Source organism: Lynx canadensis, chromosome E1 (assembly GCF_007474595.2).
Source record: "Lynx canadensis isolate LIC74 chromosome E1, mLynCan4.pri.v2, whole genome shotgun sequence".
Taxonomy (NCBI): Eukaryota; Metazoa; Chordata; class Mammalia; order Carnivora; family Felidae; genus Lynx; species Lynx canadensis.
In genome coordinates this window covers 30320121-30392209 of record NC_044316.2, presented here as the reverse complement: position 1 = coordinate 30392209, position 72089 = coordinate 30320121, and the positions used below count along the sequence as shown (strand labels likewise).

The following is a 72089-nucleotide window of genomic DNA, read 5'->3' as shown; positions in this document are numbered from 1 at the left end:
TAGTTCCTTATCTGCATCATTTTGAAGTCACTAAAGTTATCTTCATAATAATTGTTCTTGATCAAGTCATCAATGATTTCCTGACTTACAAATGTCAAAATCAATGGGTTCGGTCCTCATCCTATTTGATCACAAAGGCACTAATACTACCCATAGTCTCCTCTTTTAAAATCATCTTTTGAAACTCAGAGAACATTCTTTTCTGGCTCGCCTCCTATCTCTTTCTTCTTTATGTGACTTCTCTTCCTCTTCCTGAGAGATTCCTTCCTAGTCTTCTCCTCAGTCATTGTGAACAATCTCACTCCTCCTGTGATTTCTGCAAATACATATTCTTGGCCCATGATTCTCAAAGCTCAATAACCATTCATAAGTTCAATGATCATTCATTAAGGAAATTTTCCATACTAGGCACTGGGGGATACAATGAAGACAAGGTGTCTGGCTTCAAGGAGTTTAAAGTTGAGAGTGGAAACAGACATAAAGTCTTTATAGAGAGGAAGAATGAAATTATGCTAAATGAACTATTTGAACAGAGAGGATCACCTCCCTATAGCTCCCATCTCCCTTTCAAACTTCACACACATATTCTCAACATCTTCAACTGGATATTTCTGTCACCACAAACGTAATATGCTGAGGTGAGAATCATATGTTCCTCCAACCCACACTTGCCTAGCACCCTAACCCCTCATCTTGCACTGATATTCCCAACTTGGTTGATAATAAAACCATACCTGCAGTTGTCCAAGTGTGAAGTCCCATGTCCCTTTTCGTGTATTTGCTCTGTCTCACACTTTATATTCAAATAATCACTCTCTAAGCATTTCTCAAACCTATTGTTTTCTCCTCCTTTTCATAACCTCTGACCTTTCCTTATTTTCATCTCTCTTCCTCTCTGCACAATATTATTTAGTCTTCTGACTGGTTTCCTCATTCCTTAAATCTTCCCTCCCAATCCAGATTATTATTAGAAATAGCATTTTACATCTTAGGGTTGTTATTAATTTCATTCATCCAGACATGTGGTCAGCTTTTTTTGTTCTTTAGACATGTGGTCACCTTAAAAATTCTTTGTTAGGTACCATCCACTCTGCTAGGCACTGGGGATATATATATGTATATAGAATCAATTCCTAGCCTTAGGAAACTCATGATCTAATGGGGGTAGAAGGTCATTTAAACATCAGTATTCATAAATATAGGCACTGAATATTAAGTATAATGTTTGAAATATAACCGAGCCATTAGAGAAACGCAAACAAAGAGTCCAAAGATTTAAGAGAAATGAGAGAAACTGCCATTGGCAATGTCAAGAAAGTTTCTCTACAGAAGTCTTGTAGCTGTGTCTTACCCTCTATTAGGGATTCTACACGGGGACTCCAAAAACCTTAGAATCCCAAAGGTGAAAGAGATTAATATTTATATGTTTAGAAATTACTATTCCAGGAATTATAAGATGCCATACATGCATTAGTCATTTGATATTTATAAAAAACCTATAAGATAGATGTTTTTCATCTCTATTTTATAAATGAGGGAACTAAAGCTTAAATAAGTTAATTAATTTGTCTTTTATTCATCTGAGAGATGAATAAAAGAAACATTTAAAAAAATTGGGGCGCCTGGGTGGCGCAGTCGATTAAGCGTCCGACTTCAGCCAGGTCACGATCTCGCGGTCTGTGAGTTCGAGCCCCGCATCGGGCTCTGGGCTAATGGCTCAGAGCCTGGAGCCTGTTTCCGATGCTGTGTCTCCCTCTCTCTCTGCCCCTCCCCCGTTCATGCTCTGTCTCTCTCTGTCCCAAAAATAAATAAACGTTGAAAAAAAAATTAAAAAAAAAAAAGTCATAGGCAGCCATTCATAAGGAATGAATTCCAGAGTACTCAGAGTTAGTAACAGAGGGATACCACTCACCCCGAGACCCAAAGGGGCAGAGGAAGGAGTGGCCACCAAGACCTAACACAGAGAGCTGTGTGGTGAGAGCCACCTGACCATTGGAGGATGCCATCAACCAACAGTGACCCTGTAGTGGGGAGCTACAAGAATGAATATCCTGACCTCACTTTCCACTCAACCTCTGATCTCTTACTGTTCTTTGCATTGGGCAAACTGAACTGGAAGTCTGAGGGCAAGGTAGATCTTGGGAGAGGCTGGCAAATAAAAGAATAAGGTACATAAGAAAAAATGGAATATGTCATCATGTTACTGTGGCTGAGACTGTTAGGCATAATATTGCTGCTGTTCCTACACATAACAGTGAATCTTCAAACTAGCCTGACAGGTAGAGTCTTTTGAGTTCCAGGACTGTGTCTCATACAACTTTCTATTCCCAATGTCTAGCATGAGACCTAGTATGTTAGCAGACTCTCAATGCATGCTTACTAAATTAACTTGAATTAATAAATTGTGTTGTCTGATAGGTATGAACCTAAAATGTTTCAGAAATATAATTTTCACCTGGGGGAGAGGGTGCTTCCAAATTTCTCAGATTCTCAGACTCATAGTAGGAGTAGAAACTGGATAAAGGCTTGAAAAAATGTGATTAGATAACTAAGAGAATTTGTGTGTGGCTGCCTAGAACAATCTGTCACTTGTGGACATGCAGCTTTGATTTATTCCTCATGAGGTTCCCTGGGAAGAGGGAAAGGAGGCTGACTCAGCATGGTTGCATCTTTATTCACAATCACTGAACACATGCTGAAGAGCAAAGATGATGCTGTCAACACCTCCTTGCAGAGCAACGTGGAAGATTCCAACACAGTGCATGTTGCTGTAAACATACCCTCCAAGCAACGTGTAGTGAACAACGTGTGATAGAGACTCAGATCCCTGTCTCTGCCACCCACACATTTGTCTTCATGGCAGTCATGAAGACACTTTTTGTCACAAGAAGCTATTCAACAGAGTTAAAAGTCAGAGAATTCTAGATCCAAACACCCTTAAGTGTGTTTTGTTGTATTCTTTCATTCTGCAGCTGAGGAAACTAAGACCCAACATTAAACATCAGTGGGATGCCTTACTTGCATTAAACCTGACAATGCCAACAAGTTCAGCCCCATTACCAAGCAAACAGGTGCTGTGAAAAAGCTGACCTTTGCCTTTCAAATTCCTCTGGCTGATTTGGAATGTTGTTCTCATCCACAGCCTTACCTGTCCAAGCCTCCATTTTCTCATTTTATAAAAAGTATCATAATAGCCTCCCAAGTTTATAATGATAAAAGTGAGTGAATGCATGTAAGGTCTGTAAACCCTAAAATGAAACAAAATCCATTCAGTGATTCACTAATAAATGAATGATATTCACTGGCAGCCAACACTAACACTCCTCCACTCAGGCTTTGGAGATCAGCCCCTCTTCAAGGATCTTGTCCTTAAAAGTTTTCTTTCTTTTGCTTCATCATCAAACTTTTTATTTTAGGGGTGCCTGCTTGGCTCTGTTGGTTATGTCTGTCTCTTGGCTTCAGCTCCTTCTCTCTCCCTCTCTCTCTCTCAAAATAAATAATAAAATTATTTTTTCACAGAAAGCCCTTTCATTTTAGAGTGGTTTTAGATTCACAGAAAAATTGGGAAGATAGTTACAGAATTCCCATGTACTTCACATCCTTTCTTTCTTGTGGACCCTTCCTATTAGTGGAACACATTGTGCCTCCCATCTTAAAACAGAATGACGTCACCTTTTCCTTTCACATCCTCTTCAATTATTACTCCATTTCACAGGAAAACTACTCAGTTATTTATCTCTACTAATGGTCTTCTCTACTTCACTCCTACTATCGCCATAGCCACTTTTCCCCCCCGTGACTCCACTGATGTGACTTTGTCAAAGTCACGTAATCCTGTTGCTTGGTCCAGTGGTCACTTCTCCATCTTCATTTTATTCTGCCTCCGATCAGCTTTCAGTTAAGTTTCTCTCTCCCTCTTGATTGGAAACCTCTATTTCCTTGTCTTCTGTGATAGCACACCTCTTATATCACTGGTTGTCCCGCTTCAATCTCTTTTTCCAGCTACTCCTCACTGCTTGCTCTCTGAATGCTGCCATGCCTCTGAGCATGGCCAAAGGTCTTATGTCTCCCCTGTCTATATTCAGTGTCTGGGAGACTTCATCCATTTTCATGACTTATCCACTCCAATGATTCCCACATTGATATTTCTAGTCCTTATCTCTACTTTGAGGATTGAAATTGCATCTTCACTTGCTGAGTACCCATCTCCTCTTGGATGTTTAATCGTTATCTCAAATTTCGTACAGTGAAGACAGAACTCCTTATCATTCTCTGCCCCAATTAGTACCCTCTCCTATCTCTCAACCCAGTAAATGGTACTACTATCCAGTTGCCCAAGCTAAAGAACCAGGCATTGTCCTTGGTTTTGTTTCCATCAACCCTTCATATCCATTGTAGCAGCACGTCTCTTCAACTCTACTTCAGACATAGATCCTCAAACCATCCACACTTCCCCATCTCCAAACATTCCACTCTAAGTCTTCTCAAGCCCAGCCTACTGGAAGCCTTCTAAAGTGGTCTCCTTGCTTCTTTTGCCTCTTCCTCCCCCAATTACTCACTATTTCATACCTCAGTTTTAATTCCTCCATTGCCCATGTAACTATTTTAAATCTCATTATTCATCTTTCTATTCTCCTCCCTCTAAAATGCAAACCTCTTGAGAGCACCCTGCCTATCTTGTTCACCACCAACCCCAAGGCCTTGACACTGCTAGCACATAGGAAGGAGTTCAGTAAATACATATTCAATGAAGAAATGAATGAATGTGCTCAGTGATAGAGATGTCATGGGGAACAAACATAATAGCTTGTGATTATTTTTACTACCTTCACAACAGGGTACTTTTGATACTGGCCATAGTATCATACAACCACCCATTCAAAGCCACAGAGATATTCCCATCCTGCCTGGACACACAACATGAGTAGAAGAAAGAGTTGTTTGTTGAGAGCTTTGTGGCGGATTAGTGGAGGGTGGGTGACTTCCAGACACTTGCAGGAGCCCTGGATAAGACCGACAGTTATGAGATGTCAGGACTACACATCTACTAGGCAGTGCAGAGGCATAATACCAGCAACTGAACATGTGCTCTGTGCTGGGAATGCATCTCAGTGCTTCCTTCATACCACTTCATTGAGTTATATACCAATCATTCCACAAGGTATTTCTTTCTTGCCCCCACTTTTCAGATGAAAGAACTGATGCGCAGAGGGATCAAGTAAATTGAAGAAAGTTACAAAACTAGTAAATGACAAACCAGACATTCCAAAGCCTGTTTTCTCCCCACTGTATACTGCAATTTTGAGAACTATATAATACATATTCCCAGGTTATAATAGCATTAAGGTGAACCAATAATTGGATCCCAGGTCCCAGTAAGGCTAGAATTACCCAAATAACTCTTATCTGGGGTCGAATTCTAAGTGTCCCAGGTATTGGCAAGAAGAAGAATCTTTTTGTGAGAAAGTGGAATGATCATTAAAACTGTTCCAATATTAAGAATTAAAATGATAATTCCCCCCCCCTTATTCATTTCCCAACTCCCATTAAATATTTACTGGTGTCTACTATGTTACAGGCACTTGCCAGATGCTAGGGATATAGTGGTGACAAGACTGACATAATGTCCTCTTAAAGTTTCTCTTGAGGGGCACCTGGGTGGCTCAGTCGGTTAAGCGGCCGACTTCGGCTCAGGTCATGATCTCGCGGTCCGTGAGTTCGAGCCCCGTGTCGGGCTCTGTGCTGACAGCTCAGAGCCTGGAGCCTGTTTCAGATTCTGTGTCTTCCTCTCTCTGACCCTCCCCCATTCATGCTCTGTCTCTCTCTGTCTCAAAAATAAATAAATGTTAAAAAATATTGAAAAACAAAAGTTTCTCTTGAAAGAAATGAGGCTGCTTTTAGTTCTTCAATACATATGCCACTAAGTTCCAGTTCCAGTAATAGTAATGGGGTTGTTCTTGGTCTGGAGACGCCACGGGTCCTACAGTGGTCTCCATGGAGACGATGCATTAATGATGAAGCTAGATGACCCCATTCCCACCTAGGCCATATTTGCTTCAACTTAGGAATGTGTTTTCCTTTAGTTAGTTAAGCTTTGCAAAATTTTCTTATAGTGGAGATTACCTTGGTACATTGTAAATTTATTGGATGGGTCTACAAATGTTTTTTTTTAAGTTTTTATTTTAATCACCTAGTGCTTATCACAAAAAGTGTACTCCTTAATCCCCATCACCTATTTCACCAACCCCCCCCCCCCACATCCTCTCTGGTAACCATCTATTTGTTCTATATAGTTAAGAGTCTATTTCTTGGTTTCTCTCTCTCTCTCTCTCTCTTTCTCATTCTCTCTTTCCCTTTTCTCATTTGTCTTGTTTCTTAAATTCCACATATGAATGAAATAATATGGTATTTGTTTTTTTCTGACTGACTTATTTCACTTAGCATTATACTCTCTAGCTCCATCCACATTGCAAATGGCAAGATTTCATCCTTTTTGTGGCTGAATAATATTCCATTGTGTATATATACCATATCTTCTTTATCCATTCATCTATTGATGGACACTTGGGCTGTTTCTGTATCTTGGCTATTAGAAGTAATGCTGCTATAAGCATCAGGGTGCATGTGTCCCTTTGAATTAGTATTTTTGTATTCTTTGGGTAAATATCCAGTAGTGTGATTGCTGGATCATAGGGCAGTTTTATTTTTAACTTTTTAAGGAATCTCTATATTGTTTTCCAGAGTGGCCACACCAGTTTGCATTCCTACCAACAGTGCAAGAAGGTTCCTTTCTCGGGGAAATGTTTAAGAAGTGGTATTGAGAGGCTTTGGGAAATTGATTGTAGATGAAAAAGATGAAGAAATGGAAGAGTCAAGGATGACTTCCTGGCTTTGGGTCTGAGCAGCTGGGTAATTGGTTTTGTCATTTATTAGAAGAAATGCACTAGAAGAGGACCAAGATGTTTTGTTTGTTTAGAAGAAAGATCATGAAGTCAGTCTTGGATATGTTGACACAGAGGTGCCCTGTGAGACATTCAAGTAAGATGCTCAATAGGCAGCTGAATACACAGGGTGGGATCTCAAAAAAGAGACAAAAAAAAAACCCTAGGAAATTATCTACACATAATAATAATACCGTGAAAGTAGAAAAATATGAGAGGTGAACCATGGAATTCAATAATTCAGATGGAGGGAGTAGTTTTATATTGTTTAGACAAGGCATTTTTAATTCTGTGGATTTGTTTTCTTTAACAATTTTCTTACTTTGGGAAAAAAAACAATGAAAACAAAACAAAAAGCAAAGCAAACAAAAAAATCTGACACCACCTTCTCTTCTAATTGTCTTTAAACAAGCTCATCTTGCCTAGTTGTTTAGCATCAAGTCGAGTAACCATCTCCCCCAAGGGAAGGATGGAGGAATGGAAATTGAATTAAATTCTAACAGAATGAGCCAATATATTTTCCCTCCATTTATGTGCAATCTTGTTTCATCCCAGTTGTGACTGATACCTCTGATAAAAGAACCCTGCATCTGTGGCTGATTTAAACAGTGTTGTGCAACACATTCTCTGTCATGATCAAACCTTTTGGTCTTTTTCAATTTTTGTGTTGTTTATAGCTTTTTAATTTTTGCTTTTTCCCTTGAGAATATGTTGGGATACACATGAACTTTGAAACAGAAGGTCTAGCTTTCCATCCCAGCTCTGCATCTCAGTTGAGTAACTTTTAGTCCCTTCTCTCAGAGACAAGGTAATAACTGCCATCAGGGGCTGCAAAACTCACACTTAGCCTCCTGCAAGGTGGGAGCTGGTGGCAGACACTGCCAGTGGCCTGCCCAATATCTATGCTCTCCTTTCTTTCCAATAGAACTCCAATTTCATTCAGGGTAGCAATGTGCCCAACTCTTAGGCTGAACAATATGAAATTGTTTCTTTGTCCGTTGAAAGTGCTGAAATACTGGCAACTTCATGTGGTTCATTCTAAGACAAACAAACAAAATCTCTCTTCCTCACTTTTCTTACTGTTAGAGGTGGCACACAGTTCTGGTCAGTGATATCTTGCAGAGACGTGTGTGGAAGCACCCTTTCCTAAGAAAAAGTTGAAGCCTATTTTATCCTTCTAGGAATATAGACATGATGCCTGGAAGAACAACTGACATATTGAAACTGTGAGGATAAGAACCATACACTACAAATGTTGGGGCAGAAAGCTAAATAATTTCCTTGACAAATAAACCTCTTACTATTTTAAGTCATGGGTTATTTGGACGTTCTGTTGCCTGCAACTGATGGAGATCCTTTCTGATATTGGGCTCACCAACTATGTTTCTCTTGCCCTCTCTCTCAATAATCATCCCATTAAAAAAAGTTGAGATTACTAGGGCTCTGAGATAAGGTTTCTTCTCAACTCTGAAGTTGAGAACATCTAGTTTCAGGCTACTAGGTGGAAAGATCTCAGCATGAAATAGTTATTTGATGAAATGACCTCATCCTCAGAACAGTCATTATCATTTCTTGAGCATATGTGATGCCAGGCATTGTGCTAAGCCCTTTGCATACAAGGTCTCATTTAATTCTCAAAACAACTGTATAGAAAAGTAACACTAATTGGTGCCCATTTTAAAGGAGAAAAACAAGTAAGAGAGGTTAATCAACTTGTTCAAACCACACAGGTTCTAATGGACTAGACTAATTCTAATTACTCTTCTAATTCTACTAGAATTCATGTCTCTTTCTAGCCACTGTGCCACACTGCCTTGGTTCATTTCTTGTGCTATGACTAAGTCTGCTAATGGTTTCCCTCCATTAACAGTTTCCCTCCATGCCCAGTTGTTCATTTCATGTCTCTGTCCTACCTTTCTCTGTAACAATACTGTCCAATAGAAGAGCTTTCTGCAATGATAAAGATACTCTAGGGACATATAGGTCTGGGTGGCTCAGTCAGTTGAACGTTTGACTCTTTTTTGGCTCGGGTCAATACAATAGCTATTACCCAATTTGAAATATTGCTAATGCGACTAAGAAATGAAATTTTTCTTGACAAAAACTATGAGGTTATTTAGGAATAAATTTTGTTTTATTTTTTCCAGTTTTACCGAAATATAATTGATATATAACATTGCATTAGTTTAATGTGTACAATATGATTTGACATATGTATATATTACAAAATGATCACCACAATAAGTTTAGTTAACATCCATAATCCTACATATTTTTTTTCTTGTGATGAAACTTTTAATATCTCCTCTCTTAGGAACTTTCAAATATGCAATACACATCATTAACTATAGTCATCATGCTGTACATTACATCTCCAGAATGTATTTATCTTATAACTGGAAGTTTATATTTTGGCCACCTTTACCCATTTCCCCACCCCTAACTACCCCCAGCCTCTGTAACTAGCAATATGTTCTCTGTTTTTTTGAGTTTTTTAAAGTTCCACAAATGAGATAATACAGTATTTGTCTTTCTTTGACTTATTTCATTTAGCATAATGCTTTCCAGATCCATCCATATTGTCCCAAATGTAAGGATTTTCTTCTTTTTCATGGCTTAATAACACTCCATTTTAAAATATATACCCTATTTTCTTTATCTATTCATCTGCCAGCGGCCACTCAGGTTGTTTCTGTGTCTTGGTTAGTGTAAATAATCCTGCAATGAACATGGGGTGCAGATATCTCTTTTAAATAGTGATTTAATTTCCTTTGGATATATACCCAGAAGTGAGATTGCTGGATCATAGGATAGTTCTATTTTTAATACTTTCAGGAACCTCCATACTATTTTCCATAGTGGCTGAAGCCATTTAAATTCCCACCGATAGTGCACAGATGTTCCCTTTTCTCCACATCCTAGCAAACATTTGCTATCTCTTGTCTTTTTGAATTTTTAATTTTATGTTAAGTAACCTAAAATAATTAGCTACATGTGGCAAGTGACTGCCATATAGGACAGTGCTACTTCAGAAGACAACAGCCAGATCTAGTCCCTTAGGTGTCTATTCTCAGTGACTATGCCCTTGATAGTCCTGATATTTTCCAGGGTTGGTGGTTGTCCTCTATGGACCTTGTTTGTGGAACTGACTAGAAGAGACCAGGCCTTTCAGTAGCACCCATATCTTTCTTTTAACTCAGTCTTACCAAAATGATAGCATCTGTCTTCGGTGTGTCATGTGTAACTCTGTTGCAGTAGAGGTAAAATATCAAAGTCACTGTGAAACGATGATAATAAATGTGACATCTTTGCAGGTTTTACAAAAGTGTTATGAGACCATCATTTCTTGAGGTGAATGATTTATCTGAGGAACTTGGATACTTAAAAGACAAAATGATATGAAATAAAAACCAAATAAAAGCGATAAAATCCCATAACCCTTTCATATTTCAAAGCTAAAATATCACTTAAAATTTTCCTACTTCCAACCTGGTATTAATTCCTCCATTATTTCATAATTGGACTCCAGATGGTTTCTGACACGTTTAATTAGATCTCTACATCAGAAAGCAATTGACCGGAGAGGCGCAGGAAGATGGCGGCGTAGGAGGACGCTGGGCTCACCGCGCGTCCTGCTGATCACTTAGATTCCACCTACGCCTGCCTAAATAACCCAGAAAACCGCCAGAGGATTAGCAGAATGGAGTCACCGGACCCAAGTGCAGACGAGAGGCCCACGGAAGAGGGTAGGAAGGGCGGCGAGGCGGTGCGCGCTCCACGGACTGGCGGGAGGGAGCCGGGGCGGAGGGGCGGCTCGCCGGCCAAGCAGAGCCCCCAAGTCCGGCTTGCAAAAGTGGAGGGGCCTGACGGACTGTGTTCCGACAGCAAGCGCGACTTAGCGTCTGGGAGGTCATAAGTTAACAGCTCTGCTCGGAAAGCGGGAAGGCTGGAGGACAAAGGGAGGGTGAGCTGCGGAGCCCCCGGACGACAGAGCTCAGTTAGGCGGGGAACAAAGGCGCTCGCCAGCGCCATCTCCCCCTCCCATCCCCCAGCCAAAATCCCAAAGGGAACCGGTTCCGGCCAGGGAAATTGCTCGCTCCGCGCAAACACCCAACTCTGTGCTTCTGCGGAGCCAAACCTCCGGCAGCGGATCTGACTCCCTCTGGCTGCCACAGGGCCCCTCCTGAAGTGGATCACCTAAGGAGAAGCGAGCTAAGCCTGCCCCCCCTCCCGCCGTGCACCTTGCCTTCCCACCCCAGCTAATACGCCAGATCCCCAGCATCACAAGCCTGGCAGTGTGCAAGTAGCCCAGATGGGCCACGCCACCCCACAGTGAATCCCACCCCTAGGGGAGGGGAAGAGAAGGCACACACCAGTCTGACTGTGGCCCCAGCGGTGGGCTGGGGGCAGACATCAGGACTGACTGCGGCCCCGCCCACCAACTCCAGTTATACACCACAGCACAGGGGAAGTGCCCTGCAGGTCCTCACCACACCAGGGACTATCCAAAATGACCAAGCGGAAGAATTCCCCTCAGAAGAATCTCCAGGAAATAACAACAGCTAATGAGCTGATCAAAAAGGATTTAAATAATATAACAGAAAGTGAATTTAGAATAATAGTCATAAAATTAATCGCTGGGCTGGAAAACAGTATACAGGACAGCAGAGAATCTCTTGCTACAGAGATCAAGGGACTAAGGAACAGTCACGAGGAGCTGAAAAACGCTTTAAAGGAAATGCAAAACAAAATGCAAACCACCACAGCTCGGATGGAAGAGGCAGAGGAGAGAATAGGTGAACTAGAAGATAAAGTTATGGAAAAAGAGGAAGCTGAGAAAAAGAGAGATAAAAAAATCCAGGAGTATGAGGGGAAAATTAGAGAACTAAGTGATACACTAAAAAGAAATAATATACGCATAATTGGTATCCCAGAGGAGGAAGAGAGAGGGAAAGGTGCTGAAGGGGTACTTGAAGAAATTATAGCTGAGAACTTCCCTGAACTGGGGAAGGAAAAAGGCATTGAAATCCAAGAGGCACAGAGAACTCCCTTCAGACGTAACTTGAATCGATCTTCTGCACGACATATCATAGTGAAACTGGCAAAATACAAGGATAAAGAGAAAATTCTGAAAGCAGCAAGGGGTAAACGTGCCCTCACATATAAAGGGAGACCTATAAGACTCGTGACTGATCTCTCTTTTGAAACTTGGCAGGCCAGAAAGAATTGGCACGAGATTTTCAGGGTGCTAGACAGCAAAAATATGCAGCCGAGAATCCTTTATCCAGCAAGTCTGTCATTTAGAATAGAAGGAGAGATAAAGGTCTTCCCAAACAAACAAAAACTGAAGGAATTTGTCACCACTAAACCAGCCCTACAAGAGATCCTAAGGGGGACCCTGTGAGACAAAGTACCAGAGACATCACTACAAGCATAAAACATACAGACATCACAATGACTCTAAACCCGTATCTTTCTATAATAACACTGAATGTAAACGGATTAAATGCGCCAACCAAAAGACATAGGGTATCAGAATGGATAAAAAAACAAGACCCATCTATTTGCTGTCTACAAGAGACTCATTTTAGACCTGAGGACACCTTTAGATTCAGAGTGAGGGGATGGAGAACTATTTATCATGCTACTGGAAGCCAAAAGAAAGCTGGAGTAGCCATACTCATATCAGACAAACTAGACTTTAAATTAAAGGCTGTAACAAGAGATGAAGAAGGACATTATATAATAGTTACAGGGTCTACCCATCAGGAAGAGCTAACAATTGTAAATGTCTATGTGCCGAATACCGGAGCCCCCAAGTATATAAAACAATTACTCATAAACAGAAGCAACCTTATTGATAAGAATGTGGTAATTGCAGGGGACTTTAACACCCCACTTACAGAAATGGATAGATCATCTAGACACACAGTCAATAAAGAAACAAGGGCCCTGAATGAGACATTGGATCAGATGGACTTGACAGATATATTTAGAACTCTGCATCCCAAAGCAACAGAATATACTTTCTTCTCGAGTGCACATGGAACATTCTCCAAGATAGATCATATACTGGGTCACAAAACAGCCCTTCATAAGTTTACAAGAATTGAAATTATACCATGCATACTTTCAGACCACAATGCTATGAAGCTTGAAATCAACCACAGGAAAAAGTCTGGAAAACCTCCAAAAGCATGGAGGTTAAAGAACACCCTACTAACGAATGAGTGGGTCAACCAGGCAATTAGAGAAGAAATCAAAAAATATATGGAAACAAACGAAAATGAAAATACAACAATCCAAACGCTTTGGGACGCAGTGAAGGCAGTCCTGAGAGGAAAATACATTGCAATCCAGGCCTATCTCAAGAAACAAGAAAAATCCCAAATACAAAATCTAACAGCACACCTAAAGGAACTAGAAGCAGAACAGCAAAGGCAGCCTAAACCCAGCAGAAGAAGAGAAATAATAAAGATCAGAGCAGAAATAAACAATATAGAATCTAAAAAAACTGTAGAGCAGATCAACGAAACCAAGAGTTGGTTTTTTGAAAAAATAAACAAAATTGACAAACCTCTAGCCAGGCTTCTCAAAAAGAAAAGGGAGATGACCCAAATAGATAAAATCATGAATGAAAATGGAATGACTACAACCAATCCCTCAGAGATACAAACAATTATCAGGGAATACTATGAAAAATTATATGCCAACAAATTGGACAACCTGGAAGAAATGGACACATTCCTGAACACCCACACTCTTCCAAAACTCAATCAGGAGGAAATAGAAAGCTTGAACATACCCATAACCAGCGAAGAAATTGAATCGGTTATCAAAAATCTCCCAACAAATAAGAGTCCAGGACCAGATGGCTTCCCAGGGGAGTTCTACCAGACATTTAAAGCAGAGATAATACCTATCCTTCTCAAGCTATTCCAAGAAATAGAAAGGGAAGGAAAACTTCCAGACTCATTCTATGAAGCCAGTATTACTTTGATTCCTAAACCAGACAGAGACCCAGTAAAAAAAGAGAACTACAGGCCAATATCCCTGATGAATATGGATGCAAAAATTCTCAATAAGATACTAGCAAATCGAATTCAACAGCATATAAAAAGAATTATTCACCATGATCAAGTGGGATTCATTCCTGGGATGCAGGGCTGGTTCAACATTCGCAAATCAATCAACGTGATACATCACATTAACAAAAAAAAAGAGAAGAACCATATGATCCTGTCAATCGATGCAGAAAAGGCCTTTGACAAAATCCAGCACCCTTTCTTAATAAAAACCCTTGAGAAAGTCGGGATAGAAGGAACATACTTAAAGATCATAAAAGCCATTTATGAAAAGCCCACAGCTAACATCATCCTCAACGGGGAAAAACTGAGAGCTTTTTCCCTGAGATCAGGAACACGACAGGGATGCCCACTCTCACCGCTGTTGTTTAACATAGTGCTGGAAGTTCTAGCATCAGCAATCAGACAACAAAAGGAAATCAAAGGCATCAAAATTGGCAAAGATGAAGTCAAGCTTTCGCTTTTTGCAGATGACATGATATTATACATGGAAAACCCGACAGACTCCACCAAAAGTCTGCTAGAACTGATACATGAATTCAGCAAAGTTGCAGGATACAAAATCAATGTACAGAAATCAGTTGCATTCTTATACACTAACAATGAAGCCACAGAAAGACAAATAAAGAAACTGATCCCATTCACAATTGCACCAAGAAGCATAAAATACCTAGGAATAAATCTAACCAAAGATGTAAAGGATCTGTATGCTGAAAACTATAGAAAGCTTATGAAGGTAATTGAAGAAGATTTAAAGAAATGGAAAGACATTCCCTGCTCATGGATTGGAAAAATAAATATTGTCAAAATGTCAATACTACCCAAAGCTATCTACACATTCAATGCAATCCCAATCAAAATTGCACCAGCACTCTTCTCGAAATTAGAACAAGCAATCCTAAAATTCATATGGAACCACAAAAGGCCCCGAATAGCCAAAGTAATTTTGAAGAAGAAGACCAAAGCAGGAGGCATCACAATCCCAGACTTTAGCCTCTACTACAAAGCTGTCATCATCAAGACAGCATGGTATTGGCACAAAAACAGACACACAGACCAATGGAATAGAATAGAAACCCCAGAACTAGACCCACAAACGTATGGCCAACTCATCTTTGACAAAGCAGGAAAGAACATCCAATGGAAAAAAGACAGCCTCTTTAACAAATGGTGCTGGGAGAACTGGACAGCAACATGCAGAAGGTTGAAACTAGACCACTTTCTCACACCATTTACAAAAATAAACTCAAAATGGATAAAGGACCTAAATGTGAGACAGGAAACCATCAGAACCTTAGAGGAGAAAGCAGGAAAAGACCTCTCTGACCTCAGCCGTAGCAATCTCTTACTCGACACATCCCCAAAGGCAAGGGAATTAAAAGCAAAAGTGAATTACTGGGACCTTATGAAGATAAAAAGCTTCTGCACAGCAAAGGAAACAACCAACAAAACTAAAAGGCAACCAACGGAATGGGAAAAGATATTTGCAAATGACATATCGGACAAAGGGCTAGTATCCAAAATCTATAAAGAGCTCACCAAACTCCACACCCGAAAAACAAATAACCCAGTGAAGAAATGGGCAGAAAACATGAATAGACACTTCTCTAAAGAAGACATCCAGATGGCCAACAGGCACATGAAAAGATGTTCAGCGTCGCTCCTTATCAGGGAAATACAAATCAAAACCACACTCAGGTATCACCTCACACCAGTCAGAGTGGCCAAAATGAACAAATCAGGAGACTATAGATGCTGGAGAGGATGTGGAGAAACGGGAACCCTCTTGCACTGTTGGTGGGAATGCAAATTGGTGCAGCCGCTCTGGAAAGCAGTGTGGAGGTTCCTCAGAAAATTAAAAATAGACCTACCCTATGACCCAGCAATAGCACTGCTAGGAATTTATCCAAGGGATATAGGAGTACTGATGCATAGGGGCACTTGTACCCCAATGTTCATAGCAGCACTCTCAACAATAGCCAAATTATGGAAAGAGCCTAAATGTCCATCAACTGATGAATGGATAAAGAAATTGTGGTATATATACACAATGGAGTACTATGTGGCAATGAGAAAAAATGAAATATGGCCCTTTGTAGCAACGTGGATGGAACTGGAGAGTGTAATGCTAAGTGAAATAAGCCATACAGAGAAAGACAGATACCATATGGTTTCACTCTTATGTGGATCCTGAGAAACTTAACAGGAACCCATGGGGGAGGGGAAGGAAAAAAAAAAAAAAAGAGGTTAGAGTGGGAGAGAGCCAAAGCATAAGAGACTGTTAAAAACTGAGAACAAACTGAGGGTTGATGGGGGGTGGGAGGGAGGGGAGGGTGGGTGATGGGTATTGAGGAGGGCACCTTTTGGGATGAGCACTGGGTGTTGTATGGAAACCAATTTGTCAATAAATTTCATAAAAAAAAAAAAACAGAAAGCAATTGACCTAGTCATTGGACTTTCTTTTTTTTTTTTTTTTAATTTTTTTTTTCCAACGTTTATTTATTTTTAAGACAGAGAGAGACAGAGCATGAACGGGGGAGGGGCAGAGAGAGAGGGAGACACAGAATCGGAAACAGGCTCCAGGCTCTGAGCCATCAGCCCAGAGCCTGACGCGGGGCTCGAACTCCCGGACTGCGAGATCGTGACCTGGCTGAAGTCGGACGCTTAACCGACTGCGCCACCCAGGCGCCCCGTCATTGGACTTTCTTAAGAAAATTATCTGTTTATAGTCAAGTAGCAGGGGCAGGTACATGGCTGTTTACAAACTTCCTTCCAGTGATCAAACTGGCTGATATCACAGAGCGGAAATGGTGATAGCTGTTTTATCTTCCTCATTTACTATAGGAACTTACAACTGTTAGATGTAGTGAACTGGAAAGAGCCCAAGGTAAGGGAATTAGGAAACCTGGTTTTCTACTAAGTTTCTGTGACTTTGGGCAAGTAATTTCACTTGCCCAAAGCTTAATCTCAACTTTAGTCTTATCATACATGAAAATTAGGATGCTGTAGATAGTCTTTCCAACTTCAAAAGTTTGGACTTTATGGTGAATGGTGCATGCTGGGATAGCAGCAAAGAGGTCCTTTGGGTGAGCAGTGAAACACTGAGAGATTGCAGAAATGGTTTCAGTGGCCTAAATAGATTAAGATAGGAGGAAGAAGAAGACCATAAGTCAGTGATTCAGATTTGGGGACAGACAAGCTACAATAGCAACAGCACAACTATAGAAGTTTGGACATGTGTATCCCTGAAGTTTCTGCTTGCCTGACTTTGACAAAGAATATACTCTCAAATATGAATATGATGTTTGAAGAAGGAAAAAGACTGATCAAGATGGAAAAAATGTCTGGAGAAAGAGAGGGAAAGACATAGGAAAGCAGGAATGAAAGAAGAGGAGAGATCACAGAAGGAAAGTCTAAGAAAAGAAAATGCTACCTATTATTCTCTTCCGTGAGTATCCTCTATCACAGTTTTGGGCAATCTCACCCATCTGGATTATTGCAATATGTTTCTCACTGGTACCGCTTCCTTCAGCCTTGCTCCCTCCAATCCATTCTCCATATGCAACCAAAGTGATTTTCCTAAAACACAAATCTGATGAGCATGTCATTCCCTTGCTTAAAATCTTTCATCAGCCTTTCTCTTGCTCCTCTGAATAAAGTCTAGATTCTTTAATATGCCTTTCTAAGATCATTGTGGTCTGTTTCACATCTTTATGGCAGCGGTTGGTAAACTTGTTTTGTAAAGGGCCATATAGTAAAGATTTTCTGTTCTGCCGGCCAAAAGGTCTCTGTGGCAACTACCAACTCTTCCCTCATAACAAGAAAGCAGCCACAGACAATACGTGAATGAGTGGGTATGGCTGTGTTCCAATATAATTTTACTTATAAAAACAGGTGGCTCTTTTGCAGGCCTTATTTTACTGCTCTTGTCCTATTGTCTCAAGGTCACCTCTCCCACCCAACCACTTAACCCTCTGTACTAAGACCCACTAAGTTACTTGAGATTCCCTAACCATACTCACCTCTCTCTCTCAACACTGTGTTTTTGCCTACACTCACTCTGGATCACCTTCCCCATTTCTTTGTCCAGTTCATCTCTACTCATCCTTGTGATTCATTTTAAACTTCCCTGACCAGCCTCACACCAACATTTTGTTCCCACCACACTGTAGTGTAACTGACCTGTTTGCCTATGTCTCTCGCCCCTTACTACACCATAGGCTAGTAGTAGGAACCACATGTTACTCATCTCTGCAATAACCAAAGTGTTCCTGGCAATTTATAGACATTAAAATCCATTTATTAATATAAGAATTTGATACCCACTGTTTCTCCTGCTGTACTGCCTAGCTAAGGAATGAATGCACTGACTCTGATACTGGAAAAATAGAGGCCATATTTTCATGGTTCCATTTCCTAAAAGTAAGGAGTTTGATTTTATAAAGCCCCCTAAGGGAAAAATTGAACTTAATTTGGAACCCATATCAGAAGAAAAGAGGGCAGCAGAACTGACAGCATCATGTGACTTTAGGAAAGACCACAGGTCACTTAGGTAATGTGAATGATGCACATGGTCAGTGTAGCAAGCAGACCTGAGATTTGGACTGAAAAGCACACGGGCAGTAGCACTGTGACAAGGCAGGGACACACCTGTTGTGTTGTTTCCATTAGGGACAGAGATGAGTTCTAGCTGGTAGAACTGACAGCCAGAGGCATTCTCTTATGTGGAGAATAGGGCTTACCAGGGCTTTCTGTGGAAGGAGATAATGAATAACTTCCTTAATGAATGTGAAAATCACCTAAAAGGGATGTCTGGGTGGCTCAGTCAATTAAGTGTCTGACTCTTGATTTTGGCTAGGTCATGATCTCACGGTTCCTGAGTTTGAACCCCATGTCGGGCTCATTGCTGAGTGCACAGCCTGCTTGGGATTCTCTCTCTCCCTCCCTCTCTCTCTGTCTCTCCCCCACCTCAAAACTAATAAACTTTAAAAAAATAAAATAAAAATCATCCAGGAGATTGTCTGAAGAGTTGGGGGGGGACAGAACCAACATTTTGTTGGGTGACAGTGTGTCAGGCACAGTGTATCTTACCACTAATAATCTTCACAAAAATTTAGGAAGCATGTCCCAATATCATGGGTGTTAAAAATGGGTTCAGGGGGCTTACACAAGCTCTACAGGGTCACAGATCTCTGTTCTTCCAATGCACTAGCAGGTGCAGCACAGACAGTGTTTAGCATCCAAGAGAGGGGAATTAAAAGAACTGAGCTGGTAATGCCTGCCTAAATGGAGAGCGTCTCTCTTGATTTGAAAAGAAAGAGAAGATAGGAGACTAAAAGCCCATACTGGGTACCTACATTGTTACATTCACTGCATTCACTCTCCTTTCTGTTCATTCCCTTTCCTTGACAGCACCCCAATATCCTGATGGAAAATAACCTACTTTCATCTTATATAAATTTACTGGAATTATAAATATAGATTTCTTTCTCTTCCTTTACTGGATGAAAGCTTACAGAATCCCTCAAGGCTATTTCTATGAGATCCTTTCTCTGACCAACCTGATACTTAGGCTTGGCCAATCAGACTTCATCTCCTAAGAATTTAAATCTTGAGTGGATAGACATAAGGCTGAGGAATTGGGTGGATTTCATTCATTCCAACAGTACCTTGATGGTTGATAGTTCATCTCCTGTTTCTAAAACTCTTTGTCCAACCTCCTAATTCTTTGACTTAATGTAATTGTAACCAAGACCCAGAAGAAAAGAATGTTAATCTAGTAGAGAAGAATCACTGAGTCTCACACAAATCACAAAGGTAGTAGAAGTCAAGTAGAAGGGTATGAGGAAAAGAAGAATTCAGAAGAAGTGCTAAAGCACTAATTAAAATTATATGATGATGAGTATAAGTTCGAATTCAAGTAATAATTCATCAGTCATATAACATAGGAAATAAGAACAAGGCATCAAGAGAAGAAATATTGGGTATAATTTTAGAGCACTATACAAAGTTGGCTATAAAGAAGAACACTTAGGGGCACCTGAGTGGCTCAGTCGGTTAAGCATCCAACTTCAGCTCAGGTCATGATCTCATGGTTTGTGGGCTCAAGCCCCACATTGGGCTCTGTGCTGACAACTCAGATTCTGTGTCTCCCTCTCTCTCTCTCTCTGCCCCTCCCCCACTTGCTCTATCAATAAAATAAAATAAAATGGGAAGTCATGTCAGATTTAAACTTACAAAACATTAAATAAACACTTAAAATTTTTATTTTTTTAATTTTTAATTTTTTAATTTTTTAAACGTTTTATTTATTTTTGAGACAGGGAGAGACAGAGCATGAACAGGGGAGGGAAAGAGGGAGACACAGAATCCAAAGCAGGCTCCAGGCTCTGAGCTGTCAGCACAAAGCCTGACGTGGGGCTCGAACTCACGGACCGCGAGATCATGACCTGAGCCGAAGTCAACCGCTCAACCGACTGAGCCACCCAGGCGCCCCTTAAAAATTTTTAAAAAGGGGCTCCTGGGTGGTTCAGTCAGTTGAGCATCTGACTTCGGCTCAGGTCATGATCTCACTGTTTATGGGTTTGAGCCCTGGGTTGGGCTTTGTGCTGACCGCTTGCTCAGAGCCTAGATCCTGCTTCAGATTCTGTGTCTCCTCTCTCTGCTCCTCCCCCAGTCGTGTTCTGTCTCACTCTGTCTCTCAAAAATAAATGAAATAAAGAAATTTAAAAAAAATGTTGCACCTGGGTGGCTCTGTCAGTTAAGCATCTGACTTCGGCTCAGGTCATGATCTCATGGTCCGTGAGTTTGAGCCCCCATTGGGCTCTGTGCTGACAGCTCAGAGACTGGAGCCTGCTTCAGATTCTGTGTCTTCCTTTTTCTCTGCCCCTCCCCTGCTTGAGCTCTGTCTGTCTGTCTGTCTCTCTCTCTCAAAAATAAATAAACATTAAAATAAATTTAAACTTACACAATTTATATGTCAGTTATACCTCAATAAAAATAAGGGTGAATATGCTATCAAGGTAGAAAGGAAATTAGGGTGTTTTAAGAGTATAGTCTCTTGCCCACTGTAATGTAATGAGGATGGAGATGGAAATAGATTTCCAGCGCATGTGGGAAAGGAGGGGATAAAGGCAGAAATAAGGAACTTCTTCCATAAGTTTTGAAGCCAAGTATTTAAAAATAGTTTATAAGAGAGATAAAATTGAAAGGTGCTTATTTTATTCAAATTTTCAACAGACTGGAATGTACTTACCAAAACAAAAAAAGTAGAACTGATAAGATTTACATAACATATAGGGAATAGAATTTATGACATATAAAATAGGAGGCCTAGCTGTTCTCATCAATTTTTTAAAAAGCCTGGAAACTTGACAAAAATATTTGGAGATTAAGCAAAATTTTGGTAGTTGAGAAATAAATGTTAAATTAGGAGAAAAGAATGGTCCAGAGAAGTAAAGTTTTGTTAATCTATGTCACCAGAGTGAATGGAGCAATTAACTAATATAAAAAGAGATTTCTGAAGGGAAAATGTGAAGGCCACAGCTTGGAAGAATAACAGAAACATTACCATTTTCAGATATTAATAGAGAGGACATATGCATGGAAAAATAAAGAGATAAATTGGAACCAAAAAAAGCAAAACTGTAAAATAAATGTGACAAAACTCATCCTATATGATCAAATTTATGACAGGAAAACAATAACCATAAGGTGAAATGAGACCAAAGCTCTTAGCCTGTGTCATGGCTATCATTTCTTTGACTTGGAAGAGCAAGTTCATGTGTCAATATAGATATGATGCTAGAATGGAAAAACATGGGGGAAAGGAGTGGCATTTCATAGGTCATCAACTTGTAAATTGAAAAAAAAAAATAACCCAAAATTGTGAATGGCAGAGAAAAGTGGTTGGGAGGTGGGCCAAAGTCCTAAACTCATAACATTATGGATAGGAGGAGAGGTAGTAGAGTCAGAAAGATTTCAATACAAAATCTACCTCTGCCATTCTATAGCCCTGTGACCTTGGGCAAGTTGCTTAACCACTATGTAAGGATACACTGTATCCTAGCTTATAAAATGAAAAAGGGAGAGGGAGAGAGAGATGAGAGAATTATTTGGGTCTTATAGGGTTATTTGTAATAATTGCATGAAAAAAAATGAATGTAACACACTAGCATAGTTTTGAGCATATGAGTAAGAACTCAATAAATGGTAGCTAGTATTTCATAATCTTTGGTGATAATACTCACAATGAACAGATTAATACGGTATGGTACAGGACCATAGGTCCTGACTTCTAGGTACAAAGCAGTTGTGAGGACTCAGAGCTGGACCTACATTGTAGGTTTTCATCAAAATAACCAATGGAATAATGAAAAGATGAAAAAACTTTAAGAGTGTTTGAAACTAGGAAAAAGTACTATCCACAGGGCAGCAACTTTGAGGAAACGTCTAGAGATAAACTTCAGATGGGACCAAGTGTCACTCACTCTAAGTTTAATTTATGACCCTTCATCATGAAAAAAAAGGAAGAATAGAAAGAAAGTAAGAGACCCCTGAAAATGGATAATTAGGAGAGGCCAGAAAAGGTCAAGGGACAAAGAAACACACTACTTTATCTGTCTATTCTCAGTAGTGGTATCTAAAACACTCTTTAGAGAGGCCCTAAGGTTAAAACCCTTCTTAAGAAATCTAGCAAGTAGCCACTCAAAGGAGACTATATATACCACTGCAGCTTATGCCTGGGTTAGCAACCAGATGGAACACAATGTTGAAAAGTTAACTTTGACCCAACACTTTCAACAAACAAAAAGCAGAAAGCATGGAAATAGGGAGTTTCACTGGAACTCTTTCTTCTTATGTAACTGAATTACTGAACTATGAATAAAATTTATGGTTAACAATTTCAGCAGCTTAAGGTCTCAAAGAAGTTTCAGGTGAACAGTGAGAAAAGTCAAATTGGTACATTATTCTCTTTCAGATTGAGAAAACAGGATAAAATCAATGAGCCCTAAACAGAGATTCTGGAAGATTGAACATGCCACCCAAAATACATCTGTAGATCTTAGACAAAGCTGGCAGTCCTTCCAAGTGAATGATATCCATAAGGGGTAAAAGCAATATCCTCTTGGTTAGAACAGTAAAAACATATTCTGGCCAACAACTGGTGGGAATGCAAACTGGTGCAGCCACTCTGAAGAACAGTATGGAGGTTCCTCAAAAAACTAAACATAGAACTAGCTTATGATGCAGCAATTGCACTACTAGGTATTCACCCAAAGGATACAAAAAATACAGATTCAAAGGGGTACATGCACCACAATGTTTACAGCAGCATTATCAACAATAGCCAAACTGTGGAAAGAGCCCAAATGTCCACTGACTGATGAATGGACAAAAAAGATGTGATATGTATACATATACACACACATGCACACACACACACTCACACACACGATGGAATATTAGCCATCAAAAAGAATGAAATCTTGTCATTTTGCAACGATGTGGATGGAGCTAGAATGTATTATGCTAAGTGAAAGAAGTGAATAAGAAAAAGACAAAAAGGCATAAGATTTCACTAATACGTGGAATTTAAGAAACAAAAGAGATGAACATAAGAGAAGGGGGGGACAGAAAAGAGAGGGAAACAAACCACAAGAGACTCTTAATGATAGACAACAAACTGAGGGCTGATGGAGGGAAGTAGAGGGGTATGGGCTGGATGGATGATGGGTATTAAGGAAGGCACTTGTGATGAGCGCTGGATGTTGTGTGTAGGTGATGAATCATTGTATCATACTCCTCAAACCAATACTGCACTGCATGTAAACTAACTGCATGTTAACTAAATAAGAATAAATAAGAAAAAAACAACAGTGAAAATGTGAAAGAAGAAAAAACCCACTAACACAAACTACTCTGTGTCATAAGGAAAATTTTTGACTGAAATAATACCCTTGGAACCATCAGCAAATAGCATAAGGAAGAATGTACATATTTAAAGATGAATGAAAAAGCAAAAGACAAATTACGTCTATAAATACAACAGAAAAGATGCAGGAGAGAAGCAGAATTCTTAGAGTGATTAGATAAATAGGAAATGTTTCTCTAGCTCTAACCCTAACCCTAGCCCTAACCCTAACCCTAGCCCTAACCCTAACCCTAGCCCTAACCCTCACTTCATGAGGACAACAAGACCTTGCTACTAAAAGAACCTGTAAAGGATTTTACAGAAAGGAATTAAAGACCTAAACAAATGGGAGCACATTCAGTAATCCTGAGTTGAATGACCTAATACTGTGATAACCTTTCCCCAGATTAATCTGTAGATTTCATACAGTTCTGATTCAAATCCAAGCATGTATTTTAGTGGAATTGATAGGACAATTCAAAAATATTTGAAAATGCAAGGTGCTAAGAAAAACTATGTCTCCAAGAAGAACAAAATCGGAGGACTTATAATACTTGTACTACCTTATATGGAGGCTTATTTTAAAGCCGTAGGATTTTAAAAAGTGTGCTGTTGGAACAAGGACATTATTGTCTAATAATGAACAGAAAAGCAAATCTAGAGGGTAACCCACATATGACAGGCACAGTCATCTAATTTGCTAATGCAAATACCAATGCAATGATGTGGGAAATTGCTAATTGTGTAAATAGACCACAATTCTTCCAGAATTCCCTAACTCCTCTCCCTTCAAACCTTTGCACCTTGACTGGAGGAAATCTACCCATACTTTTAAAAATAGTCCCTTTATAGCCCCTCCTCAAATTATTCTGATTTGAGTGTGCCCACTGTCTCCTGCTGGGTCGCTGAGAAACATGGGGCAAGTATCACTTAGAACATTTACAGTCATGGGGCACCTGGGTGGCTCAGTTGGTTAAGCGTCCAACTTCGGCTCAGGTCACAATCTTGCAATTCGTAAGTTTGAGCCCCACGTCGGGCTCTGTGCTGACAGCTCAGAGTCTGGAGCCCGCTTCAGATTCTGTCTCTCTCTCTCTCTCTCTCTCTCTCTGCCCCTCCCCTACTCACACTCTCAGTCTCTCAAAAGTAAATAAATGTTCAAAAAAATTTTTAAAGAACATTTACAGTCATTTTTCTTGCTTTTAAGCAGAGACGTCCATTCAACAGCCTAGCCTAAAGCTTTTCTATCCTCTCCTAACCATTTCTAGGGAAAGAGATTCAACATCTTGCTTCAATAATTTATCCATTATTAAACTTTCTCAATAATATATCCAGCATTATACCAACCTTTGCTGACGGGAATTTATATTTTGTACACAATAGTAATCCACCCCTGTTTCCCTTTTATACCTATTACAGAGATCATAGAATGTTGGTGTTAAGAAAGGGCCTTGGATATCATCAAATCCAGAGGTTTCCTATTGGGTGTTTCTGTTTGTGCCCTGATAGGTATTCTAAAGTTCAAAAGAATCAATCTGGATTATTAGTTTGCCTAGAATAGGATCACATGGGTTATTCTGTTATTTAAAATGTCTTTAGAGGACAAAAATCCTTCCAAACACACATCCCATATGAAAAGGTGGGGGACTCACTGACCTAGTTTAACCTATTTATAGCTCAGGGAGGTTATAGTTTACCCAAATTGTGCCCAGTCAGCTTGTTGCATAACTTGGAATACAGTCCTTGCTCTTAATTAGTCCTCTTTCCATTACACAATCCTCCTCCTTAGATGAAGACTTCCTGCCCCAATACAGCTTTATTATTTATGTTCTCTCAGGATAAATCATCTCCAACAAACAAACGTCTCGGTAATTGTAGCCACTACTCAAAGTGTGGTCTGAGCACCAGCTGTATCAATATCACCTGGGAGATTGTTAAAAATGCAGACCTTCAGGGGCGCCTGGGTGGCTCAGTTGGTTGAACCTCCGACTTCGGCTCAGGTCATGATCTCACAGTCTGTGAGTTCAAGCCCCGCGTCAGGCTCTGTGCTGACAGCTCAGAGCCTGTAGCCTGCTTCAGATTCTGTGTCTCCCTCTCACTGCCCCTTCCCTGATAACTCTCTCTCTCTCTCTCTCTCTCTCTCTCTCAAAAATAAACATTAAAAAAAAATTAGGGGCGCCTGCGTGGCTCAGTCAGGTTAAGCCTCCAACTTCAGCTCAGGTCATGATCTCACGGTTCATGGGTTTGAGCCCCGCGTCAGGCTCTGTGCTGACAGCTCCGAGCCTGGAGCCTTCTTCCAATTCTGTGTCTCCCTCTCTCTCTGCCCCTCCCCCACTCATGCTCTGTCTCTCTCTCTGTCAAAAATAAATAAACATTAAACAAATTTTTTTTTAATGCAGACCTTCAGCCCCACAACCCCCAGCCACAATGTGCAGCATCTTCACAAAATCCTCTGGTGATTCATATACATATTAGAATTTTGAGACACTCTGGCCTCTGGGCTTGCTAATTTCACATCTATAAATGATGCCGGCCCATCCCCAGCATCCAGATGCACAGGTAAATGCCTGTTTTTCTCTACTTTTATCACCCACAGTAGAATTGGCTATAAGAAGGTTCACAAGGAGGAAGAACTGTCTGAAACCTCTTTTTTCCTAGAACAAAAAATTGACTTTAATATGACCCCCGCCTGCCACCTAAGAGTTGTTTCTAGAGCAAAATATTTCCAATCTGCCCAGTATTGGTTGTCTTCATGAGTTAGAGCTTCTTGAGAACCCATGTTTCTTCTACCTCATTGCCTGACCTGCTAATGGAAAATAGGAAATGAAAACTGACAGAGATAGGGGCGAGGAGGGGGGAAACCCAGCTGGACAAAGGGAAATCATTTGGAAATTAAAAACAAAGCAACATATGAATCCAGGAGTCTGGGAGTTGAAAAGGGAAGTTTTATGTAATTCCAGCCAGTTGATGTCACTGCGGCCAGTTCTGTGACTAAGGGAGGCCGAGGGGAGGGGGGATGTGGAGGTGGGAAAGACCCAGACATTCTCCTTTGGACCTGAGGCTCAGCCTTATGTGTGCAGGATGAGGTCAGTAGGAACAAAAAGATGTATCTGACCAAGAGCCAGGGCCATTTCCCTGCAGAAATGATTCTGCAGTCCTAAAGAGGTCCGTCATCCCTTCTGAGCCTCCTCTTCCCTCAACCAGTCTTTTTGTGGTCTCCTGAGCCCATCTGAGGCACAGTGATACCTCACAGGCTTCTAGCTCATCTGTGTTCAGGAATGGGAGGGTCGGGGCCACTGACACAACCGGTATCCTGCAGCCTATTATTTCCTGCTTGTCCTGGCTCCCGTCCAAGGCCCAGCATGACAGGTGGATGAAGTTCACCAGAAAGCTCAGCAGTGGGCCAGTTTTCCAGGAATGCTGCTGCTAACTAGATTCACATACTAGCCACCCCCACCACCTCAGGCTGAATGGAGAGCCAGCTGAATGGAGCAGAGTTTTTTCTTTTTTCTTTTTTTTTTTTTTTTTTGAACTCTGTCTCCAGTCTGGATCCTGTGATTGTTTCAGCTGGTATAAGCAACTCCCTACTTAGGCTCCAGGGTCCCAAGTGCTTCCAAATCCCTGCAAGGAACAAAAGTGATTCATTCAGACCTTTGTTCTCAAACTAATGGTCCATAATTGAGGACTGGAAGGAAGGACAGCAGGTGCCACTGAGGGCATGGGAGTAAGGGAGAATGAGGGCTTTGGGCTGCTTTAGCAAGAAAAGTTTCAGGGCGATGTAGTAACCTGATTGAGGGAGGAGAATGTAGAGAGAAGTAAAAACAGATCATAACTTTTAATAGGTGATCCAGAAAGATATAGAGAATGAGATTAAATTTAAAGAGAGAAACTATTCCATTTGAACAGAGTTTAGAGATTGTAAAAGTGTCTGCTCTTCTAATATGCTTTTGATTATATTTCCCAAATATATTTCCCAAATAAACTGTGAGTTAATGAGACAAATAACCATGCAAATAATTCTTGTTAATTGTGTCAGGCTGACAGTTTAAAGCAGCCCCCAACCCCACTGGATTTAAGAGCACCTAATATGTGCTTCCCACTGCACTAAGTGGAAAGGAGAGAAGGAATGCCAAAATACATTTAAGTTCCTGACCTCCTGAGTTTCTCAAAAAATTAAAAATAGAAATGCTATATGCTATATGATCCAGTAATTCCACTACTGGGTATTTACCCAAAGAAAAATGAAAACACTAATTTGAAAATCAGACACATGTACCCCTATGTTTATTACAGCATTATTTACAATAGCCAACATATGGAATCAACCCAAGTGTCCATTGATAAAGGAGATGTGGTAAATGTACACACACACACACACACACACACGATAGAATATTGCTCAACTATAAGAAAGAATAAGATCTTGACATTTGTGACAACATGGATGGACCTAGCGGGTATTATGCTAAGTGAAATAAGTCAGACAGAAAGAGACAAGTACCATATGATTTCACTTATATGCGGAATCTAAAAAAAAATTTTTTTAAAGCAGAAACAGACCCATAAACGCAGACAACAAACTGATAGTTGCCAGAGGGTAGATGTGTGGGAAGATGGACAAAATGGGTGGAGGAGAGTAGAAGATAACAGGTTTCCAGTTAAGGAATGAATAATCACAGGGATGAAAGGTACAGCAGAGGGAATATAGTCAATGATATTGTAATAGCTACAATGATATTGTAGATGGTAGCTGTATTTGTGGTGAACGTAGTGTAAGTACAGAGTTGTCAAATCACTATGTTGTATACCTGAATCTAAGGTAACATTATGTGTCAACTATACTTCACTAGAAAAGAAATGGTTCGTGCCCCTCTGGAGCATGCAGACGAGAAAGACAGACATGCAGGTAGATAAACGAGTATCGTGTGACCAGCAATGAGATGGAGGCATGTGTTGTTGCTATGGCAATACAGAGGAGACACAAGAAGAGATCTCAATGTTTGGGGAAGGAGAGTTGCACTCTTTCCAATTCTGGCAAAGCAGAGCCAGAGTGAGATAGGGCTGGTCCACCAGATTTTAAAGGTAGACAATTTGCTAATGGAACCGGCAGGTGGGAAAGGTGCCTTTGGGTAAAGAGATAATCAATCTGTGGGCCAGGGTCAGCCTTTATTTTTGCTTGGCCTGTCTCTGGATGCTAAGTCATCACCATCTGTTTCTGCTATAAGCCCAGACACCAACTTGGGAGGTACTTGCAGAAGTCCTTAGAAGGTTCCCAACAGTCCTGGGGGAGCTAGCTTTAGTCTTCACATACATGTCCTGGAGATCTGGAGGGAAATTATTTTGGGATATAAATATGTATTTCAAGATCGTGGCCAGTATCTAAATGACTTACGTCTACTATTGCCTCCATGGGTAAATGCTAAGTATATCTTCCCCATGCTATAGCATCAGTATAAAGGAATGAACCGAAGAGCCAACCATCTCCACCCCAAACCACTTCCATCCTGCCCACAGGTGGGGAGGGGGAAATTACTTGAATTTAATGCTAATAAACCCTATTACTGCCTCTGTACAAGGTTTAGATGAAGGGTTAACAAAAGGATTATATATAAACTACATATATATAAACTTCATATATAAACTCTTCATATATAAACTACTCTCACTTTGGTGATAAGAGTCTTTGAAGACTATATTTTCTACAGGAAAGTGGTTTTACTTTCTTCATAAGGTCTAGACTACATTTTTCTTTTTTTTTTTTTTTCAACGTTTATTTATTTTTGGGACAGAGAGAGACAGAGCATGAACGGGGGAGGGGCAGAGAGAGAGGGAGACACAGAATCGGAAACAGGCTCCAGGCTCTGAGCCATCAGCCCAGAGCCCGACGCGGGGCTCGAACTCACGGACCGCGAGATCGTGACCTGGCTGAAGTCGGACGCCCAACCGACTGCGCCACCCAGGCGCCCCCAGACTACATTTTTCTAAATATCATTGATTCTTCTTGGGGAGGAAAGGAGTATATGCATGTGTGTGCACACACATAAGTGAGCTTTTGAGCCAATAGTTATTTGCTTGGAAACTAGGAAGAAAGAGAAAGCTTACCCAGATGTCACGATGTCACACTGATAAAGATCTATAAAAAGGGACCACACTTGGAGTGCCAAAGTTCACACTGGGATGTTCATTCCACTGGAATATTAAAGTCCAGCCCTGAACTGGCTTGCCAAATCCCTGGCTCCCTTATTCTCCCTTCCTCTCCTCTAGGTATTATTTTAAAGGAATAAATGCGACTTTGGAAAATTTCTATAATTTATTGTGTTCTTCTAGCAATTATGCTATTGTGGTCGGGACAGAGATGGGCTGGATCCTGCCCACTACTCTGAGAAAAGGGTGATGGATTATTACAAAGTGAGATTATTTGCAATGCAAAGGATTAATGCAAAAGCAAAAAGCAGCACTGTGAGAGAGACAGGGATAATGTTAGAATAGAAGAGTCAGACTAGCTACAGAGAGATTATATTCATGAGAAGCTTCCCCTATAATGATTTTAAGTTATTTTGATCTTTTGCTTTGTTCTGTAAAAACAGTCATATTAAACCTTAGGTTTGCACTTGTCTTGTACCTTGCAATTTGCCTTTGCTATGACAACCCTTCGGTAAAATTTTAATTCTCCTTTAAAGAGTTATGGGAATAGTATTGTGGGAATTAGGGCCTTTCCATTTTCCTCTTTATTGGCTGAGATCCTTGTTACAGTAAGAGCATTGTTTTCGGAAAACACTAGTCCAGGCATTCTTGGTGGGAGTAAACCTCAGACCAAAGATCCTTTCCAAAAAGATAGCAGAGGGGAGGGCATGGTGAAAGAGATTTGGATATTCAGATGCAGGAGAAATTACAAAAGAAAAACAAAGAGAAGAAAAATTCCCATGACCCTGCTACCCTCAAGAATTTTAAATTCATTTTAAAAAAATATTTATTTTTGGGAGAGCACAAGCTGGAGGAGCAGAGAGAAGGGGACAGAGGATCTGAATTAGGCTCCTCAATGACAGCAGAGAGCCCGATGCAAGGCTCAAATCCACGAACTGTGAGATTATGACTTGAGCCAAAGTCAGATGCTCAATGGACTGAGCCACCCAGGTACCCCAAGAACTTCTAATTCATTTAAGAAGATAGAGCATACACCCATGACTATTTTTCCAGCTATGGTCTTCATTCACTCATCCTGCCGTGGTTCAACTAGACTCCCCTATTTTTTTTTAATGTTTATTTATTTTTGAGAGAGAGAGAGAGAGAGAGGGCAAACACAAGTGGGTAAGGGGCAGAGAGAGAGGGGGACAGAGGATCTGAAGCGGTCTCTGTGCTGACAGCAGAGAGCCTGACGCAGGGCTGGAACCCACAAACCGTGAGATCATGACCTGAGCCGACGTCAGATGTTTAACCGACTGAGCCCTGATTCCCCTAATTTTTTATATGGCACCACCATCTGTTCAGTTTCCAAGCCCAGAATTTGGGTGCCAAGTCTGATTCTTTCCTCTTCCTCACCCTCTACAAATAGCCAGTCTTAAAGTCCTATTGGTTCCATCCTCCCAAATACTTTCGATATTTTCATGCAATACTGCCATGAAGAATGGCACTGGAGAAGACAAACTGGGGAAGCCGCTGGATTTGGCAGCCAAAAGACCTTTAATGACTTGCAAGGAAACTATTTCAGCAGCCATATTGCAAGGGTGGAGCAAGCATGTGTGCCGATGAAGAAGAGATGGCTGTTGCACCTGATAAGTGCTTGGGAGCAATAATATTCAGTATATTCTCAAACCAAAAATTATGCCTCCTTTAATAATTCAGATGGGCACTTGACTTTTCTCATTCCGCTGTTCTATTTCATAATTTCTTTTTCCTTTTTAAATTAATTTTGCCTTCTGGAGAATAGGGTATAAAAATCATGGTAATGGCATTTTGTGAAAATGTTAGCCTTTCTTACTAAAAGAGCCCAGGCAGCAAAATTCCACCATCTATGCAGAACAAAAAATAGAAGTTTAAGAACCTCCTGGATTCAATATGGTAAATAATTTTTTTGCTCCCCCCAATTCTTTTCTTATGAATAATTCCATGAATACTTTTCTTACAAATACCAGCTTTCATATATTTGCAGACTGTTTCTCAGCTTACATTCTGTCAATTAAACCAGTTTCCTTACTATTTATATGGCCTTGCCTTTTTTTTTTCCCTTGGCATTTTTATTTTAACGTATTTTCTCTCATCACTCCATCAGCCTATAATCTCAATGAACTTCCAATTTCAGCTAAAATATGATTTCAAAATGTAAAGAATCTGGCAGTCAGAGTTTTTAGGTTTGAGTGTCAGGTACACCACATAATGGTGGTATGAACTTGGAGAAAAACCTAATGTCAGATCCTCAGATCTTCACCTATAAAATGGGGGAAATTATATCACCTTAGTAAAGGTTGATGCAAAGACTAAATAAGAGCAAATATGTGAAATTGCCTGGCTCAGAGCAGCCATTTAATAAATTTTAGTTCCTTCAGACACCTTCTCTAAAGTCCTCTACTTTTTCTTGAGCTACAGACTTGCATTTCCAATTTCCTGCAGACATCGCTACACATAAGTCTTTCTAGTGGAAGTCACCATTTTCCATAAAACTTGTCTTTCACATTTCCCTCCATATTTTTGTTCATAATATCAGTCTATTGTTCAACACATTTTTTTTTTTTTTTGCCCAACCCTGGTTCCAACCTTTGCTGATATCTGGCAGAGACCATGAGATGCCTCTAAGGTATCCTCAGGTGGGAGCAGAAGCACTAGTGTCTAAAGTGAAGAAACAACAGGTGCAGAGAGCAGCAATCCACTTGGTAAAATTCCTTGGAGAGACTTTTTAAACCAGCTTCCCCTCTCCCTTTCATCCTTTTTATGGTCTGCTATGCTTGGCTCCTGATCCAGACTTAGGATCTGCTTTTATCTTTGATATTTGAGGATCTAACTCAACTTTTCTGGATTGCAGATGAATGGCTAATCTCTGGAACCTCAACTATTGCAAACACTCATGAACTGATCTCCCTTTCTGCAGCGTCTTCCTGTCTAATCCAGCCTTCCAAAAGGGATCACTTTAATTATCCAAACAATCCCTTCAATAGTGTTAGTCCTCGGGCACCTGGGTGGCTCAGTTGGTTGAGCGTCTGACTTCGGCTCAAGTCAGGATCTCACAGCTCATGAGTTCAAGCCCCACGTCAGCCTCTGTGCTGACAGCTCAGAGCCTGGAGCCTGCTTTGGATTCTGTGTCTCCCTCTCTCTCTGCCCCTCACCCACTCACATTCTGTCTCTGTCTCTCTCAAAAATAAATAAACATCAAAAAAAATTTAATAGTGTTAGTCCTCTACAGTTAAGCCTCAAAAAATGTCTCTCCCACCACTTACAGCATAAAGCCCAAATTACCTTGCCTGGAAATAATGGGAGTAACTGTATAACTTGGTTCCTACCTATATTTCCAGCCTTATCTCTGACCATTCCCCAAGACGAATTCTTTGCTTTAATATCAACTTAATGACTTGCTCTCTAAAGTGTACTTTTTGTTTCAACTGTCCCCACATTCAACCACCTTGCCTTCTTATTTCAAGGAGAATCCTCCCATTATGTTTTTCTTGATGGGAGGTAGGGTCAAATGCACCATCTTTTCCCTCCTTGCTTCCATGGTATGAGCACTGACTTAGGCTTTGCCAGCCAGATGCTCCCATCCAGGACAATAAAATCTGAGTAATGTAGACCTAGAGAAGCAGTTGGAATTCATTTACAGTGGCGATGGTGGTGTTGGCCAAATCCTCCGGCAGGTGTAGCATCATCCTGGCTAGATTCTTTCTGCTAAGAGACTACTGTGCTTCCTGCTTCTTGGCTCTTGGAATACATTTGCTCCTTACCATTTTCTGAGCCTGATCCTCCAGCTTTCTGATGGTTCTGCAAGCCAGTGATATTATTCCAATGCATCTCCATTTTCTTTCTTACAGACAGAGATGTTTCTGTTGCTTTCAACCCCAAGAATCCTAACTTATATCCTGAGATGTCTAGCTGTTTTCACCAGTGTTTCTTTGCTATGCTAATTCTATGTGCAGAATGCCTTTCTTACTTCTCTCTGCTTTTCTGGAGATCCCATGCATAGTGAAAGACAAACATTTAAAGAACCATTACATTTCAAAAAGATAGATGCCAGGAGGGAGATACATACTGTGTCCATTCGGGCATGAAGGGAACTCTTTTTACTTATGGGAAACTTCCATAGGAAGGAACCTGTCAGGTATTGAACTGGAGGAAAGACAGTACAGGCACAGAGTCAGCATGAACAGAGGCAAGGAGGTGTGAAGGAACATGGCAACACTGAGCAATGGCAGAAGTTCAGTATGACCACAACATAGGCTGTGAGGGGAAGGATGGTGGTGGGAAATGAAGTGTGTAAAATTCACCTGGATTGCTTCAAGAATAAAGAGCTGGAGTCCCCAGTGAGTTAATGGAACTGAGCCATGTTCATCAATAACTACTAATATTATAAAAAGACAGCCAGACACTTAGTGCCCCCAGATGGAAGTATTCAATGCTTCACACCACCTATGAAATATTCCTGCCAAAACCATCAAATCTGAATCTGATCAATGCTCTACATTTAAATGATAATAAGGAAAGTATTGGTAATTATTATATAATTACTAACAAATAAAAAATTGCAAATAAAATATATAAATTATAAAATTAATTATGTAACATTATTAAATAAATTGAAGGAAACTACAGCAGTTGAAAGATATCTTAAGTGATACCAGTGAAATGCAGGCTGTGGGAAACTCTACAGCACAAAAAACCCAAATTCTTCAACAAATAAGAAGCAGAGAGTGGAGGAAGAGTATTACAGGAGGGAAAAAAGAGACAAGGGATGTATCAGCCAATTGCAATGTGAGGAAGTTATTTGGTTTTTGATTCAAAAAATTGTGAAATGGGGCACTTGGCTGGCTCAGTCGGTAGAGCATGAGACTCTGGATCTCAGGGTCATGAGTTCAAGTCCCATGTTGGTCATGTAGCTTACTTAAAATACACACAACAAAACAAAAAAATTGTGAGGGGCACCTGGGTGGCTCAGTCTGTTGAGTATCTGACTCTTGATTTTGGCTCAGGTCATGATCCCATGGTCACGGGTTGTGAGATGGAGCCCCATGTTGGGCTCTACCCTGAGTATGAGGCCTGCTTGGGATTCTCTCTCTCTCTCTCCCTCTCTCTCTCTCTCAATCCGCCCTTTCCCCACTCACACTTTCTCTCTCTCTCTCTCTCTCTCTCTCTCTCTCAAAATAAACATTAAAAAAATTGTGAGATAACATGGGAAATTTATGACTATAAAATTGTTAATTTTTAAAGGTATAATAAATGCATTTAGATTTTTAGAAAGTATTATTTAGAGATACACACTGGAATATTTCACACAGATGAGATGATACAGTATCTGGTACTCGTTTCAGAATAATTTGGGGTGGGAGTATTAACCAAATAAGATTGGACATGGTAGCTTATTATATTTTCCTCTTTACTTTTGAACATGCTTGAAATTTTTCTAATAAAATATTTTAAATTCAGATTGCTAGGTTTTGCCCCCTGGAGATTCTGATGCCATAGGTGTAAGGTGGCACTCAGAAATCCAAACTTTTAAGAAGCACCTTAGAGAATTTGAAATCAGATGGTCCCTAGTCCATAATTTGAGCAAATTCAGCCCAACAGTGCAGAGACTTCAATGGGGGAAACCAAGTAAGAGAAATTGGCAGTATCTTTAATGGAGCAGGTGCTCAAGATAAATATCTGACCATTTTATCTGATGATCGTTTACAAATAATTGTCCCAAATCTTCCTAGTGTTTGTGTATAATAATCATTCAGGGTGTGATTACTGGTGCTATTTCCTGATGTGGGCCTTTTTTCCATTAGATTTTTTTGAGTCCCCTAATGCTTGCCTCATGAACCAAGGCTAATTCCCTGATTAGATAATCATCCTTGGGAAGCTTTCTTCCTAATCACAATGGTAGGAGAGATGTTGCCAGGCCTTCCAGGAAGGGAGAGACACCCAGTTGTGACCCATTAAATTGGCATCAGCTCTCACTCCACCCCTTCCAGGAGGAAAGGCTCTTATAACCCTGGAAGGGGAGGGAGCAGAGAGGTGACCCATCCTTCCCAGGGCTGTCAGGTCACATCATAATCTCACACACTCCCAACCCCCCTTTTCATTCCACTTTTGAGAATTTTTCAACTGGAAAGTGCCTGAAACCTTGGAGTTGTGGAATGGGCTGGGTGTATCGTGGAGACATGGCTGGCCACATGTCATAAGGCAAACTGACTGAAAATGGGAAGGTCCTACCATGACTCCTCAGAGACATGGGCCCCTCTCAGGCACTTAACCTGAGGGTGGCTCTCCCAGCAAAGCCAAAACAAAACGCTGCTGCTGGCTGAGCCTCCCTGGGATTGCAAGAATGCTTTCCCATCCAGGCAAAGCCCTGCTGTCCTGCCAGCAACAGAAAAGCAGCCTTCCAGAAGAATCTTCTCCTTGTCTGGAGCATTCTAGGCTTCAGACCCGTCTGGGATCAGCACACCTCAGGGTTGGTAGACCGAGTGGCTGCATTCAACCCCTCCCCAATATGATATGAACTGAAACAACCTTGCCTCTTCTTGCACAATCCGGGGAAACCTTGCTGTATCCCACTGATAAGGTGAGGAAGCAATAATGGACAGAGATGGGTACTGTTTGTATCCTGAATTTATAGGCAGAGACCTTCAAATTGAAGGTCTCAGTGATTAATCTGTGATCACTCAGCTCAGGGTCAGAACTAGGATCAGGTAATCCTGCCTTAGGCTTTGTGCATGTAACTCCCTCAGAGGGTTTTTGCTTTTTGCCTTAATGTAATCACCTCTCCTTTTATATAGTTTTTAAGTTTATTTATTTATTTTGAGAGAGAGAGAGAGAGAGAGAGAGAGAGAGTGATTGTGCAGGCGAACAGTGGAGGGGCAGAAAGAGAGGGAGAGAGAGAATCCCAAACAGGCACTGTGCTCTCAGCACACAGCCCAGTGTGAGGCTCTTTCCCACAAACCACGAGATCATGACCTGAGCCCAAATCAAGAATTGGATGCTTAACTGACTGAGCCACTCAGGCGCCCCATTCGCCTTGCCTTTTAAACCCTACCCTGCTCATCCTCCCCAAAGGGAACCTACCTTCCTGCCACCGTGGGCTCTGCATTTCCCTCAACATGTTGCACTTGTTCTTATGTATTTCTTTTTCTTTCACTTTCCTTCTTCATGAAAGGCTTTCTTCTCCTCAACTCCAATTTCTCTCATTGAAATCCTGCTCCAGCTTGCCAGACTTTTAGGATTCATTCACCACCCTCACATAAATGACATTTCCCTCTACATCTTCATCACACTCTGCTGATAACATTTCTTGTCACGCACATTTGTTTTCTTGTCTCGTATTTTTCTTTTGATGACCTTATGGCCATGTGTATACTTGCCTGCAGAATTCTGATGCACTGCAAACTCCTTGAGCCCTGTGACCATTTTTTATTCAACTTTTTATTTCCTCAGCATTTACACAGTGCTCTGTATACAATAGGAGTTTTAAAATTCTATTGAATTGAATGTATGCAACCTTGCAATAATATATAACCTAGTTTCCATCTATCAAAATACAATAACAGGTCCAGGGGAAGCTGGATGCTACAAAGGATTAATACTGGGATTAATCCTTACCCAGTTGAAATGAAGACTCCTTAAGTAGCATTGTAATTTATGTCTTTGCTAACTCCATCTTTGCATGTACTAAATACATGGAAAGTGAATCGCCACTGGGTTTTGAATGCCCTGCTTCCACTTCTCCCCCTTATAACAGTGAGGAAGTAGAGATGAGGAGAAGACAGAGCTACAAAGCTGCCTGGGGAAGTTGGTATATTCAGATGCTCACCCCTAAGTTTCCTTGTCCTTTTGTGATTCCAGATTGGTTTGGGTGAGTGAGGAGGGAAAGGGCAGCCCTCTGGGGACATTAATAATAAGGTCTGAAGGATGAAGATCAAAAGGCAGCTTTGGCTGCAGACCATGGAGTAACCCTAGTAACGGCAGAGGCTCTCTGATCTCCGTGCTCCTCCATACCCCCTGTGAGCTCAACTACATTTTGCACCCCTTCCTGGGGTCACCACCCTTCTCAGTTATAATCCACCCTTGTTTCTTCCAAAACTCCATATCCCACAAGAATATAGGTCTGCTGTTTATTTGCATATAACTCACTATCTAGCCATGAGATAAACCACCCGGAAAAGTTTTACAAAACTGGCATGAAACCAAATGTTAGTTAGTATGAAAGCTCAGGGAGAGCTTGTTTAAGCTTTTTAAAGAATACCTTTCTAAACTGAATGATCCAAATTGGCCTTCTACAGTATTTATCTTCGCTAACCTACAGCCAGTTCATAAACCTTGTAAAAGTTTGCCTTTTAAATCATCCATTGCATGTTTCCTGGGATTTATTCTGAAATAATTTGGTGGTGAATGGGAGCTGGGGGCAGGGCACAAAGGAACCAACACTAGCCATGAGTTGGTAATTGTTGAAACCAGGTGATAGGGACGTGGGTGTTCATTATGCCATCCTCTCTCGTTTTAGTAGATATTTGAAATTTTCCTAGCAAATATTTTCTTTTAAAAATTTTATTTTGTCTTCATATTCTGCCTCCATGCAATTCTAGTATGGTTAACTTTTCTGCTTTGGAAGACAGGAATTATCACATTGGGTCATCTCCTCCCTCTGCCTCTCTTATTAACCCAACTTGTATCATCTTCTTTCCGTGTCCTAGCTTGGCAAAACAAGGGTCTGTCTGCTTGGTGAATCTCAAGTACTATGCACAGAGTGGCCCAAGAATCTTGGACATGGCCAGGGTGAATGCTCAGACTCCTTTCGTAACCATTTAAAAATATGCCATGGTAGCAAGAGTTCCAAGCTTGAGGGTTTTATTTTCACTGAGGACTTCAAATACTGCCGCTGGGCTGCAAATAGAAACTAGCATGGTGGCTTGTTTGCAAAAGTTGCTCTGTTCTTTCTCTCTCTTCTCATTCCTTCTCTCTCTTTCTCCTCTGTCCTCTACTGGAAAAGCACCTGTTGGTGGGCAGTTACCAATGTGAGGACACAAGAACTTTCTGGTGTTAAATACTTCCAGGATATCAAGAACCAAAGCTGTTTGGACTGCTAGGAATGACGCAGTGAATCAGCACCCCGTGTCCCATTTTTGGAGACTTCAACTACGTTGTTGGTCTGGGAGGAAAACACGCTTAAAAGTCAAATGAGAGACCCTATTTGAGGAGGTGACATTCAGATTGCATTTCACAGGTGTTTTGGCACCAACAAGTCAAACAGGGTATTTCTCCAATCATGTAAGCAGACGGACTTGCCATTTGATCCACAGCAGAGCTTGTCCTGTGCAAACTGCATCCAAAATATCATCCCACTCAGTGGGCGATTCCCCAGCATTAGTCACTGGCAGGCGTCCTTTCAAAGCTGCTCTCAGGAACTTCTCCTGAGGTGTTGCCTTTCTCTGCAGCTTGTCTGATTCCATAAGGCCAAAGAGATGCGTTGAACAACTAAGAAAGGCAAAGTGGAAAAAAAAAAAGGGAGGGGGGAAGTTCAACCAGTTAGAACCCTGGGCTGTGGAGGAAGATGGCCAAAGAGGCTGGATTTCCAGCTGTCCATCACCCCTCTCATTTTGCACAGGAAAGGCATTTCTCTAATCCACCTGTTCAATTATTTATCATGCTATGTGTTTCCTCTTAATTGTTACTCAGGCAAAGCCTTTATGTTGTAAGGTGACACCCTAGTATTTTTTAACGACCTTAGGCAAAGTGATTGACACTTGATCCTGGAGTCAGATGTTCCCAGTGACGCAACTTGCTCTCCCAGTAGCAGAAAAGCTTCCTGCCATGATTAAGTTGGAACCGTGGAAGTGCTAAAATGTGTTGTCAGTCTTCCTCTGATGCAAGCACTTTTATTATAGAGTCTGCTCGCAGAAGAGGGAAGCAACACAAGCCTTGCCTCCAAATAGCCCTTTCTGCCCTGGACTAGCCACTCTATACAGAAGGGCGGCATGTGCCGGACGTTTCAGAGACCAATGATCACAGTCACGCCTTTTCCAAACTTACGGTTTTCCTGGGTCAGCCCCTTCCCTCTCTCTATTTCTTTTTCTGGGTTCCTATGACAATGTGATCCCAACTCATTTGTGCCTGGCAGGGTGCCACTCTCTGAACTCTCATTAACTGCCCCAGTCAAGCAAAACAAGAAGCAATCCATTCTGTATTTGAACTTGAAATGGAAAATCATCTGTGTTTGCTTTTCTTGATAGGAGGCTGAGATGGAGCAAAAGGGTAATTCTGTTTTTTTTGGACATGGGCTACTTCCCAATGAAAATGCTAGGGAACCTGTGAGCAGTGGGTATCAGACCCACTGTGATTCAGTGTTGGCTGATCCAGTCCGTGTTAAAACCACACAAAAGGCTTTTTCAATGCCCCCCCTCCCCACTTGGGTTTTCTCTACTACTCTTCAGGGTTCCTAGGCAAAGGGTATTTTTAGGGTGTGGCTGCCTCCTGAGGGAATAGTTTCAACTATTGATTCATTAATTTACTACTGTTATACCACAATAATGCAATGAAACCAAACACACATAAGGCTATGACCTAAAAAATTATTTTTTAAATTTTTTTAATGTTTATTTATTTTTGAGAGACAGAGAGAGAGAGGCGGAGAGGCAGAGAGAGAAGGAGACATAGAATCTGAAGCAGGCTCCAAGCTCTGAGCTATCAGTTCAGAGCCTGATGTGGGGCTCGAACCCACGAAATGTGAGATCATGACCTGAGCCAGTCGGACGCATACCCGAATGAGCCACCCAGGTGCCCCCAAAGTTTTTGAATAAATACAAAGGAAAGGGAAAGCAATAGAGTATATTGCATTCTTATTACTATTACACTGAAGACTTTTATAGGTATTTATTCCAAATTACCATAGGCACTTTGTTCCCATTTTATCTTGATACCAGAGGTACCAGAATCCAAATATATGTAGCTAATATACAGATTGGAAAGTTCACCCTACAAGCTTTTATTGTTTTTTGTAGTAGGTTTATGTCTGAACTACCTTAGCCAGACTTTCTGAATTCAATCACAAAATATTTCTTTTTAATTCTCAGATTTCTGATACCTACCTGTGTTTAACACATTGTATATATCCAGTAAATACTGGACAAGTGAGTGCGTGAACGAATGAATGAATGAATGAGTGGAGCCCAATCTCGGAAGAGAGCTGGCCTGAATCAGCAGTTGCCAAACATGGCTACATACTGGAATCATTTATAAGCACTTTATTTTTATTTGTAATGTTTCTCCAAAACTACTTTATTCTCCCCTCTCATTCTATGTTCTTTTAAAGTTAATTATTGCTCATTATAATAATCAAAACAATGCAGAGGAGTCTAAAGAAAAATCATCTCCTTTTCCTTGAAGTAACACTCCAGTGATGTCCATGCTCTTAATGAGTCACCATGTGTTCTTCTATAGTTTTTATTTTAATTTTTTAAATATTTTTTATATTTGAGAGAGAGAGAGAGAGAGAGAGAGCGCGCGCGCATGAGTGGGGGAGGGCAGAGAGAGAGGGAGACTCGGAATCAGAAGCAGGCTCCAGACTCTTGAGCTGTCAGCACAGAGCCTGACACAGGGCTCGAACTCACAGACTGCAAGATCATGACCTGAGCCAAACTGGACACTTAATCGACTAAGCCACCCCACCCAAGGTTTTATTTTAAAAAGCTCAAATACACTTCCAATTTATTTGATAAGAATGGCATATGATAAATATTAGTTGAAAATTTGCCTTTCACATAATACATTGCAGATATCCTTCCAAATTAATACTAGTCCATACCAACTTGCCTCATTCATTTTCTCAGCTACACAGTGTATGTAATACAGGTGCACCGTAATTCATTCAAAGGTTGTTTTTGTGTATGTGTGTATAAATACTGGCAATGCAGAAAGAAATATTCTTTTTTAATGATAGATATAGTTATTTATTTTGAACATAAGTGAGGAAAGAATTTGAATGAGGGAGTAGAAATAGAATTCCAGAGAAAAACATTCCCCTGTATTGTGGCTCTATAAATATTCTTGTAGTTCTGTTACGTCTATATAAAGATGTAAAACCTATGATCAGGTAGGTTTTCAGAACTAAATTTGGAATCAAAAGCATACGCATTTACATTTTAATAAAAAATATGGCCATATTACCTGATTTCTTGCCCTTACCAGCACTATATTTATCAATCTTCTACTTTATTATAAATGTATTGAGAAATTAAAAAATCTAATGAGAAAAAATATTATATTGTGGTTATTAATTTTCATTTCCTGGGACATTTTGGAGGATTTCTTTTGTTTTTAAATACAAATCCTGGGTCCCATTTTAAATCTACTGAGGCAGAGTCTCTGAGGTCAGCATCTGTGAACCTGTCTCTATAGAGTTCCTACGTGAGTCTGATGAGGTCAACACCTGTGAATCTTTGTCTTTATAGAGTTTCTATGTGAGTCTGATGATGTCAGTGCTTGGACAGGCATTTGGCAACCACTGATAAAGACCATCTTTTGATTGAGATGTAAACTCTATGAAGATGTAAGCTTCTATTATCTAAAAACCAACCAACCAACCCTCAAAAGCAACAAGATCTGGGTAGTGACAACAGTGCATTGTATAATCAAATTATATTTTCTTTTTCTTTAATTTTCTTTTTTATTTTTTTAAATTTACATCCAAATTAGTTAGCATATAGTGCAACAATGATTTCAGCAGTAGATTCCTTAGTGCCCCTTACCCATTTAGCCCATCCCCCCTCCCACAACCCCTCCAGTAACCCTCAGTTTGTTCTCCATATTTATGAGTCTCTTCTGTTTTGTCCCCCCTCCTTGTTTTTATATTATTTTTGTTGCCCTTCCCTAGTGTTCATCTGTTTTGTCTCTTAAAGTCCTCATATGGCTGAAGTCATATGATTTTTGTCTTTCTCTGGCTAATTTCACTTAGCATAATACCCTCCAGGTCCATCCACGTAGTTGCAAATGGAAAAATTTCATTCTTTTTGATTAACGAGTAATACTCCAATACTCCAATTACTCGTTAATCAAAAAGAATGAAATTTTTCCATTTGCAACTACGAGGATGGACCTGGAGTGTATTATGCTAAGTGAAATATATATGTGTATATATATATACATATATATATGTATATATATATACATATATATATATGTATATACACATATACACATCTTCTTTATCCATTCATCCATTGATGGACATTTGGGCTCTTTCCATATTTTGGCTCTTGTTGATAGTGCTGCTATAAACATGGGGGTGCATGAGTCCCTTTGAAATAGCACACCTGTATCCCTTGGATAAATGCCTAGTAGTGCAATTGCTGGGTTGTATGGTAGTTCTATTTTTAGTTTTTTGAGGAACCCCCATACTGTTTTCCAGAGTGGCTGCACCAGCTTGCATTCCCATCAAATTATATTTTCTACATGATTTAAAACTATATACTTATTTCAGATGTTGATGAAAATTTCAATTCATTACCTGAACTTTTTTTTACATTTTACTTATTTATTTTGAGACAGAGAGAGAGAGAGAAAGAGAGAGAAAGCACAAGCAGGGGAGGGACAGAGAGAGAGGGAGACACACAATCCAAAGCAGGCTCCAGGCTCAGTGCTGACAGCTCAGCCCTGATGTGGGGTTCGAACCCACAAACCATGAGATCGTGACCTGAGCCAAAGTCAGATGCTTAACCACCAAGCCACCCAGGCACCCTTACCACCTTAACTTTTTTTAAAAAAGTCTATGTCCAATCAGAGAGGACAATAAAGCATAGCTGTAGGTATAACAGGTATCAAGGCTTGTTGAAGCATCCTTGGCTGTTTGGCCGGGGTGGGGGTGGGGGGGCATTCCATGGGAGCAGGTTAGTGGGACAGTGGCCAGGTGGAACAGGAAGACAGAAAACCTGGATTAGGGTGTGAGTCTTATTTCTGTCATATATGAAATGTTTGATCATAAGCAAACCATTTAACCTTACCAAGCCTCAATTTCCTCATCTAAAAATGAGGATAATATTTCACAGAGCCTCTGGAAGGAAGGAGTTAGCAAGGCAATGAAAGTGAAATCGCTATGCCTACATCAAAGCACTGTCCAAATGCAAACTGGCCCTTTGGATGGCTAGATAGCTCGATAGCATCAGGGTTTTTTTTGAGAAATGTAAATTTGGATATGAACATGCTGAACGTAAACAACTTCTGACTGAGAAAACAAAATTTTGATAAATGCACACGGGTTTTGAGGGGGTGGGTTCCTGCCAGATATGACTGAATGCAAATTTCTGTGTCAACCCATTTTCTCTCAGTGTTTGTAATTTCTCTCATGAGGTAAACTGCTGTTTTTCCACAAACATCTCATTGAAACTGATTTGCTTGTGACTTCTGTAGCTTTAATTGTCATACAAACTCTCTCAAAGCATGTATCAGCGATGCTTTGAAATTAACTTCAAGGGGTGCCTGGGTGGCCCAGTATTATTGATTTCAGCTCAAGTCATGGTCTCATGGTTTGTGAGTTTGAGCCCCTCATTGGGCTCTGTGCTGACAGCATGAAGCATGCTTGGGATTCTGTCTCTCCTTCTCCCTCTGCTCCTCCCCTGCTTGTGTGCTCTCTCTCTCTCTCTCTCTCTCTCTGAAAATAAATAAATAAACACTAAAACTACCTTTAAGATAGATACTAGTACTCCTTACTATATTGAGTACTAGTCATTGACATAAAGCACTTTTTATCTATTAATGCAGTTAATAGTTACTACAACCCTAGGAGAGAGATATGCCATTAATATTCCCATTTCGTTGATGAGGAAACTGAGGCACAGAGAAGTTTACTTGTACAGGACACAGAGCAAGGGAGTGGTAAAGCTGAATTGCAAGTCCAGGTATTTTGGGTGTGGAGTCCATGTCCTTAACCACAGTGTTCCACCATCTTCTGGGGAGATAATTATTGATATGAGGAGGAGGAGGAAGATCTTAGTTATGACGATATGTTTTATTCATAATCCTCATAATGCTCCGAGATTAAAGTGAGGTGTTTCTGCTCAATTAGAGCCCGAACATTTGATTCTCTAGTCATAAGTTTGAACCATATGGATATTGGTGTCATTGAGCCTCTTTTCTTGGACAGAATTTTGCAATTGTTAAATCCCCTGACGGACTTATTTCATTGTTGCTTTACAGCCATCCAGTGCGGTGGAGATGCTGAGGGCTAGCTCTCCCCATGACCTTTATGGGCTCACTCTGGGGCACCTGGGTGGCTCAGTCAGTTGAGCGTCCAACTTTGACTCAGGTCATGATCTCACAGTTCATGATTCAAGCCCCTCTTTGGGCTCTGTGCTGAAAGCTCAGAGCCTGGAGCCTGCTTCAGATTCTGCGTCTCCCTCTCTCTCTGCCCCTCCCCTGCTCACACTCTGTCTCTCTCTCAAAAATAAATAAACATTAAAAAAATTTTTTATTTAAAAAAAAGCACTCACTCTGGGTGTCCCCTCTGGAAGGATCCCTGATTGCTTCTCCTTACTTATTCCCACCAGCTGGCCAACTCCTCTACCTGTCCTGCTCTTATCATCACCTGCAGGAAGACTTCTTTGATTCCCCCTAAAGTATGTCAAGTTTTTCTGCTATGCACTTCTGTCACACCCTGCCTCCAATTTCAGGCTGAGGCTGGCTGATAATTCTGAACCTTGAATTTTCCACACAGGAAACTCAAGGAAGCTGAGAGTGAAAGCACCAGATCTGGTGGTGGAAGATGTGACTGGGGTCCTGAGTCAGTCTTATGTTCACTAATAGGAGTGTCTTGAAAGGTGTAAAATGCTACAAATATATGCTAAAAATTCTAAGAGGACCTGGCTTCAGATGGTGAAGGATTCGATAATCATCAGCATTTTCAGTCCTGGTTTCTCAGAACTACTGACTCACTCTTTAGCTTTAGCTTAGACTCTCGATGCCGTGTTGCTTAACTTCTATTTGGGACAGTTATTCAAGAATCAGGTAGTGAAATGTTACTGTGTACCAGGGAGTATCAGCATAGTGGGTAAGTGAGTGTGTTCTAGAATCTGAACTCAGATCCTACTCTACCAGCTGTGTGATCTCAATTACATGGCTGAATCGGTGACCCCATTTCCTCATCTATAAAATGGGGATAATAATAGTGCCTCCTTCATTGGATTGGTGTAAGGATCAGATGAGACCATCCAGGCAAAGCTCAGAGCATAATGTTTGGAGCAGAGTGAGTGCTCCATAAAAGTTGTTAGCGTTGTGAGCTAAACTCTCAGGTTTTAGCCTGGCTTCTGGTCTCCAGAGCACTTCCCAGAGAATTTTCATCTTGCTGTTTTGCTTCTTCAAATCCCAAATATAACTCCTACTTTTCCACTCCTATTTTTCCAATTCATCCATTAAGTCCATTGTTTGCAGTGCCTAGAGCCCACAATACTTGTCAGGATAATTTCCTTCTTGCAATAAGTGAGATACATCCCCTCCTAGTCCCCTACCCTACCCTCCTCTCCCCTCCCTCTCCTGCCCTCCCTTCCTTCCTTCCTTTCTTCCCTTCCCCTTCCTTTCCTTTCCCTTCCCCTTCCTTTCTGTTTCCTTCCTCCCTCCCTCTTTCTTTCCTTCTTTCTCTTTTCTTTTTCCTTCCTTCCTTCCTTCCTTCCTTCCTTCCTTCCTTCTTTCCTTCCAGTGAAAGAGAGGGACCATTGAAGAAAATAATGCCTAGAGCCCACAAAACTCATATAAATCAGCCCTGGCTGGGTGGTTTTGGCCGAAGGTGCCTCATGAGGTTTTCAGTGAGGCTGTCAGGTGGGGATACAGTCATCAGAAGATTACACTGTGGGAGGATCCACTTCCAGGTTCACTGAGGTAGTTGCTGGTAGGTCTCAGCTCCTCTCTGGTTATTAGCTGGAGGACTCAATTCCTCACCACATGGCTTCCTCAGGACATAGCAGATGGTTTCTCCCAGAGCAAGAGGGGAGAGAGAGAGAGAGAGAGAGAGAGAGAGAGAGAGAGAGAGAGAAGAGAGAGAAACACCAAGGCAAAAGCTTCAATGTCTCTATAACCTAATCTTGGAAGGGACATGCCACCACTTTGCCGTATTTCATTGGTCACACAAACCAACCCTGAGATGATGTAGGAGTGTGAGTACTAGGAAGCAGGGATCATTGGGAGCCATCTGAAAGGCTAGCTATGACAAGAACTACTTTTTTAAATGTTTATTTATTTTTGAGAGAGAAAGCGAGCACACGTGGGGGAGGGGCAGAGAGAGAGGGAGACACAGAATCTGAAGCAGGCTTCAGGTTCTGAGCTGTCAGCACAGAGTCCGATGCAGGGCTTGAACTCACAAACTGCGAGATCATGACCTGAGCTGAAGTTGGACGCTTAACCGACTGAGCCTCCCAGGCACCCCACACAAAAACTGTTTTTAATATTTGGAAACTAGAAACTATCCAAATGCTTATCAACCATAGGAAAGATAAATAAAGGATGGTGCAAGGAGAATGAACCATTGACAGCTGTATGCAACAATATGGACGTACCTCACAAACATAATATTGCACAGGAGAGGCCAGGCACAAAGAGTACCTACCATATGATTCCATTTATATAAAGTTAAAAAATAAGCAAAACTACTCTATGGGTTAGCAGTGAGAATGCTGTCCTTCCGGAAAGATAATGACCGGAAGTAGATTCAAGGGGGACTTTGGGAAGCTGCTGCATTTAGTTTCTTCATGTGGGTTTTAGCTCTACAGGTTTGTGAAACTCATTGAATTGTACACTTTTATCTACATATATTATACTTCAAAAAGAATTTTTCAAAAGTTGGTGTTAGAACACCTTTATTGTCTTCCTTTCATGGAGAGACATTTTGAAAATGATATCAGTTATGGCTTGGTGTAAATCTGGGATGATTACAGTATCTGGTCAGCATATTAGTCCTGACTGTGAGAACTTGACTGAACAAGTCACTTATTCTCTTCACTTATTTTCTCTGAACGTGGTTTGCTCCTCCGAAGAGTTGGACACTTGCCCTTCTAGCCTCAAGTGTGATGAAGAATGTTGGGTAACATCAGGTGTCGTTGAATACTGTTGTATGCAAGATGAAGTACTAAAGTCAGGCAGTAATGTAAAGATCAACTATAAACAACTATAAACAAACTACTCTTTTCCACCCTACAGAAAATTCTGTAGATAAGCCTTAAATCACTGGATGCCCTTGGAAGCTCAAAAGCCAGGAACTAGGAATGTACTTGTTTTTGTTTCTCGTTAGATTTCTGGTCTTCCTTTCTGTGGGGCAGCCTAAGACAAGACTGACTTGAATGGCAGTGGTGGGAGAAGGGGGCAGGGGAAGGATTTCTTGCTCTCTTAATCTCTTTTATGTTGAGGGCACCTAACTGAATTTCCATATCACATATACCTCTACAGTGACTCCAATGTATGTGAAAGCACTGAAAATTGTAACAATAATAAGGAAATGTAAGTTATGATTTATCTTTGGAATAGGTACTTTCCTCAGATTATTTTGGGTCTAGAAAGCCTTTGCGGATAATGTCAAGGTTAAATGAAGTGACTGATTAAAGTCAATTAACCAAAACAGGAGGCTGCTTCATGCTTAATGATATGTTGGGACAGTACGCAGAGAAAGAAGCTAAAGTCAACATTAGATATTATCATAAATAGCAATTTTAAAATTATGTAGTACTTTATTGTTTATAAAAATCTAAATCATTTCTTAAAAATTTACCTTATTTTAAAGATGAGGCTTAAATGTCCAAGATCATCTGACAAGTTTAACAAGAGAACTAGGATTTATAATCAGATCTTTTTTAAAAAATTTTTAAACATGTATTTATTGTTGACAGAGACACAGTGCAAGCAGGGGAGGGGCAAAGAGAGGGAAACACAGAATTTGAAGCAGGCTCCAGGCTGCGAGCTGTCAGCACTGAGCCTGACCTAGGGCTTGAACCCACGAACCGTGAGATCATGAGCTGAGCCAAAGTCAGACGTTTAACTGACTGAGCCCCCCAGGCGCCTTTATAATCAGATCTTCTAAGTTCAAAATCATAATACTTCCGAGGAGACCAGGAGATCTTTCCCACACACACTTTTTTATGAGTGGTGATGGTACAAAGATGTAGTTTAATTTTTTTTTTCAACGTTTATTTATTTTTTGGGACAGAGAGAGACAGAGCATGAACGGGGGAGGGGCAGAGAGAGAGGGAGACACAGAATCGGAAACAGGATCCAGGCTCTGAGCCATCAGCCCAGAGCCTGACGCGGGGCTCGAACTCACGGACCGCGAGACCGTGACCTGGCTGAAGTCGGACGCTTAACCGACTGTGCCACCCAGGCGCCCCGGTACAAAGATGTAGTTTGAGGATTTTGTGATTTGGGCCCCTTGGGCATATCCTCTGGCTTCAGCCACCTGCAGGATCCACATGACTCTGATCATCTTCTCTAGACAAGATTCACCATATTAACAAAGACAGTGAGGTGGGAAGGGCAGAGTTATCTGGTGGCTATGGTTCTCACCTGGGCAGAGACCAGCTGCTCATGATGAGGTCAGAAGTTGCTCCTGTGTGACCCAGGATATGTGGGATTTAGGGTATCCTTCTGGGTGATATAGCTGGTTCCTGATGCTCCAGGATGGGACCAAGTTATATTTTTAATACATATATGCTTGTATCATGCTTCCACATCTGCTTATTACTATATAATAAAACTGTTTGAAAAGACACACTTTGCCCAATAAAGATATGTTATAAGGTAACTGTGATACCCCAATTCAAATAGGCTCATCATAGGAGTTGAAATTCACAGTGCTAGCACTATCTTTGTGCCCTACAGTTTTGCAGAGGTGTGTACCCTTTAATGGGACTGAAGCCTCCCAGATAGGGGTCCTATACTGATTAGGAGAACCCAGATATAGTCATTGTGAAGTGGCTTAGGGAGGAGAGTAGTAGTGAGCTCAGTGGAGAATCTTCTCCAGCTCCTCACATTTAGGAGAGATATTGCTATGTCCAGATATGATTCCATTTCTGTTTTTAAATTTATCATTCCACATTTCCTTTGGGACTCAGGTAGCAGCATGAGGCCCCCTGGTGGCCTGAAATCGTTCTTGAGTTTACTTTTCAAGCATTCTCAAGGGCAGGTGTGGCTGGAGAAGTACATGGGTAGTAAATACTCACCTACATATGTTGCTTACAGTAGAGGCAGGGCGGAGTAGGATGACCTATTTGGGGGGAGTTGAGAACTAAAATATTTCTTTTTTTTATTTTTTTTAACGTTTTATTTATTTTTGAGACAGGGAGAGACAGAGCATGAACAGGGGAGGGTCAGAGAGAGGGAGACACAGAATCTGAAACAGGCTCCAGGCTCTGAACTGTCAGCACAGAGCCCGACGCAGGGCTCAAACTCAGGGACCGCGAGATCATGACCTGAGCCGAAGTTGGCCACTTAACCGACTGACCCACCCAGGCGCCCCTAAAATATTTTCTTTTAAGAGATTAAAACAAATGGACTTTGATTCAAGATAAACCACTCACTTTCTGATTTTTCATTCTTTAGTTCATTCAGTAAACATTTATTGAGTACCTACCCTGTGCAAGACATTGTATTAGGCATCACATGAGGGGTAAAAAAAAAAAAAAAAAAGACACCATGCCCTTCTAAGGAGATTTGGAAGAGAGTAAAACATTTATGCCATCAACATGGTAGAAAATGAAAGTTGCCATCAGAGAATAAATAAGTAAAGACTATAGAACGAACAGTTACTTTGAGGTAAAAGGGAAAGCTTTTTAGGAAGGGGTTGCATTTAGGCTGGGGCTCTAATGAGAAGCAGGATTTGGATACGTCGAGACAGAGAGGGAACGGATGACATTATGGAGGAAGGAAAACAGAAGGTGAACATACATGGAGGCAGGAAACCAAAGTCTGATTCAGAATGGTGAATAGTCTGGTCTGGCTAACTCATGAGTTTTTGGGTTGGAGTGAAGTGAAAGCTGGATACATCTGTTTGGATCGGATAGTGGAGAACCTTGAACACTTGCCTGAGAAATTTCTTCATCAAGCAACAGGGAGCCTTTGAATATCTTTGAGCAGGAAAGAGGCATGTCAAAGCACAGGCTCCCTCCCTCTCACTGAAATCAACACGATGCTATATACTTGCATTTGGCCCAGAGGAGTGTTGATGTGCATGAATTTAAGATAATTGTGCTGTACTCTACTATAATCAACAACTCCAAACTTGTACCAGCTGCCCTTCAAAGCCATGAGAAACTAGGCCATCAAGGCTTCTCCTCTGAACAAAACCACTTGAGCACCAGAGAGCAGTCAGTGCCAGAAGGCTCCTGCCATATTTAATTAAATTCCTTGGGAGAATGCCTCTCTTGAAAGTGCTACACAAGGTTTGTTTTGTTTTTCTTTGTATTTCCCAGGGTTAAGAAAGGCTTCATGCCTCACTATCTTCCCATACTAGTTTCATGTGGTTTAAACTACATGGACCAAGGATATTTCTGGCTAAAGTTCTGAAGTAGAGTCCTAGCTGGGTATAGAATAGCTCAATATTCACAAAAGTCAAGCAGTGATCTTATTTGATTATATTAGAGCTCACTCAGTTAAGCAGCCTGAGAATCTATACAATGCCTGGCGTATGGTTGGTGCTTGAAAATACATGAAGCAAATATTTAACAGCTGATTGAATAAGTAGGTAGCGCACATTTAATAACACGTTATAAAATTCCTGACCCCAGGCATCGATTTCCTAGTTGTTAATGGCTTAGAATATAATGAACATCATTAATATTTTTCTTCAGAAGTCATGAGAAAAATGATACAATAAAAATCTTCTAGATAAATTAGGGAGTGGCAACACGCTCATTTGAGAGAACTACGATTAAGACATTGCGAACAAGGAGGGGAAGCTGGACGACTTAAAATCAGATAACTACAATAAAATAAATAAAAATAAAAATACAATAGAAACAACCATTTAAGAAGTTTCAGCAGCAATAAGTATTTATTATTTTAAATGAAATGTACATTAAACTTTATATAAAAATCATCAAAAGTGCTAGGTTGGATTATTTTAATATTAATTTAACCCCCCATGTCATCTAGTAGCTACACCTTCTACCTTTTTGTTTAATTTCTGACACATCATTAATCATCTAAAACTGTCCAATGTTAAAACATAAAAAATATTAGTTTATTCTTCAAGAAAAAGTACCACCAGTGATGCGTTATTAAAAGCAAAAAAAATAGATGCCAGAGTACTTATTTAAAAAAATTATCACAGAATTTCATAGAAGTATGCAAAGTCTGAGGGGATTTAGACTCTCGGCAGTACATTTTTATGATGCAACTCCTCAAAAGTGTGTGTGTGTGTGTGTGTGTGTGTGTTTGAGGCAGGTTGCTGGTGTGCCAGAACTGTCTGATTATTTTCTCATCTTTCCTTGGCTCCTTTCCAAGGTGAAATGAGTGCTGTCTAATGCCGTGCACCTCCCATGACCCTCAAATGTTTAATGTAGAGAAAAAAGCTGAGTTTTCAGTCTTAGAAATAGCCCTTAGAGTTAAGTTTGTCATTAATGAAAACACAAGCAGGTTCCTCACAAAACAGAACCCCCTCTACCCTCCCAGCCTCAATTCACCCCCATTCCTCTGGTCTGCTCCAACGCTCTGTTCATTCTCTCCCACACTAGTTCTGGGTGAATTGGATGACACAGTGAAAGGAAGGCTTTCAGGCCACGTATCCCATTTGGTCCCATTTGGTCCTAAGCAAATAAGCTTCTCTGATTTGCCACAAGAGCCGTCTGACTCTCCCGTCTCTTGGCTTTCTTGCTCCTCTGCCTCACCTTCCAGCATAAGGCACTGGAGGCTAACAAAAAAAGTCCAGACGACAGAAGGACCAGACCCAAGATAGAGATGATGGAGCCATGGGAATTGAAGCTGTAAGCCACAGCCGTGACCACTATGCCAGCGATGAGGACCACCACGGCAAACGGGATGATGCAGCGGTAACAGGAGAGCTCGGCACCCCCTGTAGCAGCCGTCAACTGAATCTCACTGACCAAGGGGACCGTGGTGACCACCACTTCCCTGTTGGGGCTCTTCTCCATTGTCACTGGCTTGGAAGACTTTGGGGTTCCCAGGATCTCCTTTATGGGCTCTTCAGTCATTTTTACTAGCGGCGTTTCCTAGCTGGGTTCACAGACTAGACCTGGGGGGTCTCTCCAGGGTGGAAGCTGTGGAGGAGACAGAGAAATGCATCAAAGTGAGCCCTGCAAACAGAAGTCAGGAGCTAGGGAGGCACCTCTGGGTTCTTTCCCAGGAGGCACAGATGCATGTGAAAATCAACTTTCATATTCTTTTTCCTAATTGTTTGCATTCTCTTTGCAAAATGCAAGGTAAAGCAGATAGCCATAGAGAAAGGGAAGATATAAAAAGCAGGAAGCACTTTACAGTGTTTAATATACCCTGACGGTCTCCAAACGTTTTACAAGCCTTTCCGCTTTGTCTATTGCTTCTCATTTCTCTAAACACACGGAAAAGCCTCAATCCTAATCCAAAAGACGGCCTCCTTCATGAGGAGAATACACTATAAACAATACTCCTCACAGTTTGTTCCAAAACTCAGGGCAACATAGACTCTGCCAGTGTTTCCGGGCATAACATGCATTCCAAACTATCACCCATTCGCTGCCCACCAAATCAGTATCAAGACCAGCAGCCAGTGTATGAAGGATGTTCTTTTACGGCAGCTGACAATCAGCAAGTCTTTATTGTACCTATTTAACAGCGCACCATGTGTCCTGGGACCACGGTGGGGGTGCAGGTCAGCAAAAATTCAGCAGCAAGAAGGCCAGGATTTGTGATCTGAAATGTGGCAATATCTTCCAATCCATTTGAGAAGGGAAAAGGAAGAAGAAAAATCCCACAGTGTTGTAGGATACAATTTTGTACTTTCTTAAAGATAAGATCAACTCTTAGAGTAACTACCTGTTGATTCAAACTTTTCCTTTGAACTCAACAAGGAATTTCAAATACTACGTGGGCTGTGACATATTTTTAAAAATAAGCATGCTTGATTTTCAGGAAAGTTTTATACTTTTTTCATTTCCCCATGCCCTAGTGTATAAAACTTGTCGCAATGCACCTTTCTGAACATCTGAACCCGAACACTTTCAGGACTCTCCATCACATATCAGAAACTCTCAGTCAAGCATCTGTCTCTAATGCTTCCCAAGAGAAATCGGTGAATGCTCTCGTCTGCTGTTCAGACATGTTAAGTCTTCCTCTTTTGTCCCCGAGAAGCGATGTAGCTAGCAGCATTGCAGTTACCGAAGAAATTCAGAGGAAGATTCTTGAGGCTATTTCAAGGAGATTATTAACACTTTGAACATATTAAGCATCCACTGAAAACAAACTTAAGCCCAAATCAAACCTCCCAGGTTCCTCTCTGCCCTGGGAAGTCAAACTATCACTCCGTGTGCAATGAAGCTAAATCTTAGAACTGCTTATTCGCATGTAATTTTTAGTCACTGAATTAATCCTTGCTGTCCAGTGACACCCTACATACTGGCGAGGCCAGTAGAAGGATATTTGAGATTATGTCTGAAAGAAAAAAAAATCTTCACTCCAAAGCTGAGGCGTAAGTTAACCTGCAAACGAAGATCTGTCCCCAACTACAGGCACATACCTCAGAGAAAAGCAATCCATTACCAGGCGGCACACCGGACTTGGGAGGGAAGAAACAGCAGTGCTTGAGTTTCTTCGGTCAACTTCTGGGAAAGAGCCTGTAGTGGCTTGTCTGTCAGTAAAATGACAGGACAGGAATCTCCACTGGGGAAAAGAAAAGATATAAAAATACTGTGCTGTAGGGCTGGTTTCAAATCCTGGAGTTCTTTCTTTCGCTCTACCTCTGTTCCTAAATGACGCTTGTCTTTCCCTCTCTCTCTTTTTATTTCCTCCCCCTCTGGATTGCCCCTCCCTGTCATTTTTTTTTTTCCTTCGTTCTCTTCCTTGCCAGCAGATTTCGAGTTTTGGCTTCCCCCAGCTCTGCTCAGGGACATGATAAGTCAGAATCAGTCTAGAGTCCCCAGAGACAGAAGCCAGCTTTTACTTTTATTTCTCTTGCAGCATTTACTAAGTAGACTGCTTTGCATTACTCATTTTTTCCCCCAGCCAACCTCCAGATCTTCCTCCCACCCATCAGGCATTTTCATAAGAAAATCCCAGACTCAGCGTTGCAGACCCAGCTGAGGGGACAGAGCTGAAGGGACAGACACTTTAGGGCGGCAGGAACAGCTGTGAAGTCATGGGGCAGCTGAATTCAGCCTGTAAGCCAGCAAAAATCCATGTTTCTTCTGCTTCCCCAATATTCTTTATTTGTACGTGTGTGGGGCCATCTGAAGCTTAAAACCCCCCTTGTTTGATATTAATTCTCTTAGGAATGAGGGTGAGAGGTAAATGTTTATGGCTGAGGGGGAATCCAGTCATCTTGATTTAAACATGATCACTTACTACTTGTGCTAGGAGGTGAGTACTTTTGGCAATGCTGAAATTATCATCACCATCAGCATCACCATCACCACTGTCATTTACAGACCACCTACTATGGACGTGGCACGCACAGCGTGCATGCATTACTTCTCACTAGTTTACAAATGAGTTTATAAACAGTTTGTAAATGAGGCTCAGAGGGGTTAAGTAATCTCACAAAGGTCACACAGAAGGAAAAAAAAAACCTTGGTTTGAACCCCAGGCTCTAATGGGCACATGAATCATGTAGAGAGCTTATTAAATGTCGAATCTGATTTCGTCGGTCTGTTACAAGCTCCTGGCTGATGCCAGTCTGCTGTTTCTTGGCCCACTTTCAGGAGCAAGGTACTTGAAACATTCAAGCATAGATGGTTTGGCCCACCACACACCCCAACAATTAAGTTAAAGGTCTATATCCCACTCTTCCTCAAATGGCTTTATAGGTTGATACTTTTTTTTTTTTTTACAGATAAGCTGTTTGAAATTTTAAAGCCCCAGATTGTCTTTTTGAGAGGAAAAATGAGATAATATTTGGACACTATTATAAGTTCATCCCTATACTTCTGTAGCTAAAAGTTATCCATCCTCTATTTTTTAGTCTCTATAGTTTTAAGAACTTCTTTTTAATTAATACAGTAAATTTATAAGTGTTAAGTCAATTATCTGAAAAGATGTGTTCCCTTCTTTCTCTTGGCTTGTTAGATTTCTTTAACTGTTGGCACAAGGCTCGGATGTTCCCAGGCATCTCACTTCTGTTCTAAGATAGCATCCCGCATCTAGTAAAAATCCCTTGATGGTTTTGTCATAAAGGGAGAGGGAACAGAAGTCCTTTTCTCTAGAATGGGAGCCAGAGAGAGGGATTCTGCATCTCAAAAGAAATAAAGTTGAAAAGCCCCTGAGGTCAAGGGAGCCCAGAGTGCTGAGGATGGCGAGTATCTGGAGGTCCCCATAGCTTCCATCCTTGCATTTTTAAAATGTGGGGGTCCAAGAAACAGACCCATCATCCAGGAGAAATGCTGTGGCTTGGTGATGAAGATAAAGGATGCTTAGAATTAGGGCATTTCAGCACTTGTCAACACTGCCCTGGGAAAATGGTGATACAAAGGCCACTGGCTACATACATTGGAAGCTTGGCGGGGGGGGGGGGGGTCCTTTATAAGAGCAGCAAGGTCTATCTCTCAAAACAATCCAATAAACCCACTGAAGCTCTTAGATCACGTTACCCTGTTGAACATCATATTCCTCTATTACTAAAATCAAAGGTACATGAATCAAACCTCCACCAGAGAGAAACCAGAGGGCACCCTTTTTCCACAGTGAGCCCTTGACTGAATCTATAATAAGGGACAGTAAGTATGTCTGTGCGCTGGGAACATGGGCAGGTCTGTCATTACTTGTAATAAACCAAAGCGTTCTTCAGGCTTTCCAGGCTCCAGGCATCTCATTCTCCTCCAATTCTTCACAAGGAGTATACATCTGCCTAGATACACAGATGCGCGTTTCCAGACTCTTAAGTAGATAATTGATGATTTGTATTGATAAATACAAAGACAAAGAAAGCTTTGGGACAAAACAGAAGTTGTATACAAAGAATAAGCGCCTAACATTATACTCACGGACACACGCAGTTTTAATTGACTTTTACTTCTTCAAATTGAAATTCAGGGAGAATGCCTAGTGATCAATGCCTGATGTCTTTGAATATTTTTACCTTCATCCATTCTGTGCATTTAAGATATTAACCCCCGCCCCTGGGAATTCCTTAAGGGACACCTGCCCCCAAATGCAAAATCTTATCCACAAAGCAACCAGTCTTCTTTCTGCAAGCCTTTCAGAAGAGAGGAGGAATCTTTCTGGTTCTTTTGAAAACACATGGCTCCAGGAGATTCTTTTAAAGTTTGGAAAACTTTTCAGAAAGCGTCCAGTGTGTGAATTAAATCAGTGCCCCCCTGCCCCTAACTCCCCCGCCCCTGCCCCCTCGCCGTAGGCATTCAACATTTCTCTCCCAGATCTTTCAAAAAGCAAGGCAAAGATTCTTACCTTTCCCAGCCAGAATCGGACTGAGACAGCTGCCAGCTCCAGCCAACAGCAACCCAGAGAGGGGGATGCAAATCACCACACTAGGGACCGTAAACAAAGTACTCAACAAGGCTTAAACACAATTAAGGGACCGGAGAAAAACTGGAGAGAGGAAATCCCTTAAATGCGGCTGCATTTTGTTCAGTTTCCCTCTCTGAGAATGTAATCCGTGTTTTTTAAAAGGGAACCAAGTTTGAAAAGAATGTCCTCCTTTGTTTTACTCTCTTTATAGTCCCATCCAGGCTTTCATTTTCAAGATTTCAAGATTTTCCCTACCCAAAGCCCCCCTTCTGATACTCCTCTGTAAATGCTAGGAACCTGCAGAAAAGAATTTGTAAACCTTGTTATGTACTTCCAGGCGGGTGTGGGGTTCGGAAAGTATGTGCGCGGTGTGGGGGGTGGAATGTAAACTAATCTCTTTCCTTGCAATATGCAAGTAAAAAGAGTAATTGAAGAGAAGAATCCGTGGTGAAAATGACATGTGGTTCCTTGTGTGGACCCTCTCCCTAAAGTCAGAGCAGCGGTCTTACCAGGGCTCTCTATCAGAGGATGGCAAGGCACCATGGAAATGATGGTATACTGGAAAATCACTTCTGTGAGGAACTGAATTCTTAATCACATAATTTCCAGGCCTCGACATCAGTCTGGTCCTGGGGATTTGAAACCACACTGCACCACATGTAACACTTCCACCAAAGGCATCATAAGGAGCAGAACTTGTTATTCTGGAAAGAACTTCCCCAAATTTGAAAAAATCTTATTTTATTTAGAAATCAGATTGGAAAGAAAGATATTTAGGTGCAGGAGATACAGAAATGGAGGAGAGTAGGGCAAATGGTGAACACCATGACAGGAGATTTGGCCCTTTTCCCTTCAATAGAAGCCAAGGTTCGGTCTCTGGGCTGGAAAGGGGGGGCCATTCTGATTTTGCCGTTGGCTTTCTGTTGTTGAAGACCTGGACATTTCTCCTTTGGGAGCATACAAACTTTGCATTTTGTGAAGAGTATCCCCATGTGTATTCAATTACTGGCCCATATTTACTTTCAGTTTGCTTTTGCTTGGTGTGGTTGAGTTGGCTAATTTCCAGCAGCTCTGAAGATGCCAGTTCCTTCCGGCTGTCTGTCCAATCACTACATGCCTTTGATCTGGGTCATCACCCAGTCCAATTGGATTCAGTGTGATTCGGGAAGCTGGCCAGTTTTTCTCTTTTCCAATGCTTCTTTTAAGGGTGTGTCTGCATTTATGTTCTGAAATCACGAACATTTTGGAAAGTGATCTGTGCTTGTGTGTTCATTTTGGATAACAGGTCGTGTTATTGCTTTCCCCACACCATCCCCCACCCCCAGGCACTGTTCTTTGAGGTCTAGGACATTAAATACAGAGATCTGATGGTACCAAGAGGAATGATGTGTATGCCTTAGATATATATTTTACTATTTGCTGATCAATTTCCAGCTACCAGAAACTCATTAAATCCATGTGAGTATAGAAGGGTGGAAACACGTCTTCTAGATACACATCCTGGTCACCATTCTCTTATCTATTTTGTTACATAAACATAAAAAACCAGAGTTGCTAAAATCAAATGGCGCAGTAGGACCTTAGGGAGGGCTGAGTAAATCATCTCTCACTTCAACAAGAGCTAATCGGCACTTCAGCCTCAGATGAGAATTTATTTCCTTGTTTCAAAATCCAAATGTATGCTGAAACTTCTGTGGTCCTGATACATCCCCATGTATCTTGCACAATTCTTTATGCATATTATTCTTTGGAGCCTTAGAATGAGGAAGCTCAAAGATCAAGGGTGATAGCAAATTGGGCTGCCATTTTCCCAAACAGGTACATACCACTCACGTCAGCCTTCCCTAGTAGGCTATGGGTCATGTATTCAGGGGCTTGGAGGAAGCCCACCGTACTTGCCTGTTTGTCCAGGGGAGGCAAGGGAAGGGACCCGAACGAGCTCACTCCTTTGCTGCTCCTCTTGATACTCAGTAGTGTGGGATCCCACTATGCCTTTTTACAAAAGCAGTCTCCCCCTCACCTCTGATGACAAATGTCACTTTTCTTGTCCATAATATAACGTGCACATTGTGTGACCACCCTACCCCCCTCCACTCCCAATCAACACGTAATTTCTAGGCTTCGGCATCAATACGGTGCTGGGAGTTTGAACCACCCTGCAACATGTAAAATTTTCTAAAAACTACTAATCTGTGACATCCTATAAGGGTCAGTTAGCTTTTCTTTGTTCCATATTCATAGAGCAAGATATACCTTATGACCCAATTGGCCGTCTCTCAGTCATGTAGTGATGGTCTTAAAATGACCTACATGGGATGGGCAGATCAGTGCTGCCAAGATACAGTTGAAACCATAGATTTTGGTCTCTGTGTTTGGGCAAGAGGACTGTCAAATAGATTATCACAAGTAGTTTTTGCTATCTCCATTTTGGGGGAAAGAGAAGCAGAGGTTCAGAGGAAATCACTGTTCCCAGATTTAACTCCAGAGCCCGGACTCCTTCATTCTGAGTTGACCCACATGATACTCTCAGTGAAGAGGAGAGGAGCATATTAGCACTTACCTGGTGTCTAATGTGCACCGCCCATAATACAGACCCTATCTCAGGTATTTTCATTTTACTAATGGAGAAACTAAAACTCAGGAGGTTAAGCACTTGCTCAGGATCTACTACAAAGGAAAGAGGCAAGGCCAGGATTCAAGTCCAAGAGCTACTTCTCCTGTGTTGTGCTGTGAGGACTACTGTTGCTTATTATTATTTATTAGAATACATGTCTATCCCTAACTTCAGAGTAAGTCCCATTTTCTTGGGTTAGGGATGACATATTCTCACTAGGTTCAGTTTTAGAAAAGTGCTTTGAAAATGGGTATCTATTGCTTCTAGGATGATTAACCACGTGCATTGACTCAAATGCATCTGGGTTTTGAAGGAGAGCTGTGTTACTAATCAGATTTGGGTAGGCTTGAGACACAGGCCTGGTACCATTGGAGTCTGGGCCAGATGCCATGGCAGTATGGACATTTCAGAAGTCACTCAGGCCATTCCTGTGCCTTCATGAACATTTAAGTTCTGCTGATATTTACTGTATTGCTTTCAGTTGCCAGGGATTTGTTCCATGCTCTAGTTGAGAAAATACAAACCAGTAAACAAAGTATGATCTCTGCTATCCGGGAGCTTATAGTCCAGGGCAGGAGAGCCATAGGGCAACCTAAGTCAGTAATCTTTTTACTGGAGGGAATACCAAACTGCTTCGGGAAGGCTGGGGAAAATGAAGTCAGTCTGGTCTAGGTGGGAGGGAAAGCTTGATGGCAGGTGGGTACTGAGAGTATTACAAGTAGGAAAGGAGAGGAGGTGATTCTAGGCCAAAGGCCATAAATAATAAACATAAATAAACATAGCTCAGGAAAGTCGGAGTCTTCTGCAGAGAGCTTTTGAGTAGCCTGTGTGGCTGACTTATGGACCTCATGGGACAGGCAGAGAGCAGTCCAAATAAGACGGGAGAAGGTTTATGGTGGGATTATTGCCTCAATGTCAAGTTGGGACTGTGTTATGCGAACGGTGTGGTTTGTTTGTTTGTTTGTTTGTTTGTTTTAGAAGAATGGCATAGTCTGCTCTCTCTGCATTATCCAAATTAGCCTGGCATCAGAGTGTTGAGAGGCAAGCAGAAAGTCAAAATGCAGAAGGTGGAGACTATGACTGGGACACCTGTTAGAAAACCCTTGTGATTGTCCAGGTGAAAGGCGCTAGGGGCCTGATATTAGGAAACAATGTGCAGGCGTGAAGACACAATAATGGGCAGAATCAGCAGAGCTCGACAGTGAATTTTCCACATGGGAGGTTGTCAAAGGAGAGGGATTTGTAAGGTTTTAAGGCCTAAGTAATTAATAGCTAATCGATACTGTCGTCAGAAACAGAAGGCCAGGGCAAGGAGCAGGTATACGGTGAAGGATACACACTTGTTCTGTTAGCATAGCTGACTATTTCTCCGGTGGAGAGGCAGACAGACGCTGGAGAGAGTGACATTACTGCCCACCAACTAATTGGTGAACCATTTCCTGAATTGCCAAATAATGAGGTTAAGAGCTCCCTGGTCAATATGCCCCTGAAATTATGAATGAATTTATAACTTACTTCATTCCACACAGATACACACAGCTGCTGACACATATACAATATGCACACATGATTTGACACGGCTAACTTTTTTCATAGAACTCGAACTCACAAACTGTGAGATCATGACGTGAGCTGAAGTCAGACGCTTAACCCACTGAGCCACCCAGGCGCCCCCAAACTTGACATTTATGAAGAAATCCACAGTGGACTTGGACTGCTTTTTTTTTTTTTTTTTTTTTTTTAGCATTAGCTCAGAGGGAACATAAAATTAGTTCTTGGTAAGACGAATGCTGTTCTCCACTTGGGTTATGAGGCGATTGGAACCTCCTACATGCTCTTCTGTGTGAGTAGTACCTTGCGTGGTAGTGATCGATAGAGGAGAAAAACACTTTCATTCCCGGAAAACATCTATGGGGCGCTTTTCTCATGGTGCATGCTTGTACAAAAGGAATTGCTGTTTATGTTCTTGTTTTCACAGAACTTAAAACTGAACTTTAAAATTGGCTCAGTGTATTGTTTGCATACAGTCATTTCAACCAAAGGCTCGAATTGAAATTCTTAAAATATTTACGTTCTTTTTTCTGTCTCCCCCTCTCTCTCTGCCCTTCCTCTGCTCACGCTCTGTCTCTCTCTCTCTCTCTCTCTCAAAAATAAGCATTAAATAAAAAAAATAAAGAAATGTCAAGTTTGGGCCTCATGCAACACAAGCAAGTCTTCGTATTGGAGTTTACCAAGGTCCCGTCGACTGGAAAGTCTCCCGTATCCTCAAGGATAGTGTCAGCAATTGTGTGTGCTCAGAAAGTCTTTGCCAAGTAAATCAACAGATAAATAAAAGAATGACTGTACATTTAAATCAGATATAAACTTGAAAACTCAGAACGTTATTCAAATAGATTATTTCAGAGTGACCAGATATTTAGTGCTAAGTACATTAATTATTCAGTGACTACTGGCATTTTTTCAGCATTCTTTGGATGGTTGGTAGCATGTGGATCCAGCCACAGGCTTCACTTACTAATAAACATTAATATTTATTGAGCATTTACTTTATGCTATACACCTTTTATAGATTTATGAAACAATGAAATGAAATATCGTTTAACACTCACAAATAACCCAGGAGGTAGATGTTAGAAATAGTTCCATTGTACAAATGAAGAAGTTAAGAGACTTGCCTAGGGAAGTCACCATTTGGAAAATGCTGGAGTCTAGGATTAGAGTCAATGCCTGTTGGACTCCAAAGTTCACCTCTTAATCCCTATGCAACCTTGTTTCTGTGTTCAGATGATGTGCACACTTTCTGTTGCTTGCAAGGAGTTTATACTTAGTCCAAAAGAAATTTGGGTTTTGAAGTGATTGTTTTGCCAGAATAAACACAGCATCACCTTCCCGTAGAAACTCTGCAGTGGCCCCCTGATTGAGAGTGGGACTATCTCAAGAAACTGTTTGAAAACATTTTTATCCATTTACAATCTGATCTCCACAACGTGGGTGGGTAGTGGGAAAGGGACCATTTGCCCAGCTGGACTGAGTTCAAAATAGAACTATTTATCTTATGAACTTATCTTCTGGAACAATGCAGAGTACAGATCTCTTGCTTTCTTTCTTTACATAAAAATTTTAAAGTCTGGCTTCGGGGAGGAGATGGTACCTTGCTGTCTCCTTTTTGTTTACTTAAATAAACGATACAGGAAACAGGCATCATTGTCTTTGTACAAGCGGTTGTAAAGCTTGGTAAAATGAATGATCCCAAGACAGTGCATGGCTGCAGAACGAGAACACGATGTTTCTTCCGTTGCTGTACCAAGGGGCACCAAGTCCACTGTCAGCTCCAACTGGCCACTTGCACTTGGTCGGTCAATCTGCCATCAATCTGATGGGCTCATTAGTCTCAGGAGAACCTCTCTTCCCTTATTTCTTGCAATTTATTTTCTGAGTCGAACTTAGTTTGGAAAATTTTCTTTACAGCTCTGGCAGGGCTTGATCTTTTTTCCCAGGGTCACAGGGTAAGGTTTTGGATGGCTTCCACAACAAAATTAACATCTCCGACTCTCCACTCTGGTTGTGTGATGAAAACAGCCATGAGCTGAAAGTCATGAAACTTGTATTTGAATCTTTCTTCCTCTCTTTCAGAGTCCCATCTGTCAGATCGCAGGGTCCCGTCTGTAGATCCTTTACTATTCTTTCCTTTTAGTCTATTTTTATAAATCCTACTTGGGCTCATAAACTCCGAGAACTTAGACAAGACAGCTTGGGGAAATAGCTACCAGTACCACCCAAGCTACCAGAACAGCTGTAGGAAGCCTCTTAAAAAAAAAAGAATTCTCTGGTTCAGCATCTGTCAGCAAAGCCATTGACCTTTTGCTGTGGATATTCATCTATTTCCCTGCGAACAGAGTCACAGACATCTGGTTCAGAAGCTGGCTGCAGTGAAAAGGGTTCCTTCAGTTCCAATCAGAAATTCTAGGTTTTCAGCAATCACACACTAATTTCCACTCTTGCTGATCCAAAGTCAGCGCGGTAGGGAGTGTGGGATGTCCAACGAGATCAATAACACGATAAGCAGTAAACTGAATTTGGAAGTCGAGCAGCAGGGGTCGGAATTCCTACTTGTGGAGCCTTACCCTGCGGTGACTGACATGACAGAAGTCAGACAGGAGCAGCCAATGTTAGCACGGACAGATAGGAAAGCCCAAGGGTGAGTATCTGGGAACAGGAAGCAGGTACTGCTATGCCAACAAGGCTCTGGGACAGAGAATTCTGACGTGTTTTGCAGAAGCAACTGGGCTCTCCAGAAGCAGCCAAGAGGATGTCCCACAGAGCGTGCATTTCCTTAGTGCCACTCCCCTCCCAGGCCACAGGGTCCAGAAGGAGCAGCTGTGTCACTGGCTGTGCGACTTGCCTTGACTCAATGGATTCCTTGTGTTCCCACTTTAGATTCTCATGTGTATGGGTCAGAACAGTATCTAAAATTCCTTCTTATTTTCTTTGTGGTGGGATCGCAATCTTACCACCGTCAAATGTATTCTGTACACCAGCAAGGATTTGGACTCCTAGCATCGGAACTGCACAGGGCCTTTGTCAAAAATACAGGTTTCTGGGCTCTATGCACTGCATTACAGAATCAGGGTTTTTGGTTTCATGTGTGTGTGCAAGAACGTGTGTGTCTCAAAAGGTCAGGAATCTGCATTTTTTTTTAAACGTGTCCCAAAGGGAGTTTGAGAGCCTCTGCTTGACATTAATATAGCAAGCCATCGAGGGTTTGAGCCTAACCAGACCACTCCCCTGGATAAAACCCAGCAGTGATGTCTCTTCATTGAAGGTGTGGAACCTCAATAGGATATACAAAGCCTCCCACCTCCCACAAACCAGCCCCTTCCTCCCCAGCCTCAGCTCCGGCTTGGATCAAATTAGGAGTTACAACTAAACACACTTTTTCATGTTCCTTATGACCTGTTGGTTCCTACTTGTGGAGACTCAAGATGATGTGTATTCCTCTTTCCCAACTATCTCCAGCATCCCCTCGACGGATGAGCCCTTCCCCATCTTCAGATCAGGCAGGCATCAGTGCCCTTCTGCCGTGTCCCCACCTGCTCGTAGCCAGGGTTTCTCAAGCTGGGCATGTTTGACATTTGGGGCTGGGTGATTCTTTTTTGTGGAGGGGCTTACCTGCTCATTGTACGATGTTTTGCAGCATCCCTGGCCTCTACCCACTAGATGCCAGTAGCAGCCCCCACGCTGAGAACCAAAAATGTCTTTGGACCTTGCCCAAGTGTCCCCTAGGGGCAAAACTATACCTGATTAAGAACATTGCTCTACTTGGGGCACCTGGGTGGCTCAGTCAGTGAAGCATCCAACTTTGGCTCAGGTCATGATCTCGCAGCCTCATGTCAGGCTCTATGCTGACAACTCAGAGCCTGGAACTGCTTCGGAGTCTGTCCTCTCTCTCTCTCTCTCTCTCTCTGCCCCTTGTCCACTCACAGTCTCTCAAAAATGAATAAATGTTAAAAAATTAAAAAAAAAAAAGGAACACTGCTCTACTTACGTATAGTCCTCACCAAATTATGTGGCAAGTAAGCTGTTTGCTTGTTTATCTCCTCTGAGAGTCTGAGAGTTCAAGTGCAGGGGCTGTGAAAAATGCATTCTTGTGACCCCTGTGCCAAAGCATAGCACCTGATGCATAGTAGACATAGAATATGTATTCCCTGTGTAGCATAACTTTGAGTGTTAGATATCAGAAGACCTAGACTTTAGCTTATCTTGGTCGGCTCTGTTGCTTAAAATGTTGTGACTGTGGACAAATCGGGTAGCGTCTCTGCGCTTCGGCTTCCCTCATTTGGTTCTGGTTCTTTTCTGCTTTGTTCTGGGATGGCTGCTTCCTGGTATGCTGACCTTTAATGTCAGTGATAGGAAATTAAGCAGGTTTTGCATCTGCAACTGCTCAGAATTCACAGTGTTAGAAGAGAGACTCATCCACTCTGAAGGATGATTTTTTCCCCCAATATACCCTACGAAATACCTCTCCAGTTACTTATTATCTTCAAGAAGGGCTCTCTCTCTCTCTCTCTCTCTCTCTCTCTCTCTCTCTCTCCCTCTCTCCCTTCTTTATGACTTTCTTTTATATTCTGGGCAGGCCATCGCTGTGGCCTGTGTGTTCTCCCAGCACTGTGGTGGGCTGGTTTATGTATCTTGCTCCCTCCTTTTAGCAGAAAGAATTAGTTTCCAGATTGAATTCAGCTGACGAGGACCCCTGTTGCAGGGAAATGTGGACTCTGCCACCATCAACTCCCTTCCAGCTGCAGCTGGCCAGGGCTTTCCGTTAACTGTTTCATGCTCTGAACATGAAAGCTGCAAAAACACTTACAAATTGTAAAATTCTATACAAACGAGTCAGAAGGTCCCAGACACTTATCTTTTAGGCTGCAAGGGGGCTTGCAAATCATCTAGCCTACCTCTTTCATTAAAAAAAAAAAAAAAGTTTTATTTATTTTTGAGAGAGAGAAAGAGAGAGAGAATGAGTGGGGGAGGGGCAGAGAGCAAGGGAGACACAGAATCCCAAACAGGCTCCAGGCTCTGAGCTGTCAGCACAGAGCCCGACACGGGGCTCGGGCTCACAGACCGCGAGATCATGACCTGAGCTGAAGTCGGACGCTTAACTGACTGAACCACCCAGGCACCCCCTAGCTCTTTCATTTTAAACTTGAAAACAGTGAAGCCTGAACAGATTAAGTCACTCACTCGTTACTATTTTCTTTGCAGGTTCTGACTATCTCAAGAAGTCAATCTGAATCATTCTGTTGCTTTCTTAGTGCATCACAGCTAATCTTTATTTTCCATCTTTTTATATACTTCATGATCCTCTCTTTAAGCTTAAATTAACAATTTCCTTTCAAAAAAATAATTTCCTTTCAATAGGGTTTGAGGATGTCTCATCTGAAAGAGGTGAGGGATTTTTTTAAAATAGTGAACTCTGTGTTTCTATGTCCACAGTAGCACATGGTTTAGAGGGATGAACAGGGTTTTGTTTTGTTTTGTTTTACCCCCAAGGGACAATTTTTTTCATGCAAATTGAAAATAGCTCTATTCTATTCCTTACTTTTTTTTTTTCTTACAACTTTCTTTTAAAAACTTCCTAGGCAGATTACCAGAATTTGTTCGTAAAAAGACAGCTGTTGAGAAAATATGTGGTGCTCATTAGCCACTAACATGTTCCTATTTGAGAATTTTGGAAAACTTGCCGTGAGAGTGCGCTGCTCTATTAGTTTACCTGATGACTTTATTAAGAAGCTTGGCAACTTGCTGTAGCCTGACAGTCTAGGATTGCTCATTGCTGATCAACAGTGGTGCTTCCTTGGGGACTCAGGTGAGTAAACAAATCTAGTGGGTAGGGAGAGACTGACCTAGGATTTCAAACTTGTTTTGCTAAACAAGTACTGGAAAAAAAAAAATAAAGAAAGAAAATAAGAAGACCACCATCATCCATAACTATGATTGGTTCTTAAAAGAAAGGGTACTATTGCTCAAAACCAAAAAATCCAGGATATAATCTCACCACACTGATTTTCCTTTTCACATTTTGAACTGCATGTCCCCAAACTGGTATTTAGAAACCACCAAAGCTAGATTAATTAATCCAAGAATCAGAGATGGGAATTATAATGTCAAATCCTATACAAAAAAAAAGGAGGACTAAAAAATTTTTTGATTCATATTGGTATTTACTACTGCTCATATCATTTGGTTCTTCAGTGAGGCCAAGGTGTTATTTATGTCTGAAGATTTCTAGATTATTGGAGAAACAGCACGGTGGAATCAGTATGCCCAGACTCACAGAGCCAGCTGGGAGAAATTCCAACTTTGCCACCACATTCCATAAACCACTTAATGTGTTTGTTTCTTCATCTTGAACAAACGGGTCTATTTCACAGGATGTTGCATAAAATAAAATAATAAATCTGCAAGCATTTAATAAACTATACAGTGGTCTGTAGCTGTGAGATTTTGTCAATAACTCTAAACTCTGTGGGCTTAAAAAAATTAAAACCTTCTCTAGGATGTTTTAATCTGTCTGCAATGTCTGATGAATTTATCAAAATACATTTTACGTAGGAGATTACAATATATAAAGTATGTGTCAATGCCTGGCATAAGATAGATAATTATTTTTAATGTCCTTTACCCACTGGGAGTACACGTTTGACTCTCCAGATAACGTAAATGCCGAACATTTTGTAACATACATGATAGCCAAACTGCAATTATGTGTCTATGATCTTTTTGAAATTTTCTTGGATACATGAGTGAAAAGAAAATCAAAATAACTTTCAGGTTATGAAACCATTCAAACCAGCTACACACTAGCTCTTTCACCTCTGCGCCCTCTACTGGCTGAAGGTCTGTATTGCATCAGCAAATTTAACCATTTCAAACAAAAGGATCACAATTTCCCTCAGCGTGTGACTGAAAGTCCTTACACAAAAATCGCCACTTTAAAGAATCATGGTGTCTTCTTTTTTCCTTTTTAACAACACCAGGAAAACTTATTCATAATGTAAAAATTAAATGGGGATAAAAACAAGTAGGAAATAAAAATCAAATGTCAACTTCATCTTCAATGGAACTGTCAAGATTGTGTTTTATCTTTACTCTATTTTCTCTACATAAGATGTATGTTATTTGTCTTACAAAAATAGGATTATGCTGTATATAATTTTTACAAACTTGCTTTTAGTACTGCTTACAGCAAACATCTTTCAATGTCAATAAAATGGACCATGTAATGGTTACATAGTATTCCATTGCAAGGATGTCCCATAATGCCTTTATAAATATTTATAAAGTACACATTCAGTTTGATTTCAGCTTTTCTTATTGCTGTGTTTTAAAAAAAATTTTCTCTTATGCCCCATATTCTCCATGAAGATACGTCAGAAACTAAAGCAAAAATTGATAATACTTCATGAACAATATTGGGGGCTAAAAATGATACATCAGTGCCCAAGGTCTCCATATACCGTATAGTCAAAGATTTCTACTTCCTGTTTCCATTTCCTGTACTGAATATGCTTTCCCACTAAATCTTATAAACATATATTTATCATAAGCAAAGAGTGAACATTTTTAAAAGACTTAAAGTCTTTTTCTCAGTAAACTTCAAGAAGATATTTCATCTCAAAAATGAGAGTTGGCACCATGAACAAGAAAAAATCTGAGGTCTGGAAAAACTGGGTGAAAATTAGAAATAGATTTACCATGTTCAACTCCCAGTGAAGGAAGGAATGTCCTCTATTACACTGAGAAAAGCCCCATTAGTGAAGCTGAAGGTAAACCAGAGCGTTTTCTCAAGGCTCACAGGTAATAATAATTAATTGAAAATAATGAGAGAAAAAGATAGGAAATAAGGAGTCTGAAAGGTGTAGTTAGTGCAAAGCAGGAATTCCATAACAGGAGCTGGAACCATGAGAACACAAGCAAAAATAAAAGCAACAGAAGAAGAAATTTTTGAGCTAAATAAATATTTGAGTCTGAAGTTTTAAAATGGTTCATTGAAAATAAATTAAACACGTGCCTTGGTATAACCAGGCAAAACTCCTGGACATAAAAGGCACATTAAACTTTCTGTTAGAATGGAGACTTTTAAAGGAAAACAAATATGTATCTTAGAGAGGAACACAAGTCAAGCTATTCTCCCTAAAGCTAAATGCCAATCTTCAATGTTTATAGGACTTTGAGGATTAATCAAAATTAAGAACTCAAGAATAGTGAAGATGTAATTTAAATTTTCCTTTCACAAACTTCCTTTCAGAGCTCCAGTGAGGAAAACCAACAAAACCTTAGTGCTCTTGTTTGTGGAGCAGGGAAGGGGGGGCTGGAGCTACACCTGCTAGTTTGCCCTCTGTCCAATGATGGAGCCAGAAGTCTCTCCTCAGACATTTTGCAAACCACTGTTTCAGTCCATTTAATAACATGGGGAAGGAAAATAATTGTATAGCTATTGAAAAAGCTAGGTGAATTTAACCTTTTTGCCTCCCCTGGCAATATGATTGTCTATGTAGAAAACTGAGAACAATTTAAAAATGAATGGAGCCTGGGTGGCTCAGTTGGTTATGTGGCTGACTTTGGCTCAGGTTGTGATCTCACAGTTTGTGAGTTCAAGCCCCATATAGGGCTCTGTGCTGACAGCTTGGGATTCTCTTTCTCTCCTTTCTCTTACTGCCCCTCCCCCCCACTCTCTTTCTCAAAATAAATAAACTTTAAAAAAATGAATGGAACTAATGAAAGAATTTAGTAAGGTGGTCAGTTTATAATATACATTCATATATATGTATGCATATATTACACATGTATACATATGATCAACAAAATATATGTATATACATACAATTTATGTATGTATATAAATGCATATAGATTTATAGATTTATTATATATTATGTATTATTTATTATATATACACATATATATATGAAGATCAACAGAATTCTACTAATTCACTCAACAGATATTTATATACCAGATGTGTGCTAATAACTAGGGACACAGTGGTGAGGGGGATGGACAGGTCTAGATGTTGAACTTATGCTCTGATGAAGGAGACAGATGCTCAACTAATTACAGATCAAGATCGTGCTAGAAAGCAATTAGCATTTATTTGCTTACTTTTTATTGTTTTCCTCCTGCAGGTTCCAGCACAAGTGGAAATCAAATTTGTCCAGGAAAAAAAGGCAAAGGCTGAGATAGCACATAAAAGAGGCTGGGAGAGAAGACTCTATAGAAAAAAGATTCGGGCTAATTCCTGACAGATGAGAATGAGTGGGGAGTGTGGGGAGAGCAGCTGAGACAGAGAAAAGCTCAGGGGACACTTGATGTGACCGCAACACTGAGGGACGGAGGCTGGAGCACAGTGAGGGGACAATGGGGAAGATGGGGATGGGGGCACAGGAAGGTCTACTCAGAGGGAGGCATGGGACACTGTAAGGGGGGGTGAGAACTCTTAATGTTGTTTTATGCAATGTGAAGCCGGTGGACGGATGTCAGGAGAGGAGTGACAGGAGCAGTGGACACCACATTTTAATATAGCACTCCCTGTCTCTCTGTAGGGGGACTGGATGTCTTACCGACTGGTGGGAAGGACACTGGGCAGTCAGGGGAACAGTGATGGTAGCCTTGGCTGGAGTGGGCAGTGTGTATAGAAAGAAGTGAACAAACTCAAGCTATGTGGAAAGTACAAATAGCAAAAACTATTGAGTAATTGTATGAGGGGTTTGAAGGAGAGAAAGTAGTATCAGTGTAAGGTTTTCAAACTTCCAAACAAATTTGATGGACACATGACCATAGGGAGATGGTGGCAAGGAGAGGCCACCCGAATGAGGCCTTTGCCCACGTAGAGCTGGCCTAGGTTAAGCAGGCAGAATTCACCAAGGACTTGGTCTACGTTCCCAGAGAAGACAGGTAGGCTTCTGACCCAGACTTGAGAGCTGCCCTCTGTGAGAGGATCCCAGGTGTACAGAAGAAAAGGGCAGCGGTGTTTATGCTGATGAGTATCAGAGTGTAATCTGGGGGCCACAGCCCAAGTGAAACCCTAAACTTTTGTCTGAAATGCCCTAGTGTTGACCTCAGGTCCCCTGCAGTGATTAGTCAGGGCAGCGGAAGGGACTTGGAAATACAATACTTCCAACTCATCTCTGGAATCCCTTTACTGGAAGGAAGATGGTTGGCAACTTATTCTCTGA

The 72089-nt window shown here is 41.1% G+C and overlaps 1 protein-coding gene, 1 long non-coding RNA gene and 1 other non-coding gene across 4 annotated transcripts; 1 reads left to right on the top strand and 2 right to left on the bottom strand.

The window, feature by feature from the left end:
• Positions 1-34930: 34930 nt before the first annotated feature.
• TRNAQ-CUG lies at positions 34931-35006 on the top strand. Its single transcript has one exon. It is a non-coding gene; the product is annotated as a tRNA-Gln (tRNA).
• An 8039-nt stretch (positions 35007-43045) lies between these two features.
• LOC115501709 lies at positions 43046-61895 on the bottom strand. The gene is made up of 3 exons (XR_003964886.1): positions 61885-61895; positions 51567-51569; positions 43046-43139 (listed from the first exon to the last, which is right to left on the bottom strand). It is a non-coding gene; the product is annotated as an uncharacterized LOC115501709 (long non-coding RNA).
• TMEM100 (transmembrane protein 100) lies at positions 52161-57730 on the bottom strand. Of its 2 annotated transcripts, XM_030296868.1 has the most exons (3): positions 57684-57730; positions 54802-54944; positions 52161-53347 (listed from the first exon to the last, which is right to left on the bottom strand). In XM_030296868.1, the coding sequence occupies exon 3, from the start codon at positions 53279-53281 to the stop codon at positions 52877-52879; it is 405 nt and encodes a 134-aa protein (XP_030152728.1). In that variant the 5' UTR covers positions 53282-53347; positions 54802-54944; positions 57684-57730; the 3' UTR covers positions 52161-52876. The 2 variants fall into 2 exon arrangements, with proteins under 2 accessions (XP_030152728.1, XP_030152727.1); XM_030296867.1 differs by lacking the exon at positions 57684-57730 and having other exon boundaries at positions 54802-55086.
• Positions 61896-72089: the final 10194 nt, after the last annotated feature.

Bases quoted from the DNA above. Each gene is read 5' to 3' on its own strand.
- TMEM100 (XM_030296868.1), bottom strand. From the start codon at position 53,281: ATGACTGAAGAGCCCATAAAGGAGATCCTGGGAACCCCAAAGTCTTCC.